The 72,089-nt window shown below is 45.0% G+C and overlaps 1 protein-coding gene, 1 long non-coding RNA gene and 1 pseudogene across 2 annotated transcripts; 1 reads left to right on the top strand and 2 right to left on the bottom strand.

Moving 5' to 3' along the window:
* Positions 1-27,021: 27,021 nt before the first annotated feature.
* MAB21L3 (mab-21 like 3) lies at positions 27,022-51,565 on the top strand. The gene is made up of 6 exons (XM_004616284.3): positions 27,022-27,106; positions 38,494-38,634; positions 41,124-41,415; positions 44,808-44,986; positions 45,277-45,471; positions 51,288-51,565. Exons 1-6 carry the CDS (start codon positions 27,059-27,061, stop codon positions 51,519-51,521), a joined length of 1,089 nt encoding a protein of 362 aa, XP_004616341.3. The 5' UTR covers positions 27,022-27,058; the 3' UTR covers positions 51,522-51,565.
* Positions 51,566-57,566: 6,001 nt separating this feature from the next.
* LOC129405475 (U2 spliceosomal RNA) lies at positions 57,567-57,675 on the bottom strand (annotated as a pseudogene).
* Positions 57,676-64,068: 6,393 nt separating this feature from the next.
* LOC129405084 (uncharacterized) lies at positions 64,069-69,398 on the bottom strand. Its single transcript, XR_008630304.1, has 3 exons — positions 69,261-69,398; positions 64,556-64,689; positions 64,069-64,455 (listed from the first exon to the last, which is right to left on the bottom strand). It is a non-coding gene; the product is annotated as an uncharacterized LOC129405084 (long non-coding RNA).
* Positions 69,399-72,089: the final 2,691 nt, after the last annotated feature.

Genomic DNA, 72,089 nt, shown 5'->3' with positions numbered 1-72,089 from the left:
CCAACCGCTGCCACACTCCAGGCTGCTTTCCACATGCTCGGGCCAAACTCCATGCATGAGTGAACATATTCCTGGACCAACATTCCCTATCCATTTTCCATAAAATCATAGAGGGAAAATATATATATACATATGTGTATATATGTATATGTATACATACATATACATATACATATATATATGTGCCTCTCAGAGAGCCCAGCAAGCTAAAATCATAGAGGGAAAATATATATATGTATATATGAATATATATACATATATATGTATATATATATGCATCCAGTTCAAGGACATTTTAACATTCATATATATATGAATATATATATGAATATATATACATATATATATATGCCTCTCGGAGAGCCCGGCAAACTACTGAGAGTATCCTGCCCACATGACAGAGCCTGGCAAGCTCCCTGTGGCATATTCAATATACCCCAAACAGTAACAATAACAGGTCTCATTCCCCTGACTCTGAAAGAGCCTTCAGTTGTTGGGAAAGATGAGTAAGGAGAGGCTGCTAAAATCTCAGGGCTGGGACAAATGGAGATGTTACTGGCGCCCGCTTGAGTAAATCAATGAACAACGGAATGACAGTAATACAGTGATACAGTGATATCTATACATTGAATTATTGCATTAATTTCATTTTAGAGTGTTCATCACTGGTTAATATTAGTCAAACTAAATATTTTTTCAAATAAAACTTGATCTACCCTTTGTTGAACTTGCTTATTGACTTCAGCAATTTTTTAATTGTTGTTGATGGTGGTGGTGGTGTGTGTGTGTGTGTGTTTGTGTGTGTGCTTGTGTTTTCATCATCATCATCATCCCGTTGATCATCGAATTTCTCGAGCGGTCTCAGTAACGTCTCCATTCTTCCTAGCCCTGAGATTTTAGAAGCCTCTCTCTACTCGTCCTTCCAACAATGCTGCATTGGAGGCTCTTTCAGGATCAGGGGAATGAGACCCAGCTTGTTACTGGTTTTTGCATATTAATACACCATGGGGACCTTGTGAGGCTCTCCCATGTGGTCAGGAAAGTCTCGGTAGTTTGCCAGGTTCTCCAAGAGAGAGAAATAGGCTATAAGATTGCTTTTAAGTCTCTGGATGCTGGCCGTTGACAGGATTACACCGTGCTGGTGGCAGTCTCTGGGAGTGACCACCTAGCTGCTGGGAAATGGGAAATCTGGGTGGAGGAGGCCCAGTCCCGATCCGAGCAGGCTTGGAGGTCTCAGCCCTAAGTCCCACACACCTGGGTTCCTCTGCTGGTACCTTCATGCGTGAGGCTCATTCGAACGTGTGGAAAGGAGCCTTAAGCATGGCTGTGGCTAGGCTCCAGAGGTCTTAGGCCACGGAGAGCTCTGCTCGGGGTGGGGAGGGAAACTGGAGCCCATCCCCTCTGAGAGGCCTGGGGAAGACAGCCAGGCGCATGGTCAGGAGACTCTCTGCATTGCTTTCTTCCAGGAACTTGTTTTTAAGTCAGAGAGTTTTCAACAGAAAACTCACTATTATCATTTGGAATTTTCTCCCAACAATCAGACCTGCCGATAAGGCATCACTTGATAATTTGTTTTCCACTGCTGAGAATAAAGAACATATGAGGTCATGCAGCCACAACAGCGGTTTTGGATTTCTGGTATTTTAGTAATTAAGTCCAGAGAAATTTCTGTCAGAAGTAGTGTCACTGCAATCTCTTGCCTCTGTTTTGTGGGCTCTAAAATATGGCGGTCGCCATGCTGCTGCCGCCATGAAAGAAAAGGCCAAGAGAGAAAAACCTTTCCCCTCCCAGGGCGGCATAGGGCTGTAGCTTAGTTCACAGTCTAGAGGCATTTCTGCAAGAAGCCTCTGGGTTCCAAAATTAGTTAGTGGGCCTCCGGGATCATGGTCATTCAGGAGCAGAGGAGCCATTTGTGTGAGGCTGCTCGGGGTCTCGTCTGGGCAGAAAGCCAAAACAGGCATTCATTCTTGTAATAAATGCCATTTAATCATGTTGTATGGTCCTTATTACATGTTGCTATAATAGGTTTTCTAGTACTTGGGGGATTTTAAAATCTATTTTCATAGAGGACATTGGTCTGTAGCTTCTTTTGCGTGTGATGTTTTTGTCTGACTTTGGTAAATCAGACTACAGGGGAATGTTTTCTTCTTTTCTGTTTTTAGAGGAAGTGTAGAGTTTACAAATTATTAGTCTTAAGTCTTCTTTAATTATTTAGTAAAATTTACCAATGAAACCATCCAGTCCCAAACTTTTCTTCTGGGAAAACTTTTGATTACTAACTCAATCTCATTAATTGTTATCAGTTTATTAAGATTTTCTACTCTTTATTATTTTTAGCAGTTTGTATTTTTTATAGAAATGAATTTATCCACTGTCTAATTTCTAAGCATCTAACTATTCATTGCACTTCTTACTATTGTTCCCTTTGTTCTGTCTTGGGATTGGGCCCACTCAGTGATAATGCTCAGCCAGGAACTCAGCCAGGAATAGAGACTCTGTGCTCTGTGCTCAAGAGTGACCCACCCGTGGCTGTGTTCGGGAGATGCTAGGAATCCCAGCCAAGGTTGAAGAGTTGCAAGGCAAGTGGTTTATCTCTCTGTACTATCTCTCTGGCCCTATTAATTCACTTTGTATTTCCTTCTTTCTTCCTTTCCTTCTTTCTTCCTTTCTTTCTTTCTTTCTTTCTTTCTTTCTTTCTTTCTTTCTTTCTTTCTTTCTTTCTTTCTTTCTTTCTCTCTCTCTCTCTCTTTCTTCCTTTCTTTTTTTGAGGCGTGGTGTCACACCCAGTGATGCTCAGAGGTTATTCTCCTCATCTTATTATTTGCTCTAGTTTTTCATTTCATATATTTTCTTTTTCACATTTATTCTTTATTTTTTCTCTGATTTTGTTTTGATCTTCATTTTCAGCTTCTTCTGGTGTGTTTTTTTTAATTTGAAATTTCTATTTGTAATATAGACATTAATGGATAATAAATTTCCCTCTAACCACTTTTTCTCCTCCCAGACTGTTGGCATGCTATAGTATCATTTTCATTCATTTCAAAGCATTTTCTGATTTCCCTTGTAATTCCATTGTGGACCCATCTCTTATTTAGAAGTGTCTATCTTATTTAAAATTATTTGTGATTTTCTTTATGTTTTACTGTTGTGGAATTCTAATCTCACTCAGTTGTGATTCGAGTACATACTTAGTATGACTTAGTGTTCCTTAAAATTATTGAAATTGTTTCACGGCCAAGCATATGACATTTTCTAGAGAATGTTCTCTCTATATTTGAGAAGAAAGCTTGTTATTCTATAGTTAAATGAGTGTTCTATAAATGTCAACAGGTCTAAAAGGATGCACAGTGTTGTTCATTTCCTCTGTTCTGTTGTTGATCTTCTAATTATTCTAACCATTTGATATCTGTTGAAATCATAGCTCTTAAAATATATTCTTCTGGAGACTTTTGGGTAATTATGAAGATGGGATTTGGAAGGATAAAAAATCTGTCACTTAATATTATATCTTTGGCAAAGGTTTATTTTATAGGTGGGGATCTGATGACTTGGGTGGAGGCTGCCTCCTATAAAAGATACACATGTTAAAGAAAAACTTTCTTTAAGGGGACACTGCCTCACTGTCTGGGAAAGCCTTTACTCCTTAGTTATTTTCTTATTTTCAGTAGAGAGAGAGAATATAAATCTGCTTTGAACAACCATATATTTGTTTATTGAACTTTGCCTAGTAACTTCCATAACCGACCTTGCTTTATCCCCCATTCCCCTGTCCTTTATTTTAATTGGGTTAAAGATGGTGCCTTATGAGAAGGACAGGGAAAGAAAGAAACTGAGAGAAATAAGAGATGGATGAGAAATAGCAGGGCCAGGGATTGGGAACCTTGGACACACTGGTGTTATGGAGATGGGGTATGTCTATATATCTAAATCACAGAAATACTGAAAACATGAGATCAGAACTACAACCAAACTCCAGAATGTGCCTGTCAGGGAGATAGGCTGAGGGGTGGACAAAAACCTGCAGATCCTGGTGATAGAATATGTGCACTGGTGAAGGGATGGATGTTCGAGTATTGTATAACTGAGACTTAAACCTGAAAGCTTTGTGACTTTCCACATGGTGATTCAATAAAAGAATAAATTATTTTTTAAAAAAAAAAGAAAGAAATGGTCCTGGTTGGTGGGATTGGTGCTGAAACAGTGTATGCCTGAAACTCAGTTATGAATAACTGTAAATCACAATGCCTTAATAAAAAATAACTTTTTTGAAAGGATGGTGCCTTATGGGTGGAATAGAGAAGGGATCACTAAGAAAATGATGTCTGGAAGAACCAGTTGGGATGGGAGAGGTGTGCCGAAAGTAGAAAATGGACCAAACATGATGACCACTCAGTGTCTGTGTTGCAAGCCATAATTCCCAAAAGGAGAGAGAGTATGGGGAATATTTTCTTCCATGGAGGCAGGGGGAGGGTGGGAGAGGGAGGTATACCCGGGATATCGGTGATGGGGAATGTGCACTGGCGGAGGGATGGGTGTTTGATCATTGTGAGATTGTAACCCAAACATGAAAGCTTGTAACTATCTCACGGTGATTCAATAAAATAAAAAAAAATTAAAAGAACAGAGCAGTCATGAGCTTGAATTGACAGTGCCAAGAGTGCCAAGACTGAAAGCTCCAAGATGACTACATTTGCTTTAAGAAGTTAACTCCATGACTTTGAGTAACCTGTGAAAATGAAATTATTTGGACACAGTTGAGGACTTCAGAATTGACAATATACCTGATAATAACTAAATGTTTCAAATTAGTTGACATGTGTTGCATCCATGGAAAGCACACACTACCTTGCTAAACAGGACAGCTGGTCTGAAGAGTCAAAACATCAAAATCTTGTTGTGAAAAAGGATTCTGGATGGGCTCCACAAATGGAGGTTATCTTTTTATGTTCCCCCTCTAGAACATGTCATTCTCAGATGTTCCTCTATTCTTTACGTGAGGCCTCAAGTGATGCTTTTGGAGAATGTGCTCTTTTATATTTGGCTTGTATAGCTGCTTATATTCATTGGTACTTAGGAGAAATTTGAATAGACTAGCAGACTATTGGCGAACTGCTTTGGGGATAGCTAGGGTGTTACTCAGGGACATAGATGATGAAGACTGAGATGTAAAAACAGATTGCTTGGTATGAGGAAATAACTGCAGCCCAGTAAGCAACCGCCAGCTCGAAAATAGGCCACACCCACTTCTGCTGAGGCTACGCCCACTACCGTGATGTGGGTGGAGTGCCTGGGGGGGAGGGGGAGGAGAAATGGTGGTCCGGGTCCAATTCACTGACCTGCCAGAGGGAGCAAACATCTGCACTTGTATGTTCATTTAGCCAAAGTCTGGAAAAAAGCAGAGTGCCCAAAAACAGATGAATGGTTAAAGAAACCTTGGTACATCTACACAATGGAATACTCAGCTGTTAGAAAAGATGAAGTCATGAAATTTGCATGTAAGTGGATCAACATGGAAAGTATCATGTTGAGTGAAATGAGTCAGAAAGAAAGAGACAGACATAGAAAGATCGCACTCATCTGTGGAATATAAAGTAGCAGAAGACTAACACCCAACAGTAGTAGAGATAAGAACCAGGAGGTCTGCCCTACAGCTTGGAAACTGGCCTCACATGCTGAGGGAAAAGGCAGCTGAGATAGAGAAGGGAACACCAAGTAGAGAATGTTGGGAGGACCCACTCGGGTTGAAAGCTGCGTGCCGAAAGTAGACTATAGACCGAACATGATGGCCATTCAATACCTCTATTGCAAACTACAACATCAACAGGAGAGAGAACCAAAGGAAATGCCCTGCTTCAGAGGCAGGGTGGGGTGGTGGGGTTGGGGTGGGGGTGATGGGAGGGATACTGGGAACACTGGTGGAGGAGAATGGGCACTGGTGGAGGGATGCAAACGAAATGTAAACATGAAAGTTCATAAGTTTGTAACTGTACCTCACAGTGATTCACTAATAAAAATTTAAAAAATAAAATAAAGAAATATATATATATAAGGATGGTGCCTTAAATCATGATTGAGTTATTGTGGTATACATGTTATACATGTTATGAATAGGTATTTTCTCTCATAAAAATGTTTCCGTCAATCTATCTTTTCATTGGTTTGTCTAACTTATTTATTTTTAATGAAATTGGAGGTGTTATAATTTGCACCATTACTTTGCTATTTGTTTTGTGAATTATTATATGCTCTTGTTCCAATTTCTCTATTATTGTAGCACTGTCATCCCGTTAATCATCGATTTACTTGAGTGGGCACCAGTAGTGTCTCCATTTGTCCAAACCCTGAGATTTTAGCATCATAAACTTTATGTCCTCTCTCTGTTTTTTTTTAAATTAGTGAATCACCGAGAGGAACTGATACATATTTACAAACTTTCATCTTTGTGTTTCAGTCATACAGTGATCGGTCACCCATCCCTCCACCAGTGCCCATTCTCCACCACCAATGATCTCAGTATCCCTCTCACCCCTCACCCCTCCCCACCCCACCTCTGTGGCAGGGCATTCCCCTTTGCTCTCTCTCTCCTTTTGGGTATTGTGGTTTGCAATAGAGGTATTGAGTGGCCATCATGTTTGGTCTATAGTCTATTTTTGGCAGCTCACAACCTGAACGGATCCTCCCAGCACCATTTACTTGATGTTTTCTTCTCTGTCTGAGCTGCTTTTTCCTCCAGCATGTGAGGCCGGCTTCCTAAGCCATAGGTCCTTATCTCTACTATTCTTGGGTGTTAGTCTCCCATTCTGTTACTTTATATTCCACAGATGAGTGCAATCTTTCTATGCCTGTCCCTTTCTTTCTGACTCATTTCACTTAACACAGTACTTTTTATGTTCATCCACTTATATGCAAATTTCATGACTTCATCTTTTCTAATAGCTACATAGTATCCCATTGTGTAGACATACCAAAGTTTCTTTAACCAGTCATCTGTTCTCAGGCATTTGGTTTATTTCCAGATTTTGGCTATTGTAAACAGTGCTGCAATGAACATACAAGTACAGATGTCATTTCTACTATACTTTTTTGCCTCTCCGGGATATATTCCCAGAAGTGGTTTGCTGGGTCAAATGGGAGTTCAATTTCTAATTTTTTGAGAAGTGTCCATACTGTTCCAAAACGACTGAACCAGTCAGCATTCCCACCAGCAGTGAAGGAGAGTCCCTTTCTCCCCACATCCACGCCAATACCAGTTGCTTTTGTTCTTTTGGAACAGCCACTGTGGTGTGAGATGATACCTCATTGCTGTTTTGATCTGTTTATGCCCTCTCTCTGTGGATGCGGCACTTCAGTTGGATGTCCTGGGGCATAATGGTGACATGCTTGGCATGGATGGTGCAAAAGTTGGTATTCTTCAAGGACCCCAGCAGGTAGGCCTCACACGCCATGATGGCTGAGCTCTGGGAGCTCAGGTCAGTCTTGAATTCCTGCGCGATCTCGCACACCAGCCTCTGGAAACCGTAGCTTTCGGACAAGCAGCTCGGTGGACTGGTAGCAGCCGATCTCGCACAGCGCCACGGTGCCGGGCTAGTAGCAGTGTGGCTTCTTCACACCGCCCATGGCTGGCACACTCTTGCGGGCTGCCTTGGTGGCCAGCTGCTTGGGGGTGCCTTCCCGCCTGTTGACTTGCACGCCATCTGCTTGGTAAGAGCCCTCTTTCTTCCCAACTCAGATGGAGACTCCTTCAGGGTTAGGGAAATGAGACCCATTTTTGCTACTGTTGTTGGCATATTTAGTACGTCATGGGTAGCTTGCCAGGCTCTGCCATGTGGGCGGGACACCCTCAGTAGCTTGCCGGGCTCTGGGGGTTGGGGGGATGGAGGCTTCTTTTGGGACAATCTCTAATGGTCCCTGCAGGTGTTCCCAGTCTACCAAATGTAAGCTTCTTGTGACGGTCCTGCTGTAACAATTTGCACACTGACAACATGCACCTACCTGCATCTTCGGGCAGTTCCTGGGGCATCTGTGGCCTCAGGTTGATCTCCTTGAGGTGGATGGAGTGTGCCCGGAGGTTGCTGAATAGCTGGCAGAGCAAGACCCCATCGCATAGGGTCTGTGCCAGGTCAAACACCTGTGCCGTGTCCCAAGTCACTTGGTGATTGGCAGACAGTGTCCTGCAGTGGATAAGCCATTGTGCGTGTGCTACTGCCACTTTTCCATGCTCGATGGTATTGTGACTAGGCCCAGCAGGGAGAGGCGGTGATACTGTGGCCACAGCTGTGGTTTTTCCACGCCCTATTATTTTTCTCTATTATTTTTTAAAATTTATTCTTTTATTGAATCACCATGTGGAAAGTTACAAAGCTTTCAAGTTTAAGTCTCGGTTATACAGTGCTCGAACACCCATCCCTTCAGCAGTGCACATATTCCACCACCAAGAATCACAGTATACCTCCCCCCACCCACTACCTCCCCAGCCCCCCACCCCGCCTGTGTAACTGATAAATTTCACTTTACTTTCACTTTACTTTGATTACATCCAATATTTCAACTTTCTCTATTATTATGTTAAATATTTCTAGTATATATCATTTTAATTTTCTTTGTTATATGTGTTTTGCTTGTTTTCTTAGCTGTTTTGAGTCTTATAATGAACAGTTTAACTTAGAGCAGTGTTTTTTCAGATTGATGTCCTTGTATCATTCTCTTCCTCATTACCCTTTTTCACACTCAATATGCCTGTATAGTTATTAGGCCCCATTAACATATTTATAATTGTCTGCAAAGGTCTTTAGATTTTAAAAAATTTGAACACAGAAGTTTACAGTTATGCTTTATTTTATAGTTAAATATTGCTATTACTACCCTTACTATTCCATATTTCTAACATGAAATCAAGTTATTATCTGGTATCCTTTAATTTTAGCTTACAGGACATCTTTCTAGCATTTCATGTAGGGTCAGTTTGCTAGTGATAGATTTTCTTAGTTTTTTTTTTTAATTATTAGTAACACTCTTGATTTCTTTATTTTTAAAAGATAACATTGCTTGATGTAGAATGCTTAGTTGACTTTTTTTCTTTTAACAAGTTATATATGTTATCCCACTTTTCCCTGACTTCCATGACTTCTGATTAAAAATTGGCTATTAATCTTACCAAGAATCCATTGCACATTATACATTCCCTCTCTTGAGGCTTTTAAGACTTTTTTTTTTTTTTTGCTTTTTGGGTCACACCCGGCAATGCACAGGGGTCACTCCTGGCTCATGCACTCAGGAATCACTTCTGGCGGTACTCGGGGGACCATATGGGATGCTGGGAATCAAACCCTGGTTGGCCGCATGCAAGGCAAACACCCTACCCACTGTGCTATCACTCCAGTCCTTAAGACTGTCTTTTGACAGTACAATCATGATGTGTTTAGGCAGGGGGCTTTATGACTGTTCTCTATTTGGAATCTATTTGGCTTTGTAAGTATGTATACAGATAATTTCTATAAAATTTTAAAAAATTAAAATATTCCTCTGCCCTCATTTCACTTCCTATTTCTGGGGTTCCTAGAGTGCATTTGCTGGCATACCTGACTGCATCCCACAGGTCTTTGTAGTCCCATTAATCTTAAAAGTTCTCTTATTCTTCCACTCATTGTACTGAATTTGTTCTCTCTTCAGGTTGCTGTTCTTCCCTTTCCTGTGCAGCTCTTATACTGGCTGACCTCCTCAGTGAACTTTTCATTTTAGCAAATATCATTTCAACTCTAGAATTTGTACTTGATCCTTTCTTTTAAAAAAAACACACCTATCTTTATGGATGTTCTATATTGAGTGGGACATGGTGTTTTTTAGTTTTTCAAACATATCTGATATCAATTATGATCTTTGTGTAATAAGACTATCCCTTAAGGACAATTTATGTTGATTATTATCGTCTGTTTTGATTTTGGGGTCACATGCAATGGTGCTCAGGAATTAATCCTGGATCTACACTCAAGAATTACTCTGGGGACCACATATGATGCCAGGGATTGAACCTGAGTCAGCATGTACAAGACAAGCTGTACTATGGCTCCAGCTCCTCTGTTTATTATTATTGTGTTTGTACTATCATTTATTGTTTATATACAAGTATAATTTGTTGTTGTTAAAAACTAGACATATTTCAACAAATGCAGAAATGAGAATTCTCTTCTCTCCAGGGCTTAATGTTGTTTTAATTTTTTTATAATTATTATTGCTTATTTCGTGACTTTTCTGAATTAATCTTTTCAAATTTTTTTTTTAAATTTTGTATTGAATCACCATGAGAGCAGTTACAAAGCTTTCCAGTCTAAGTCTCAGTCATACAATGGTCAAATACCCATCCCCTCACCAGTACACACCCTCCACCACCAAGAACCCCAATATATCCCCCATCCCACCCCTCTCCCCACCTATGTGGCAGATGATTTCCACCTTACTTTCTCCACTTTGATCACATTCAGTATTTTGACAAAAGACTCACCGTTATTATTTGGAATTTTCCCCAACATCCACACCTGCTAAAAAGGCATCATTAGATAATTTGTTTTCTATTGCAGATATGAAGAGCATTTTGGATTTCTGATAATTTAGTAATAAGTCTGGAGGGATTTCTGCCAAAAGCCGCTGGGTTCTGAGATTGTTTGTGTGCCTCTGGGATAATGGCCATTCAGGAGCCAGGAGCCATTTGTGGGCGGCAAATCGGAGCCTTGTCAGGGCGGGGAGAGGTCTGAATTAATCTTTAGCTTGTGTTTTTTGTTGTAGGTGTCCAGTGAAGTTTAGTGGTCAGCTAATACTTGGACAGAGATTTTATTAACTATAAAGAGAAACTTTTATAATCCCAACTTTTGCCAAGAGACTCTATTGTGTATTGGCCATGACGTGAATAAACATCTAGTTCACAACTCTCCCTAAGCATCCAATTTCAGCTGCACAGAATTCGAATACATCCAGAAGTGAGAGGTGAAGTACTTCTCAAGTCTTTCTTCAGAGAGTTCCCTGTCATGGCATGTGTCAAACCTACTGACATATTTTTTTTCATCTTTTATTTTTATTTTTTTAATTTAAATTTATTTATTTTTTATTAGGGAGTCACAGTGAGGGTACAGTTACAGATTCACACATTTTTGTGCTTGTTTTTCCCTCATTCAATGTTTGCGAGCCCATCCCTCCACCAGTGTCCATTCTCCACCACTAATGAACCCAGTATTCTTCCCAACCCCCCCAATCCCATCCCCCCCAGCCCACACTGCCTCTGTGGCGGGGCATTCCAATTTGATATCTCTCTTTCCTTTTGGGTGTTGTGGTTTGCAATAGGGGTATTAAGTGGTCATCCTGTTCAGTCTCTAGTCTACTTTCAGCCCGCATCTCCCTTCCTGCGTGGGATCTCCAATCACATATTACTTGGTGTTCCCTTCTCTGTCTGGGATGACTTCCCCTCAGCGTGTGGGGCCAGCTTCCAAGCTATGGAACCAACCTCCTGGCATTATATACTACTATTCTTGGGTATTAGTCTCCTATTTTGTTATTTTATAGGAGTGCAATCTTTCTATGTCTGTCCCTCTCTTTCTGGCTCATTTCACTTAGCATGATACTTTCCATGTTGATCCACTTATATGCAAAGTTCATGACTTCATCCTTTCTAACAGCTGCATAGTATTCCACTATATAGATGTACCAGAGTTTCTTTAACCAGTCATCTGTTCTTGGGCACTCGGGTTTTTTCCAGATTCTGGCTATTGTAAACAGTGCTGCAATGAACATATAAGTGCAGATGTCATTTCAACTATACTTTTTTGTTTCTCCAGGATATATTCCCAGAAGTGGTATTGCTGGATCAAATGGAAGTTCAATTTCTAATTTTTTGAGAATCGTCCATATTGTTTTCCAAAGGGGCTGGACCAGTCGGCATTCCCACCAGCAGTGTAGAAGGGTCCCTTTCTCCCCACATCCTCTCCAACAGCGGTTGCTTTTGTTCTTTTGGATGTGTGCCATTCTCTGTGGTGTGAGGTGGTATCTCATGGTTGTTTTGATCTGCATCTCCCTGATGATTAGTGATGCAGAGCACTTTTCATGTGCCTTTTGGCCATTCGTATCTCTTCCTTGGGAAAGTTTCTGTTCATTTCTTCGGCCCATTTTCTGATGGGGTTGGATGTTTACTTCTAGTAGAGTTCAACCAGCACTTTATATACCCTTGATATCAACCCTTTATTGTATGGGTATTGTGTGCATATCCTTTCCCATTCTGTAGATTGCCTTTGTATTCTGGTCACTGTGTCTTTTGCGGTGCAGAAGCTTTTTAGTTTAATATAATCCCATTTGTTTATCTCTGTTTCTACTTGATTGCTTAGTTCCGTATCATCTTTGAAGATACCTTTAGCTTCAATATCGTGAAGGGTTTTGCCGACCTTATCTTTGATGTACCTTATGGATTGTGGTCTGATATTGAGGTCTTTAATCCATTTTGACTTGATTTTTGTGCATGGTGTCAAGTCAAGGTCTTAGCCCATTCTTTTGCATGTGGTTGTCCAGTTATGCCAGCACCACTTGTTGAAGAGGCTTTCCTTGCTCCACTTTACATTTCTTGCCCCCTTATCAAAGATTAGATTATCATACATTTGGGGTTGTGTGTAGGGATATTCCGCTCTGTTCCATTGGCCTGAGGCTCTGCCTTTGTTCCAGTACCATGCTGTTTTAATTGTTATCGATTTGTAGTAAAGTTTAAGGTTGGGGAGGGTGATGCCTCCCATCATCTTTTTCCCAAGAATTGTTTTAGCTATCCAAACCTACTGACATATTGATGTGAACTATATTGATGTGAACTAGAGTCTCAGGAACATGTTAGAGTTCTCCAAAGTCCCAGTTTTTTTGTAATCTGTGATTAGGCTATTGATTGCTCCAAATATTAATTTTTTATGCTGTATAGGAGTTAACCACTTGACTATAATTGTTTTGACAACGACATTTCAGGAAAAGTTTGTTGATAGACCAGAAAGCTCTGAATCAGGTCAAATATAGACAGCAAGTGAGACTTTCTAAAGAACCATTAACACAACCAATTATGTTAGTTTTCTAGTAATGTGGATGGATAAACTCCAATCCTTTTCTACTAGGCTATTCATTTACCAGTGACTCTGGGTTGCTCATTTTCAAGCCTACTATGGTGCTAGAGAGTGAAATATAGGAAAAGTTAAAAACTACAAATCTCATTCTTTTCTTCTTATTCTCATTTTCATTTTGTCTCCTCCTTTTGTTATGAAGTTATAGCTTCCTTATCCGAAGATTTAAGTAGTTAGTTTTGGACCCTCAAGACTTATTCTTAAGTTCTTTGTCAATAGTGTTTTGGTTGTTTGTGACTGGTGGAAGTTGTCATGATGATGGAGAGAATGAATTAGGAGGTGGCTGTAATAGGCATTGCAATGTGAAGAAGTGCACTTGGTCTACATATCCTTTGTTAATAGGGCGCTTTATAGCCTTCCCCCGAATAGAGTTTGAAATATCATATCGTCTCTCTTGGTGTTTGAGTGTAAATGAAGGTAGTAAATGTATCATATAATTCTCCAAATCAGACTTGTCTGATTATCTCAGGATCCTAAGAAGACTTAAATACAGGGTCAGAGGCTTGGAAAATCTTAGTGTTTGCCAAATAATTATTTTTGTTTTGTATAGATAGGTTGACATTGATCACCTTATTATTACTATTATTTAGTTTGGATGCCACACTCCCAGTGGTGTTGAGGGACTGTTCCCAGCATGGAGTTTGGGGGCTGCTCCCTCTGGTGCTGGAGGAACCATGTGCTACCATCAGTGGACTCTGGGCATCGCATCAAATTATCTCCCTGACCTAACCTTGATCACTTTTGTTGAAGGATCATGTGCAAAGAGGCAAAGTTTTATTTTCTGAGCATTAATTATAGATGACTTACTGCCCCAAACCCATGATAAAAAGCTACATTTTGCTATAATTTTAGTTTCCTTAATTATGCTTCCAGAACCAGACTGTTCTAAGCAGAGCCACTGAAGAACGGGGTCTAGGCATTCCTTTGAGGATGGGGCCTCCAGAATGCACTCTAAGAGTTTTTACTTGTTTTCAGAGAAAGGGCAGAGAACTCTCCCCAGCATCACCTTTATGGACTCTCTCAGTTTGCTAAAGTTATGATGGAAAATAAGGAAAAGCACTTTTAATGTTGTGAGTGTGCTAGCAAGTGTGATCAGCAGGCAGGAAGAATGCCTGGTAGGCTCCTTTGTTTTGGTTTTGGGGACTCACCTGGTGATGCTTGTGGATTACTCCTGGCTTGGTTCTGCACACAGGAATTACTGCTGGTGGGCTCAGAGGACCATATGAGGTGCCTTGGATCGAACCCGGTTGACCATGTACAAGACAAGAGTCCTATATCCACTGTACTATCTCCCCAGACCCTACTTCTTGAAACAAACAAAAAACACAATCAAGGGGCCTGGGAGTTATGATGGGGTGGCAAAGGGAAGCTTCCTAGGATCATAGGATGAAATCTGAGTAAAGGACAGGGAGAGACAGTGCATATGGTGCTTGTCTCGCACTTGGCTGATCCCAGCTCTTTGTCCAGCACTGCGTAGGGTCCCCAAGCACCACTACTCTGAGCACCCAGACCTAGAGGTTATCTGTGCACCCTCCAGAAAAAAAGAAAGTCTACTTTAAGAGGAAAGATAGAATTGTCCCCAACTTCTGGTGGAGACAAGACAAACAGAATATGTTCCACAAAAGCAAGAAACTCCCTCTTTAGGAATCAACATTCTGGGACAATGGACAAATGATGTCACCAGCAAAGGGAGGTGACATGAGATTCCTCTATTTCCAGCTCCAGAGACCCTGATGAGTTCCTCAACAGAACTTGAGCAGACCACAGCTTGCTCTAACAAGTCTGCAACAGAGTGGGCATCCTCACAGTGGGAGGGTAGAAGTCCAAGACCAGTGTTGGCTTTGGCTTTCTTGAAGCCTCTCCTTGGCTTAAAGGTTGCTTACACCTTGTTACTCAATTCTCAGGTGGCCTTGCCCTATGTGCTTGCATTCTTAGTCTCTCCTTCTTAAAATGATGATGATCACATGAGATGAAGTTCCTATTTAAATAACCTCTGTGAATATTTTATATGCTTTCAAAAATAAATACATGCTAATATCATAAAATGATATAAATAAAATAAATGCTATTTAAAAATAAAATAAACTTATTTTTTATTATATTTTCTATGTGGCTTTGTGAACATTATTCTGCATAATTAAAAATCAGGCCCAATCTTACAAATGTTCAAAATCAGAAAAATATTAGTATGATTGTAAATTATATCTTTCTGTGTTGGTTTTTGTTATTAAGAATATCATGCTGAGGCAGGAAAGATACCAACAACAAAAAAGGAAACAAAAAATGTAGGTCAGAGGCAGTAACATTCATAAATCATTTTGAAGTGCATGTGTATTCTTTCAAGGTAGATACACAATTTCAAGGGCAAACATCAAGCAAAACTATTTGAAAGGGCATTGGGAAATTTTAGAAGACTCTTAAACGATACAATTAAATTCACTGCTCTCCTACTTGGTACAAGTCTTGTACTGGGTGCTTTTCATGCAAAGGTCTTATTGATTCCAAAGGTATCTTTCATAATGTAGGGAGTCAAGGGCAAGATTAGAAGAGTGGAATCTTCAGCTTGTGCTAATTGGTCAATACTGCATCAAGGCCTTGTCGTTGGCAATCAAGGGTGGAAGGCTGAGTGCATAGTGGGGGTGAGTAAGCAATCAGAGGTTGTGGGAGAGGCTGACCTTCCCAGGATAGGCTCAAGGCACACAGGGACTGTGGTTAGTGCAGTCCATTGATGGGTGCCTGATTAGTATGGAGAGATTATACAACATCTTAAAGTCAAGCAAAGATTTTAATTTTTGCTTGAGAAGAGCCTTTGCAAGATTTTGAGCAATAGAGTGAGATGAGAGAACTTGTTATTTTAAGTGATTTACTTTGTGGCTAGTTGTCTATGGAGTTATTCATTTCCACTAGCCTGTCAGTCTTGTGAATCTGTGTCTGATTCACTAATGACAAGAGATGTGAGGCTGATACCTCCACCAATAACAACTTAACCTTTGTTGTATTTTTTTCTTCTCTTCCCTACTTTCTCCTACATACTTTTAAATATTTCTAAAATACTTGTTTATGAAAACAAATTATTCTGAGCTAGAAAGACAGTTTTAGGGGTAAGGTGCTTGACTTGCCTGCAGTCAACCTCTGGTTTGATCCTCAGCACCCCACAAGTTTCCCTGAGCACCATTATGAATTATCCCTGAAGCACAGAGCCAGAATAAAGCCATGAGCACAGTCAGGTGACCTAAAACAAAGATAAAACATATTTCCCTTATACTTATTTATTAAAATATGTCATTCTGCACTAAAGAGATCATACAGAGGACAAGACACCTGTGTTTGCAAGTTGCTGACCGAATTCTGTCCCTGCCACCTCATGTTGCCTCCCTGAGCACCACTAAGTGGCTCCCTAAAATAAAAATAAAATAATCATTCAGAAAGGCCATTCAAGCCCACAACCAAATATTTATATATTCAAAATGTTTCTCCAATCCTTCACTTATAATAAATTGAATTATATAAATCTAACTTATTAGTTGAGTTTTAAAACCTAAAATAATTAGCACTTAATAATTAGCAGAATCTGAGCCTTAATATTGACTCTTTAAAACAGTCACTGAGTAAGGGGTCTAGAAGGTGCCACTGTGTCCTGTAACAAGTAAAAAGCTAAACAGGCCGAAACATCAACCCTTCTTAGATTTGTAAGACAGGAAGTCCTGTGAATGGAAGAGACAGGTGGATACAGGAAAGGGAACCCCAAGCTCCATGAGTGCAGAGGGCAGAATGCCTGAGTGGTCAGTGCCGAGTGCTGGAGGCTCTGTGGTGGACAGGGCAGCACAAGAGGGCATGCGCTGTCTCACAATGTTGTGCATTGCTGCCTGTTTCTGCTAGATCTTCTCTGCTAATGATGAGGAAAACAGACTGACACCAGAGGGAAAGGAGCTGTCAGGGGAAGCTGAGTCTGGGCGACAGGCTCTTGTGCTGAACGCATTTGGGATCACGACTTGACGTGGTCGTGATCTCACTTTGTAACTGTGTGTGTTATCACAATGTGTGCATGGTCTTGAGATGATTTTTAGATTTTTAGATGTTTTGGTTTTGCTGCCACACCTGGAAGTGCTCAGGGCTTACTCCTAGCTCTGCACTCAGGAATCACTACTGGTGCCTTGGGTGCTGTAGATCAAACCCACGTCAGTCACACACAAGGCAAGTGCCCTACAGGTTTACGATTAGCAGAGGGGTTGTAGAGATTCTACAACTCCTATTTACTTTTATTGATTGAAGTACTGTGATTTACAATACTGTGGGTGGTGCTTGCCCATGCATATAATTTCAATACCCACCTCCCTCCCCCAAGAACTCCAATATCCCTCCCTTTCAACACCCTGCTCCTCCAACCAACTTAGTTGTGTGGATCAGTTTTCCCACTGTGTTGTCCTTGGCCCTTTGTTACTGCCTTGCTATGTATCTCTAATCCCACAAATAAGAGAGATCATTCTGTATCTGTTCCTTTCCTTCTGACTGATTTCATTCAGCACAATATCCTCAGTTTCATCCATGTTGCTGCAAATTGCATTGTTTTGTTGTTTCTTAGAGCTGCGTGGTATTCTGTGGTGTATATAGAACTTCTTTTGATCCATTTATCTGTAGTTGAGAAATGCCTGATTAACAAGGGAGGTGACAGACATATACAGTAGAAACTACAAATCACTACCCTCAGCAGTGATAGAGGACACCAAGAAATGGAAAGACATTCCTTGTTCATGGATTGTAAAAATGATCACCTGAGTCAACGTGCTATACAGATTTAGTGCTATACTTACTAAAATTTCAAAGAAAATTTTTGAGGACATGGATCAAAGTACTAAAATTTGTATGGAACCATAAAATTTCCCAAATAGTCAAAGCAATTGTAAGGGAAGAAAAAAGAAGATGAGAGGCATTGCATTTCCCAAGTTTGAACTATACTACAAAGATATAATAATTAAAAATACATGGTATTGGACTAAAGATAGGACTGCAAACAAGTGGATATAATTGAGAGTCTTGAGTTAAACCTCCAAATTTATGGACAGATATTCTGTGACAGAGGAAGTATATGAAGTAGAGCAAAGAAAGTCTATTCAACAGATGGTACTGGGAAAATAGCCACTGGTTTTTAAAAAAAATTTTTAATTTAATTTTTATAAGTTATTCACAATAATTTATCATATTTAATATTCAAAACCAATCTCACCACTACTGCACCTTCCCACCACCATACTTTGAATGTTTCCACCCCAAATCCCAAACCGTGTCCCCCAGAGCAGAACTGAAACAATTAATTTGGCGGGGGGGATATTTTATTTATTTATTTATTTATTTATTTATTTATTTATTTATTTATTTTTATTGAATCACTGTGAGAACAGTTACAAAGCTTTCAGGTTTAAGTCTCAGTTATACAGTGATCAAACACCCATCCCCTCATCAGTGCACGTGTTCCACCACCAAGAATTCCAGTATACTCCCCATCCCATCCCCCACCCTGTCAGTGTAGCAGATGATTTTCACTTTACTCTCTTTACTTTGATTACATTCAATTTTGACAGAAAACCCACTATTATTATTTGGAATTTTCCCCAAACAATCAGATCTGCCGAAAAGCTATCATTAGGTCATTTATTTTCTATTGCTGATAATGAAGAGCATATGACATTGCATGGCTGCGACAGCGGCTGCACAGTTTTGGAATTCTGGTATTTTAGTAATTAAGTCTAGAGGTATTTATGCCAGCAGTCACTGCATTCCAAGATTGGTTTGTGTGCCTCTGGGATCATGGCCATTCAGGAGCAGAGGAGCTGTTCATGGGTGGCCACTAGGGATCTCGTCTGGGTGGGGAGCAGGGACGGTTCCCCCTTCCCCGTCTAGAGATTTCCTGCACTCCCCATCACTGAAAGCTCCTACCTCTCTGTCCAATTGGCTTTGAAAGGTAGTGGTCGCCATGCTGCTAAAAGGGGAAAGACTGAGGGACAAAAACCCATCCCCTCCTGGGGCAGCACAGGGCCGTAGCTTAGTTTACAGTCCAGGAGCAATTCTGCCAGCAGCCGCTGTGTTCCGAGATTGGTTTCTGTGCCTCTGGGATCATGGCCATTCGGGGGCGAAGGAGCCATCCCTGAGTGTCTTTTTTTTTTTTGTATATAAGGACTATTTGAAGAAATAGTCCTGGTCCCCACATACCAGAGCCATGTTAGTAGAAGCTCAGTGTCACCAGGATTCCATCTGGAGAAGGTGGGGAGACTGCACCTGCTCCATCTGGGGCACCCCAGTTTTATCGGCTCAGTTTGGGATCTGGAGCATTCTCTGGTGTGTGGTGCTGGATGGTTAGGATTCTTCACTGCTGAGTGGGGCAAGATGGCACTGAGGCGGGTTGAGGGCGTGACTTTCAGGGTCAGGGGCAGGCTGGAAGCTGGGATGGAACTGCCCAGTTCCAGTGCCCCCATGGAGTTTGGAGAAATAGTCCTGGTCCCCACATACCAGAGACATGTTAGTAGAAGCTCAGTGCCACCGGGAGAAGGCAGGGAAACTGTACCTGCTCCATCTGGGGCACCCCAGTTTTATTGGCTCCGTGAAACAATTAATTTTGTATTGTTTGTTATGAATAATCTGCTAAAAATGGTCCAATAAAGTTTCCTTAGAGGAAAGTGTGTGAAGATTATTGTTTTTCATCCAGGAGCCATTAAGCCCTTATATAAGAGATTACTAACATGTTTGTTAAAGGTTGAGCCTTGTGTGCTTACATATATAGGTATAGATATAGATATAGATATTCCCCATGAGATTGGTTGCATTCTGCTTTAAATATTGTGTTCTACTGTTGATACATCAGTGCTGTAGAGTATGAGGTCACATGGCCACAAATGTGGCTGCGTGCTCCAGGAATTCTAAAATTTAGAATACAATTCTACAGCAGATTCACTCATGGCTAAGGATCATTGACCCTGTAGAGAGTAGCCATGAGCATGGTGGCGATTGAGTTCTGGAGGTTTCCAGCTGCTGGGGCTCTGTTGAGGCAGGGAGGGAAACTCACTTGCCCCCCTCTGAGTTCCCCCATTGAAGACAGCCTGATGTGGGGTCTGAGGGCATCTCTGCAGCGTGTCGAACTATGTTGCTCTCTACCAGGAGCTTTATTAGCCCCAGGTTTTAAAAATTAAATTAGAATCATGTCTCACACTAGTCACAAAAGTAAACTAAGAGTAGATCAAAGATCTTGAGATTAGACCAGAATCTGTAAAATTATATTGAAAAAACATCAGCAGAACTCTCCAGGAATTTGGCCTTACTTTGCAGATGATATACTTGAGAATTTTAGTTTCTATATCCTCCCACCAGCTGCCCTAAATCCACCACCCACTATCAGGAATTCTATAAAACTGAACTCTTGCTGTTCAGGGCCCAGTCTTTCAATCACGAGCTCTGCTGGATCCACCAGTATAATAAACCTGAGTTCACTAACTCTCAAAGCATGCTGCTTGTTTTTTTTTTTTTTTTTTGCCAATTTTCACAAGACTAAAACCAACTCTAACCTTCTGGGGTCTCTGTGGACCCAAAAAACTTTGTAAAAGGGAAACCCTCAGCTCCACAAAGCTCTGGTTTTTCCTGTGGGAGAAAGGAAATAACTAACTCTAACCCACACTAGCCCTGCTGTCTCCTTGTATGAGCAAGGAAACAAAAACACAGCTGCAGGGAAACAACACAGAAAAACAAGGAACGAAGTTCATAATCCAGAAGCAAGAGAGCGCTTAGCCATAGGCTTGTGTCTCCTCTCATTCCACATCTTACCTCCACATCACTGAGGCCTACTCACAGCATTGTGTCTGGCTACCAAAAAATTACAAGGCACAGGGAAATACAAAGTCAAAAACAAACCAACAAAAAAGCCCCACAAGTCTGAGTCACACCCACCCATCGTGGTGTTAGACATATCAGACTGAGAATTTAAAGCAACTGTGATTAATCTGCTAAGTGTGCTAGAGGGCAAAGCAGGCCACATGCAAGAACAGACAGGTCATGTAAGCAGAGTCAAAAGAAAAGCCACTGAACTGAAGAACAATTTTGATGGACTCATTATTAGGGTAGACCTGATTGAGGATGCAATCTTTGAGCTAGAAATGCTCTATCACTCCCTACCCCTCACTCCTGTTCTCCGCCCCTCCCCCCAAAAAAAAACCCCAAAGAGAATAGTTTAAAAGAAAATTTATGGGGCTGGAGAGAGGGTAGAGTGAGGTATGACACCTGCCTTGCACATCGTCAACTTGGGTCTGATACCAAGTACTCCATATGTCCCCCAAGCACTGCCAGGAGCAGTCCCTGAGGACAAAGCCAGGAATGGCTGAATATAACCAGGCATGATCCAAACAAAACAAAGCATTATTTCCTAAGGACTTTGGGACAATCTCAAAAAATAGAGCATACGAGTCATGAGAATGCTGGAAGGAGAAGAAATAAAAAAAAAAATCTGAACAAACAATGGCTAAGAATCTCCTGAAACAAGTGACAAATATAGAAAGCATTTAGAAGACCAAATACGTTAAATGCCAAAAACAAAAACATAAAGAAAACAAGTAAAAGCCCTCATCAAGTTAAAACCTAGCCAGATCATATTCTCTTTGATTCAGAAAGTCAAAGATAATAAATTCTGACAGAAGGAACATGACACCTGCTTAGAGAAAACAAAGATAAGAATTTTATGTGGCATATGAAAATTCAAGCAAGAGAGGAAAAATAAAACATTTAAGTAATTGATAGGAAACCCTGCTAATATAGTTTTCTGTGAACTTTGAAATAAACTTTGAAATATGAAAGAAAAGAAAAAACCTCTCAAATCAAATACATATTCATAATAAACAGGTGGAATTTAAGATTTAAAATATGATCATTTATGTTATCATCCCCTAAAAGTAATACAAGATCTATATAAGAAAAACTCAGGTATGAGCTCTTCATGAGGAAAATAATAAGGTTTTCATGAATAAGCCCACAAATTCTTGTTTTGGCTTAGTAGTTACTTTTAACTGAGACTCTCATTCTATATTTTGATTTTTTTAATTTTTTAATTGACATTCTGTGGGGGCTGGAGTGATAGCACAGTGGTAGGGCATTTGCCTTACATACAGCTGACCCGGGTCCGATTCCTCCGTCTCTCTCAGAGAGCGTGGCAAGCTACTGAGAGTATCTCACCCGCACAGCAGAGCCTGGCAAGCTACCCATGATGTATTCAATATGACAAAAACAGTAACAAGTCTCAAAATGGGAGGTAAGAAGGCAGATGGAATAGAGAAGGGATCACTAAGAAAATGATGGCTGGAGGAACCAGTTGGGATGGGAGATGCATGACGAAAGTAGACAATGGACCAAACATGATGACCTCTCAGTGTCTGTGTTGCAAGCTGTAATGCCCAAAAGTAGAGAGAGAGTATGGGAAATATTGTCTGCCATAGAGGCAGGGGGAGGGTGGAAAAGGGGGGTATACCCAGGATATTGGTGGTGGAGAATGTGCACTGGTGGAGGGATGGGTGTTTGATCATTGTGAGATTGTAACCCAAACATGAGAGCTTGTAACTATCTCACGGTAATTCAATAAAATAAAAAAAAAAATTTAAGTCTCAAATGAAGATGTTACTGGTGCCCACTGGAGCAAATTGATGAGCAACAGGATGACAGTGGCAGTGACGTTCTGTGGTTTATAATACTGTTAGTAATGATTTCTTATGAACATAATTCCAACACCACACCCATCATCAATGTACCCATATCCCTCCCCCAAAACACTAATGTCCCTCTCTTTCAATAAACAAAGAATTTTTTAAAGACAGAAAAGTAATTTATGTCATAGATAGGAAGACTGAACATTGTTAGATGCCAGTTATCCTCAATTGCATTAATCTATAGATTTCATGCAAACCAATCAAAATCCCTGCAATTATTTTGTGAATATTGAGAACTCCATTCCAGAGTTTATATGTAGAAGCAAAAGACCCAAGATAGCTAACAAGTTTTGAAAAAGAACAAAGTTGAATAGCTGACATTCCCTTGACTATAAGATTTTCTATAATGCTATATTAATCAAGAGATTGTGATAGTAGCAAATGTATACATAAATAAATCAGTAGAATAAGAGAGTTTGGAAATGGGCCCCCATAAATAGTTTATCTTTGTTCATTGAGCAAAAATTACAATTAAGATAGTCTTTAAACAAATGGTGCTGGAACAGCTGAACATTCACATGCAAGAAAATGAATATAGACATAGAAAATTAACTCACAGACCTAAATGTGAAAGCATAAAACTCCCAGAAGGCAATAGTGAGAAAACTTAGGTGACCTTGATATGGTGATGCCTCTTAGATAGAGTATCACAGTATCTATGAAAGAGCTCATAGATCTTTCTACAAAGGACCTCTGTTCCTCAAAGGACATGTCAAGAGAATGAGAAGAGTGGCTGGAGAGAGAGTACAGTGGTCTGGGCACAGGGGTTATGTGTTAGGTACAGATTACACTGAAAGTACAGAATAAACAGGGCCTCAGCTAAGGTTTTTTTTTTTTTTTTTGCTCTGGTCTTCTAAGCTGTTAGACTCGAGTCACCCAAGAATTGAAGGAAACCTCTGAAAGAATAAGTCAGATTTTCACCCAAGAACAGTAGACACAAGGGCCAGGAATATTGCCCCATAGTTGGAAACCTGTTTCATGAGCTGGGAGAGAAGGCAGCTGGAATAGAGAATGGAATAGAGAATCACTAAGACAATGATGGTTGGAGGAATTGTTTGGGATGGGAGACGTGTGCTGAAAGTAGATAAAGGACCAAATATGATAACCTCTCAGTATCTGTATTGCAAACCATAATGCCCAAAAGTAGAGAGGAAGTATGGGGAAAGTGTCTGCTATAGAAGCAGGGGGAGGGTTGGAAACCGGTGGGTGGGGGCATACTGGGGACATTGGTGGTGGAGAATGTGCCCTGGTGGAGGGATGGGTGTTTGATCATTGTATGACTGAAACTCAAACATGAAAGCTTTGTAACTGTTGTAACTATCTCATGGTGATTCAATTAAAAATTAAATAATTGGGGCTGGAGTGATAGCACAGCGGGTAGGGCGTTTGCCTTGCACGCGGCTGAACCAGGTTCAAATCCCAGCATCCCATATGGTCCCCTGAGCACCGCCAGGAGTGATTCCTGAGGGCAGATCCAGGAGTAACCCCTGTGCATCGCCGGGTGTGACCCAAAAAGCAAAAAATAAATAAATAAATAAATAAATAAATGATTAAAAAAATAAGTCAGATTTTGTATCCATGGTAAACTTGAACACTGTGTATATTTAAAACTGATCTGGATGGGGTTGGAGAGATAGTATAGGGATTAAGGCACTTGCTTTACATATGGCTGATTCCGGTTTGACCCCTAGCACCACATATGGTCGGTCTTTCAAGCACTTCCAGGAGTGACCCCTGAGCATAGGTCCAAGAGCCAGCACTGAGCTAATCTGGGTTATCCCAAGTCTCCCAACTGTGCTCCCTCCCCCACCCCCAACCAAAAAAAAAATATTGCCCTGTATCAATCACCCCTTTTCCACCTTGGTGTAAAATCTCAGTCTCTAGGGAAATCAGTGCAAATACCTTAGCTGGTAACCCCAGTCACATGATCTCCCCAGGACTTCTCAGACCTAGGATTTAGGAGTTTGAGTACCTTACTAAGCTTCTTTTAAAAACAATGCCTCAAGATCCTTAAAGCAGAAACTGAGCCAAAGCTGGTGTGCTTGTTCATGCTTGAATTTGGCATGAGTCAACAAGAAAGGGAACTAAATATGAATTTGTTTCCTGAGGAAGGAGGAGCATCTGGGGAGACCATGAATCCCCCTCAGTGGCTTAACTAGCACCTCAGGCAGACTGTTGCTCAAGAGTCTTTGCTGATCCAATATGCAATTAACCAGAGATCTCTATCTGCAAAGAAAGTTCGATGTTGCCAACCTGTCAGCAAGTCTGTATGTGTAAGCCTGCCCTGTATGTAGGAGCCTTTGCTGATCAGGAACTATATCATGGAGTGAGGAATGGGTTGTGGGTACCCAGCACCCCTGCTTCCTGTTATGCTATCCAGACCAAATTGACTAGAAGCCACCAGCTTCTTCCTCCTGGTTCACCCAGACTCCTAGTTGGCTCTAGCCCTTGTCTTCTCCGTACACATCTGCCAGTGTCTGGCCCTCACGTGAGAGAGGAGCTCAGTGAGCACAGCCCTTGCTGGATGCCATGCACTGGTGCTGAGGTAGGACAGTCAGGGTTGAGGGGGGATGGAAGTTGTGCTTCCCATGACGGGTGTTTGGGCGACTATGGCCCAGTCAACCCCCACCCCTACCCCCAACAAAAGAAAAGAAACTCCTGAGTTAATGAATAATAAAAACACAGGAGTCAGGACAAAATCAAGAGCCCACAGGAGATGTGGAGGATGAAGGCAACACTGAAAATGAGGTGGAGAAAGAAAACTCTGAGCCTCAAGAAGCTCAGAGAGACTTTTCTTTCATCCGAAAGACCAAGGGAAGAAGATGAACTCTGAGCTTCAGTGAGCAGTGACAGCCCAAAAGGCAGATTCAGAATCACCCACAGACCCGAAGCAAGAGAGAGGAGAAGCAACACTGTCGCTGGGAGCAGGGGGTGGAGTCAGGCTCTGGCCAGCGCAGAAAGCATCTGGGAAGCTGTGGGCAAGGTAGGTGGAGCCCAGCAGCACTGGGAACTCTGCTGAGGCTCCTGAAGTGACAGAGAACAGCAAGGTGATAGGCGCGGGGCAGGGGTGGGGTGGCCCTGAAGAGGCCTGGCCCGGGGCCCAGGCCCAGTTGTTGAACACTCAAGGTGGGTTTACAAAGATTCTCCCCTCTGGAGCACAGCTTCGAAGTAAGTCAGCTCCCAGAAGGGCCAGGATTTCTTTGGATCATCTGATAGCTGACTGTAATGTTTACCAGACCATTGTGATTTTTTTTCTCTTATAAAACTAGCCCCAACCAGCCAGCCTGGGAATTTCCTGCCTGAGTTGTTTTCCAGCATGGCTTTGCTGGCAAAACCCAACGTGAGTGTTTTCCTGACTCTCCCCTGTTTACACTGATTTTATTTTTACTGCCAGCTTTCAAGTAGGAAGAGAGAGATTATGTTTAAAGGTCAACAGGTGAGCAGAAGGATCCCCATCATACCTGTTGTTCCTGGGTGTGCCTGTGTGTGTCCATGTGTGTCCGTGTGTGTATGTGTGTGTGTCCATCTGTGTATGCGCATGTCTGTGTTTGTGTGCACCTCTGTGTGTGAGACCGTGTCCATGTGTGTTTTTCCACATACAAACTGGGCACTGATCTGGTGAGACCTGATCTCAGGTATAATGATGGTGCCTTTCTGACAGTGTGTTTATTGAAGAGAAAGGAAATTAATCAGTGGGATTTTCTGGATTAGAGGTCAAAGGACTGTGCTGTCAACAAGGTAAGAACAAAGAGCTTAAAATACTAAGCTCAAAGTTAATGGAGGGTCAGACAAAAACAAAAAACGCAGAAAAAGTCACTATAGGATGTTTGTATTAAATGGAAGTTTGAAGGGAATAGAGCTGAAAGAGTAGTTTGCTAGAACTAAAGGGACTAAAGTAGTCAAATTAGGTCAGACTGCACTTAAATGTCATCAACTCTCCTTGAAAAAAATATTTTTTAAATTCCTCAGAAGATCACAAATGAAAGCTCAGAATTTGAAATGAGAACTTAAGTTTGAAGAACTAAGAAGGCAAGTCTGAAGAACTAAGAAGGCATGTCTCGGGACCACAAACATATTCCCAGAGAAATGCAGCTTCCAGAGTTGGGCTTCACTGGAAAGAAGCTCTGTTCTCCGGGGAGAAACAAATTGAGAAACTCAGGGTTGCTCAAACTCAAGGTTGAGCAAGAAGCCATGAAATCCCTGACTGCTGAAAACTTAGAAGAGTGCCTGATGAGCAAGGTAAGACAGATGCTGGTGCTCCCCCTACACCTCTGCTTGCCTCACCCCTACTCACCCTTCCATTCCTCACCCTTCACCACTCCTCACCCTCCATGCCACCCCCCCTCACCTCCCTCTGCCCTTCCCCTTCACACCCCTTCCCATTCCTCCTCACCCTCCACTACTCACCTCTGCTCACCTCTTCTCACCCCTCTACTTTTCAGCCCTCTTCTCATGCCATCCCTCTCACTGCCACCCTTCCTCAGCCCTCCTCAGCCCTCCTCAGTCCTCCTTACTCTCTAGCCCCCTCTTTATCCCTCCTCACCTCTCTTTGCTGCTCCTCTTCCCTTTACTCCTTTCACCCCACCAACTGTGAGTCAGGAACAGTTTACATATATGTAACTGGATCATCGGGATCCTCAGGAGCCCGAGATGATCAGCCCTACAAGGGTTTAGGGACTATATGACTCTCGTTGAGGTAGCTGGGGGTTGTGTGTAGAAAGAAGTCGGGATGGGAGTTGGTAGTGATCCCTGAGCACAGAACTAGAAGTAAGACCTGAGCACTGCTGGATGTGTCCCCCCAAGTCAAAGCCCACATCAAACCAAACCCAAAAAGAGTGTGTGAAATTTAAAGCAAAGATATTTGGAAACTAGAATAGAAGAAATAGTTCAATGGGCTGAGTGGATGCTTTGCATGCAGGAAGCCTGGATTCTGTCCCTAGCTCTACATGGTCACCCAAACATGGCTAGGATGACCCCAAGACCTGAGCCAGGAGTGACCCTTGAGCCCCAAGTTAGAAGTAACCCCTGAGTCGTATGTGACCCCCAAAAACAGAAAAGAAAAAAATGAAAATTATAAAGTCTCTATTAAAATATATACAGGGGCTGGAGTGATAGTGCAGCGGACCTTGCTCACAGCCAACCTGGGTTTGATTCCCATCATCCTATATGGTCCCCTGAGCACTGCCATGAGTAATTCCTGAGTGTAGAGCCAGGAGTAACCCCTGTGCATTGCCAGGTGTGACCACAAAAGAAAAAAATATATCCTTATATTTTATTTTACATTTAATGTAAATTAATTTCTTATCTATAAAGTCACAAGTTCTTTATCCATTAGAACTTAAAAAATCTTACATATAACCTTTGTTCTGTCTAGTCTAGGGCTTCTGTGCCTTTGCAGGTAAACATAAAAGTCATTATCACAGCACTCAGTGAAGCTGATTCTTTAAGCAAAAGCATTCAGAGAGTAGGGCCAAGGAGGTTAAGACATATTGCTTGCATGGGGCTGATCTGGCACCGTGTAGCCCCCAGAGCACTGCTGCATTCTGGTTCCCAGAAGGAGCCTGAACCTGCTGAGCACCGCCTGGGACCACCCCCAGATCAGGAGAGAAAACTTCAGATGATAGAAATGATCCAACAGTGACTTTCCATTGTTTTCCTTTCCAGTGCTCTAAATGGAAAGAGTGTTGACTGACACTTCCCCATAGTCCTGTGCTTTCTGAGAAGAAAAGGACAAACCTAGCCAGGCATCCACAGGTGCAGGGACACAGTGCTGCTCTCAGGGCCCCTGCATCCAGCAGCAGGACTTCTAAACAGTGTCACAGCAGTAGTCTCCTGCCTATGTCCAGATTTTCTTTGGTCTGAAGAGCATTTAAATTCTTCCAATTTGTAGGAAACATTTCAAAATAGTGAGATTTTTGCAATGACATCAGATTTTCCATCTTTGGGGGCTGGGGGGAAGGTGGGAAATCAGCATTCAGGGCCTCCCCCCGGGCTGGATCTGAGTGCCCTATGCTCAAGTTCAGGACCAGCAGGGGGAGTACACACCATCTCTTTGGTTATCTCACCCCCTTGCACCATGGGTGGGCAAGCTCACAACTGCTGTACCATGAGAACACACTCAGACAAGATCACAGACCTGAGCCTCGTGTCCTGCCCAGGGGAACTAGCTTATGCTTTGCAGTAGTCTGGCTCCAGCTCATCCCTCAAACTCAGATTAGCACCAGCTTTCTCGAGTGTGATTTCCCAGACACCCCAGCATCAAATGGATTTCCTCTTCTGAACTCTCATTCTAATGATTCTAAATATTTTTTTGACAATTAATTGTACATTGACTTCTCTTTTTTTTCCCCCATTTTCTTTTGTTAAGATTTTGGGCCACACCTGGAGATGCTCAGGGATTATTCCAGGCTCTGCACTCAGGAATCATTCCTGGAAGTGCTTGGGGGACCATAGGGGATGCTGAGATCGAACCTGGGTTGGCTGCATGCAAGGCAAGTGCCTTATCTGCTAAACTCTCTTTCCAGCCCCATTTGTACATGGACTACTGACACTTCTCCAACTATTGCTTTGAATGGCAGTTTAAATATCAGATTGTTTTGTTCTTTTTATAAATTTCAGGAGGTCCTTGGTGCTCTTTATTCCCTCGACATTCAACACAATATCTTTGCATCTAGGTGGTCAGATACCTTTAGGGTTTGTTGGAGATTATGCAAGAGTCCTATGAAGGAACTGGCAGGTAAAGAACCCAGACAGGATCCTGTTCATATCTAATCAGCAATCATGTGACACATGTAGCTGACCTTATTTGTAGAGAGGAGCAAACAGTTCCCCTCAGAGGAAATAGTTTGCCCAGAGTTTCAGCTTCAGAGTGAAGGTGAGGAGGCCTCACCCTTGTCTCTGCTGCTGTAAAGTTGTGTTTCCTCTGCACCCCCTGCCCCATACAATAGCCTGTCATCACTCACTGAACACATGCCTAGTGCAAAACACTGCACCCAAATCCCAGGTCTGGGATGTGGTCTGCTGAATGAGACTGAAACTAGGTAGCTGTGGGGACTTTAAGTGCAGCCCCATCCTCACCTGCAGCGCCCTGCAACATTCCAAAGATAAAAAGAGGCTCCACTCAAGAACAGAGGCATCAAGCAATGCAAGTCTGATCACAAGGCTACTGTGGGGGTGGACAGAGCTAGAGGGGATCAGAGACCACACATTTCACTGTAAGAGGAGTGGAGTTGGGCTGCTAGCATCAGAGTTTTTAATAAATGGAGAAGTACAGCAGAGACTGCAGGCTAAGGCAACACTGTGCAGGCAGCTGGGTGGGTTTGGAGACCACTCATAATTCCCATGGGCAGTTATGTGCATGAACTTGAGAATTATCTGCCTGGGTGTGATGTCCAGATCTGGTCTATTCATCTGCTTGCAAAAAATGAGAAGCTGTGTAATTTGCCTACATTGTCTGAGCTTCGCTTTTTACCTATGCTGTCTTGCCTACACTTTTCTCATCTGTAAAATAGGGAGAGTCAGAGTGTCTTTAAGGGATTATCAGGAGGCTGAAAGAAAATAACCCTTGTAAAGTATCCTATGTAGAACTAGTGCGCACAGACTTAGCTCCATAGTGCTGTGACTCTTGGCACTTGAGATTTGCAAATTTCCTAACATTTAGCTCATGGAAGGATTAAGATGGGGAGATGATGCTTGAAAGGCTACAGTCTTCCATGTATCACTGAATAAAAGCACATCCCTTTAAATTATTGTCCTCTCAATGCACTGGAGCACATGCTTTGCGCAGGGAGGCCTAGGTTCCATCCCTGCTGCCACAGAGTACCCTGAGCACCTACAGGATCAATCTGCTCGCCAGGCCAGTGTAGTCCAGGAACAAAAATGTGTTCTCTTGTAAAGACCAAAATGGGGTCTATCCTTAAAAACCAGAACAAAACAAACAAAAAAACTGGGCCTGGGAGCTAGCTCAAGTGATAGAGCATCTGGGTGGCCTGTGGCTTGACCCCAGCCCCTGCAGCACCACAGGCATGAGCCCCGTGACCCAGAAGCGTTCCTACCATTGGCGTAAAGACAGTCCCCAGAACCAAAAGTTGGACTTTCTGTTGTTTGAAAGAAGTTGTTCGACCTTCTCTCCTTGGTGACTCTCATCATGGGCACATGCTCAGGGTCCTGGCCTGCAATTCCATACCGCCCTTCCCTCCCTGTCTCAGGAAAGCGTGTTGGAATGCCAGAGAGTCAAAACAGTGTCATTGCTAAGAATAACCTTGAATCCGTCACAATTTGTATTTGAAACAGCAATTTTTCCATAAACCCAAGCTATTAATAGTATCAAGGGACATGGGGAACAACAAAGGGTCTGGTACTGGAGTTGGAGAGGAGAGAGGGGAGGGGCCCCAACGTGGAGAAGGCACATGTGTACCCAACAGATAGGGAGGATCCCCTGAAAAACTGGTTTGGTTCTCTCTCTCCCTCTGTCTATCTCTCCCTCCCTCCTATTCTCGCTCCCTCTCTCTCCCTCCCTCTATACCTCCTTCCTTCTCTCTCCCTCCCTCCCTCTCTCTCTTTCCCTCCTTTTCTCTCTCTCCCTCACTCTCTCCCTCTCTCTCTTCCTCCCTCTCTCTCTCTCTGTCTCTCCTCTCTTATTCATGATTATTGTGGTTTGGGGGCTACACCTGGTAATGCTCAGGAAGTGTTCAGGGCACCATGTGGTGCCAGGGATTGAACCCAGAAAGAGAGGGACAGACATAGAAGGACTGCAGTGGGGGTGGACAGAGGAAGGCTACTGTGGGGGTGGACAGAGCTAGAGGGGAACCTGTGTAAAAAAATCCCTACTCTCGGGCTGTGAAAGCTCCTTATGTGTGTGGGGTTTACATGTAAAAGGATGTTCATGAGCTCTCCAGGCAGCTCGCTCTCGCCTCCCACATTCAGTGCTCTAAGGCCGCTTCTCCACCCAAGAGGATTGTTGCCTTGGACGGACGAAGAAAGAACGAGGGCCAAGCTGGTTGCCAATTACTTACCGTTTATCCAATCTCTCGTCTCTCCCAGTTCTTTCCAGCCCTCTGTCTCTCTCTGTGTCTATCTCTCTCAAACTGCACAATTCTTTCTTCCTGTTGTATCCGTCTCCTCTGTCTCTCTGCTGTCTCTCCCTCTCTTCTTTCCTTCAATCCCCCCGCAGCAACCTTCAATCAATCCATCCATCCCTTTCTCCCCGCAGTCGCTCTCTTTTATCATCTCAGCACACCTCCCCAACCACACCTCCTCACAGGAAGCATGATCAAAAATGTTTTTCCAGACTTCCCAACCACCTGCAGCCCACAAGGGCAAAACAGTGCTTAAGGTGTGTTTCTCCTCTTCCTAGACCTGCAACTTAATTAGCATCTTTAATTCTACTTCCTAATATTTACCATTTAGTATGGACACTGTAATAGACACTTTTAGGATTGTAGAATGACTCTCCTGGGAACATCTCACCACAGACTCAGACTACAGTGCTCAGGCTGGATCAATCATTCCTAACCTCAGCAGGGTCCAAATCTAGTTAGTACTTTTGGATCATGACAGAATTTGTCCCTGACCAAGCTCTTAACTTATAGTTAAGCATTAGGGCACTTTGGCCAGGCCCATTTCTTTTTTTTTTTAATTTTTAAAATTTTATTGAATCACAGTGAGATAGTTACAAGCTTTCATGTTTGGGTTACAATCTCACAATGATCAAACACCCATCCCTCCACCAGTGCACATTCCCCACCACCAATATCCTGGGTATACCTGCCCCCTTTCCCACCCTCCCCCTGCCTCTATGGCAAACAATATTCCCCATACTCTCTCTCTACTTTTGAACATTATAGCTTGCAACACAGACACTGAGAGCTCATCATGTTTGGTCCATTATCTACTTTCAGCATGCATCTCCCATCCCGACTGATTCCTCCAGCCATCATTTTCTTAGTGATCCCTTCTCTATTCCATCTGCCTTCTCCCCTCCACTCATGAAGCAGTCATCCAGCTATGGGGCAATCCCCCTGATCCTTGTATCTACTGTCCTTGGGTGTCAGCTTCCTGTGATGTTATTTTGTACTCTGCAAATGACTGCAGTCCCTCTATGTCTGTCCCTCTCTTTCTGACTCATTTCACTTAGCATGATACTCTCCATGTCTATCCACGTATAAGCAAATTTCATGACTTCATCTCTCCTAACAGCTGCATTGTATTCCATTGTGTAGATGTACCAAAGTTTCTTTAACCAGTTGTCTGTTTTAGGGCACTCAGGTTGTTTCCATATTTTGGCTATTGTGAACAGTGCTGCAATGAATATATAGGTACAGATGTCGTTTCTACTGTGCTCTTTTGCATCCTCGGTATATATTCCCAGAAGTGGTATTGCAGGGTCATATGGAAGCTCAATTTCTAGTTTTTGAAGGAATGCCCATATTTTTTTCCAGAAAGGCTGGACCAGTTGGCATTCCCACCAACAGTGAAGGAGCATCCCTTTTTCCCCACATTCACTCCAGCACTGGTTGCTTTTGTTCTTTTGAATGTGTGCCAGTCTCTGTGGTGTGAGATGATATCTTATTGTTGTTTTGATTTGCATCTCCCTGATGACTAGGGATGTAGAGCATTTTTTCATGTGTCTTTTGGCCACTTGTATTTCTTTTTTTGGGGGGGGGTCACACCCAGCAATGCACAGGGGTCTCTCCTGGCTCATGCACTCAGGAATCACCCCTGGCGGTGCTCAGGGGATCATATGGGATGCTGGGATTTGAACCCGGGTACAAGGCAAACGCCCTACCTGCTGTGCTATCGCTCCAGCCCCTGTATTTCTTTTTTGAGGAAACTTCTGTTCATTTCTTCTCCCCATTTTTTGATGGGGTTGGAGGTTTTTTCTTATACAATTCTACAAGTATCTTGTATATCCTGGATATTAATCCCTTATCAGATGGGTATTGGGTAAATATTCTTTCCCATTCTGTGGGCTCTTTCTGTATTTTGGTCACTGTTTCTTTTGAAGTGCAGAAGCTTCTTAGTTTGATGTAATCCCATTTGTTTATGTTTGCTTCAACTTGCATGATCAGTGCTGTTTCATCCTTAAAGATGCTTTTAGCTTCAATGTCATGGAAACTTCTGCCTACATTTTCTTCTATGAACTTTATAGATTCATGTCTGATATTGAAGTTTTTAATCCACTTTGATCTGACTTTTGTGCCTGGCATTAGACAGAGGTCAGAGTTCATTATTTTATGCTCTGGTTTCTCTTCAGATTGTATAAATCTTTGGCCAGGCCCATTTCTATGCCAGGGTAGTTCATAGCTCATTCCTTGCCCTGGGTTCATCCAGTCCCTCATCGGATCTAGAGTAAGGGCAACTGAGGCTTAACTCGAGAGAGCAGATGTCCAGGGGGTATATTATCTGGAGTCAATCAACTTCCAAGCCACAGGCTTGTCTTTTTAACTGTCTTCTTGTATCCATACAAGAAGCAATTGCTCTGAAATAGCTAACCATGCAAAGAACATTTAGGAGAAGAGAAAGACAATATTTACAAGTCAGAGTCTGATCTGGAGACAAAGGTAATGACAAGTTGGGGGGCAATCAACAAACACAAGCTCCCAGTGGCCAGGGAGGAAGGGCAAACCAGCATTATCCCACACAGGAGCCATTGAAGGCTTCAGCCTGTGAGCTCTCTCCCCACTAGGGATGGTTCTTTGCATAAACTCACTTAAGTGGGTAAAGTTTTATTGCTAGTAAAGGGACATAACTTTTTCTGGGGTCAGTGCAGTAGGAGGATCTGACCTCATCTGGGCTCTGTCCCTTGCTCATTAAATAGTTTACTCTACCTTTATTCTGCTAATATCTGAAAAGATAGACATGGGTTTTAAACAAAAACTCTGTCTTTGTTCACTGACAATCAAGTGATTGGGGTGAGGGGTAAAACTGGGTCACCTGAGGTCAGGTTTGTGGGCTTTTAGTTCCAGGTTTCTTAAATGATCATAGACTCCTTGAACTGTACCCCCTGACTTTGCCATGAAATGAATCTCGTTACAAGGCAGTGCGTTGTGACACACTGGGGTTGGCTCTCTGCTATGCTCAACTCCCATTTTCCACCACAGTCACTCACTGTTAAGCTGCCTCTGTCCCCACCCCTGCTTGCCCACACCTTGAAGTCGCCTGGACTTACTCTGTCTCATCAGGCTGTGGTCAGGATAAGTGAAGGGGGATCAGTCTGTGGATCCTGGGCTATGTTTAATCATGGGAGTGACAAGAAGTACTGGAACTGAGCTGAGAAATCCCTAGCAAAACACTGGTTACATCCCTAAGGACCTGCTACAGGACTACAGTGATAATACAGTTCTTGCGCACGGTCAACCTTGGTTCAATCCGTGGCACCACAGATGTTCCTCCAAACTCTGCCAGAAGTGATCCCTGAGTACAGCTATGTGCGCCCCCTCTCCTCCCTGCAAAAATAAAAGAAACTTCTTCCAAAAGTGGGGAAGGTTTTGGGGCTGGAGTGATAGCACAGCGGGTAGGGCGTTTGCCTTGCACTCGGCCGACCTGGGTTCGATTCCCAGCATCCCATATGGTCCCCTGAGCACCGCCAGGAATGATTCCTGAGTGCAGAGCCAGGAGTATGCATCGTTGGGTGTGACCCAAAAAAGCGAAAAAAAAAGTGGGGAAGTTTTGAGGAGAAGGGGTTGCCCATCACCTGATGAGAACGAGATTCTGCTTCGTCCCTAATAGCCTGGTACTATGAGATGGGCTTACCCAAGACAGAACCCTGCCAGCCACATCAAGTTCAGTATTCCTGGTCTCTGACATGGGATGCCAGGATTAATGTGTAAATAATTGAGATTTTGAACTTGATATTTAATAATTTTTCCTGAAGTTCGGGGTGAGGATATAGAGTAGGTGCTACTACTGGAGTTTCTACTTGAGAGAGGGGTAAAATGTGACAGGAAGAAGAGGTGTACTTGATCTGACTTTGCTCCCAGTGACCAGTGTGACATAAGCAGAGCCACTTTGGCACTCTGGTTTTCTTTTTATTATTATTATTATTATTATATTTTTAAATTTTATTGAATCACTGAGTTAGTTACAAGCTTTCATGTTTGGGTTACAATCTCACAATGATCAAACACCCATCCCTCCACCAGTGCACATTCTCCACCACTGATATCCCGGGTAAAACCCCCTTTCCCACCCTCCCCCTGCCTCTATGGCAGACAATATTCCCCATACTCTCTCTCTCTACTTTTGGGCATTATGGCTTGCAACACAGACTCTGAGAGGTCATCATATTTGTTCCATTATCCACTTTTTGCATGCATCTCCCATCCCAACTGGTTCCTCCAGCCATCATTTTCTTAGTGACCCCTTTTCTATTCCATCTGCCTTCTCCCCTCCACTCATGAAGCAGTCTTCCAGCTATGGGGCAATCCCCCTGGCCCTTGTATCTACTGTCCTTGGGTGTCAGCCTCATGTGATGTTATTCTATACTCCACAAATGGGCACTCTGGTTTTCTACAGTATCTTCTCAGGATATTGTAATTGAGATCTCTTCCAATTATAAGATCTTGAGCAGAAATGATGGGTGAAGAGAACTGAAACTAAAATATGGGGTTCTAGGTTCCAGAAAAGTATTTCTTTTTTTCTGACTTTGACCTTCAGAAATCAAAGCAGGTCCTGAAGAGTAGCTACTAGCCATCTATAATGAATGTTTTCCAAAGCATGTATGGCATCCTGATCCTTAAGAAAATTCTACCATCAAGTGAAGCACAATTTGTAGAAGAGATTCACAATAGAGAATGTTTTTCTGATAGACAGAACATTGTGTGAGTCTGTTATCTCTTTCTGATACTTTGATAAGTTAAAATGATTTTATAATGTCAAGGAAAAGTTCAGTGGTAGAGCAAATGTCTTGCATATGTGAGAGCCTGGTTTTATCCCCAGCACTTCAAACACACACATACAAACACACAAACACACACACATTCATGCACACATTGATGATTTTATGAATATCATTGATATTAATATCAGTAGTGATAAATATTTTGTTAGTTTCTTAATTTGGAAAACAAAATACATTATTTATATATATGTATGTATGTATATATGCATAGATACATATAGATAAAACCATATATATAAACCATATATACATATATATATATATATATAAAACCACCATTATGTTCTATGGACTCACCAATGGAATTAAAAGATTTGGGAAGTTAGCCTAGTTCTCATCATCTTCTGAAAATTTGACTCTTCCTTCCTTCCTTCCTTCCTTCCTTCCTTCCTTCCTTCCTTCCTTCCTTCCTTCCTTCCTTCCTTCCTTCCTTCCTTCCTTCCTTCCTTCTCTTTCTTTCTTTCTTTCTTTCTTTCTTTCTTTCTTTCTTTCTTTCTTTCTTTCTTTCTTTCTTTCTTTCTTTCTTTCTTTCTTTCTTTTTCTCTCTCTCTTTCTTTCTTTCTTTCTTTCTTTCTTTATTTCTTTCTTTCTTTCTTTCTTTCTTTCTTTCTTTCTTTCTTTCCTTCTTTCTTTCTTGGCTTATTTCTGACTCCATGTTCAGGGATCACTAATGGAAGACTCTGGCGGACCATATATAATCTATCTGATCATATATGGTGTCAGGAATTGAAACTGCATTGGCCAGACATGTAGAAGACAAACACCTTCTCTACTATACTCTCTCTCTCTCTGTGTCTCTCTCTCTGACCCCAGACATAGCTATTTCATAATATTTCTTCATACCCACTAGATTGACTGCTATCTAGTAACCCTTTATATTATTTTTATTTTTTAACCTCTGTATATGATCGAATTTCTGACGCCTGAGCAGGTCTAATGTCCTCCAGTCTTCCAGAGTGGCTTCTTCTATTCTCTGCCAAGACTGAAAAACATGATTTCTGCTATTTCTTTCATTTTTCTACAGACCTTGTCCAGAATCTTGCTTTTGCAAGATGCGGCAAGGCACCACTCAAATGTCACCTCTCTAGAGAAAACTTCCCTACCACCCAGTCTAAACTAGCAGCCCTTAAGACTGGAGACATGGCCAAGTGACAAGGCCCTGGGCTTTGATCTCAGCTCCATGTGGACCCCCAGGCAACACAAAATCTGAGCACCACCAGGAGTGGCCCCAGTTCCCTGAGCACTGCTGAGTTCCCCAAATAAGAAAACAGCAGGTCCTTTCTGCTCTAGTCCTGTACCTGTGTTATATTTCTCTTTTGATTTATCACACATTATATACACAAGTGTGTACTCATACATGTCTATATACACATGCATGTACAATATAACAGGCATTCACAGAGACACAGACATATATCTCACCTGTTGAGCCAGAGGGTATGCATCTCTGTCTTGTGCTGCCTTCTTGCTTGCCACCATGCTCTGACTGAGACAGGCAGTGAGCCTGGAGGGAGTGCCTTATCAACATTGGTGCTGCTGCTGAGAGAATGTTGAGATGCTAGGGAATGTCATGAGACTGAAGTTCATCTTCCCCAAGTCCGTGGGAGGGCAGGATTGTCCTGAGCTAGCTCTTTAGGTCACACACCACTGGTTGTCTTGAAGTTTCCTTTGTCTGTGTCATGGGGGCTCCCACAGAACTAACCGCTTTTGCCTTTCCCTCTCTCAGGTAGAGCAGAGGTGCCAGTGGCTTTCCCAGATGGTGGAAGAGGTGCAAAAAGTCATCAACCGTCTGACCACAGAAATAAGCCTCCAGGATATTAGATTTCAAGCCATCCCTTATTCCGACACATGTAATGGAAACATTAAAGTAAGTTAGTTCTCTGTTACCAAGTCCCCAAGCCTGAAGCCAAGAAGTGGGGGTGGGGTGGGTCTCAGGATGTGGCAGGCACTCACACCACTGAGTCCACCAGAACAAGCACACTTTATAGGTGTTCTCTCATCTGAGCCTCCATATGCTGGCTTTGCAGATGGAAAAACTAAGGTTTAAAAGAAGCCAAATGAGATGCCAGAGAGATAGTACCAGCTTTGTGTATCACTAACCCCATGGACCACAGATAAGCCTCTGAGCACTGCTTGATGCGATCCACAAACCCAAAATAAATAGTTTTTTTTTTAAAGTCAAGGACCAAAGAGATAGTACAGTGTGTAGATGCCTGACTTGTACACTACTAATGTAGGTTCGAGCCTACATGTGTTTCCCTGGGCACCATCAGAGGTGCTCTCCAAGTACAGAGCCAGGAGTAAGTCCTGAGCACTGTAGGTATGGCCCAAAACAAAAATAAAATTAAAAAAGCAAAACCAAAAGTCACATGACTCAATCAAGTTATGCTGGCCTAAAAGCCAGAACTCAGACCAGGAGAATTGCCAAGCCCACTCTCTGATTAGATTCAGGTAAACACCCATCTGTTTATTAAGTCCCTGCTGAATAAACTGGGGATGAGTGAAAAAAACTCAGATAAGTGTTGATGAGAAAAACTGTACAAAGTGATAGTCTATGGATTGCAGGTGGAAGGCGGAAGAAAATAAAAGAGGTGCCATTCGGACGTGCAGACCAGCCTTGCGGCCTGGATGCAGCTGAGGGATCACACAGGGCTGTCGGCAGGGGTTATGGTACAGCATGTCTGCACTGGAGTAGGGGCCTGTTCTCCCGGGAGTGAGTTCCTCCAAACCTGATGACAACTTTGTGGAACGATATCACAGTTAGAGCAGTGAAGTTCTGCATTCTGCACCTCCATGCTTCTTTATCTCATTTCAATGGGCTCAGAACAATTCCTCTCATCTATAGCAAACATAAACGTGTCCATGCCCTATTTCTCACACCAGACTTTTCCTAACTTTTTAACTTTTTCTAAAACTATCCAAGAAACCGTTCTACTATAGCCTCAGTAAAAATTTATAACAAGATATATTTTCTACTTATGCATCATGTCCTCATATTAAGTTTTGAAAATAGCTTCACTGGAGCATATGAAAATAGCTTTTTATGTTGTTATTGGACAAATTCAACAATATGCATGTATTTTAAATTCCTCTTTTCAGCAAGTATTTATTAAACCCTATTTACAAGACCTGCATCATGATAGTTGCACTCTTTGTGCGCATCAGATTCAAACAAAGGGTAGATTTTAAATGCTGTGTTTTAGATCCTCTGCCCCCATTTTTTTCATTCCCAGACCCTTTTGGTTCTTTGAGAGTGAGGCCCTATCAGTCGCTGCAGACGTCTCTATTCATCCCTGGGTTGGCAATGACTGAGCACTGGGCAAAGATTAACCAAGTTTCACTGTCATAATTTCCAAGAAGAGGAGGTAACACCCCGCTCAGCAGCTGACTGGCAGGAAAGGTTCAAGGTGTTGTAGCTGCCAGGTGATGTGGTCAAAGAGCAAATTCCCATGGGGGAGATGGGACTTTGACCATTGTGTGTAGCTCATGGATTACTGGCCAGACTGTTTTCTGACTTAACTGGTTCCTACAATGAAGGACCCTGTAGGTTTGATTGCTTCCTTTCCCCAACTAAACTTAGAATCATCTGTATAGTCACTTTGTCTGAATCAACAGGCTTTGGGTGAAGGATACAGCTCCACTCGATATGCTTGATTCCCTGGCACTGAAATAAGAAAACAAACAGGCTTTTATTTCATCTTTCATTTGAAGGTTTAGTTATTAATCCTGGCTGTGTATCTTCAGCACAGACAGAAAGAAAGAAGAGTATTTTGTGTCATTCTTTCACTTCCTCTCCCATTCTTTTCCCCGTTTTGATATATCAGATCTCTCTCCCGTTTCAGGTCATTCATGCTTCACTGAGAGAAAGCAAGGATAAAAAAACAACCTTCAAGCTCACCCTCAGTAGCTCTGAGCGCAAATCCTAGCTCTACCACTCCTCAGTCCCTGGGGAGACTTGTAGCCCCTCCTCTTGGGGATGTTCATCGAGTCCATCTCATGAAGATCAAAGGAGCCAATGCATAGGAAACACTCCACTTAGTCCCTCATTGCATAGATGCTGGTTCCTTCCTCTGCTCAGCCTAAACTTTAGGTGCCCTCTGGGGTTCTAGGTCAAGTTCACTCTTTTGGCTCACTGATTCATGAAGCCAAGTACTCAGTGAGTTAATGCATGTGCCTGATGCATTGCAGCGAGCCAGTGACAGGCCAGGGATGGGCTCCTCGAGCCACAGGCTCTGGGTGGAGCATCTGTCCATCTCATTACACCCGAGGTCTGAGCCTTCAGCCAGGCTGCCTGGCCGCACAGGTCTAGGCTGTGAGGGTTTCTCATCCTCATTCTCTCTCCTTCCCCCACCCCAGGTTTTAGCACCCACTCAGTTCCTTGTCACGGTCCCAGTGAAAGGTCTAGCTGGTTACCGGGAAGCTCGTGAGAGGCGCTGGCGATACTACACCTTACAGGGCACCAGACTGCCCTGCCCGCTGAGGGAGCCTGAAGGCCTACACCAGTGGCTGGAGGTGGAGCAGTTTGTGAAGAGCCTCTGGCAGTGGCACAAGGCAGATGTGAACATTGAGGGGGACATTGTGCCTGCCAAGGTCCTCCAGGTGTTCCGGAAGTTGGTGGAAAATGCAATTGGAGCCTGTCACCTCTCAGGTGAGCTAAATAGAAGAGACACTTCTGGCAGTTACCATTTGTTCCTAAACAGCCTGCGACCTGGATGCTCCCTAGAGCACATGTTCCTGTGTGGAGGTGACATTTCTGCGTCATCTCATGTGTCCAAGACCTTAATATGAATGATGAATTCTTCTCTTCTCCTATCACCAACCCAGGGGGGTTAAACAGATTGCTTTCTTGTGTAGGTGGATGAGCTTCAGACTCTGTACTCTTTCCTTGATAGTCACTGAAACAGTTAGTGACTTTTTTATTTGATGGACTTGGAAACTACATCCCACAGTGTTTTCAGGGGCTACTCAGACTCTGTGCCCAGGGATCACTCCTGGCAATCATTTGGGGATCACATGTGATGCAGGGGCTGACCACATGCAAGTCAAATGCCTTCCCCCCTGTCCTAGCTCTCTGGACCTTAGTCACCTAACAAGCGTTATACCTTTTAGCACATTTCCTACTATAATATCATCCAGCCATCTGTACAGCCCCAGGTGTTGAGAGTCCTCATCTGGAAACTACTAACTTATACTGAAACACAAAATCCAGAGCCCTTAATGAACTAGCAAGGTTTGATAGTCCCAAACTTAGAATACAAGATAGTGGAATAATACATGTGCATACATGTGCACACACACTCAGAGTTTAGTTTCTTCCTTTCTTTGGTTTTTGGCCACAATCAGAAATGCTCAGGGCTTACTTCCAGCTGTGCCCAGAGGACCATATTAGATGCCAGGATTAAACCCCTGTCCTTCGATGCCAAGGCAAATGCCCTACCCACTATACTATCGCTTGAACTCCTCATAGTTTGGTTTCTCCAGTGTGTTTCACAAGACCCAGTCCTTTCTCATTTACAATTTCAAACTGGGAAAAAAGTTCATTTTCTTCATTGTGAAGAGTGTTTATAAACCAGTTCAGAAAGAGTATGAGAAGGACCACTAGAAAAAAATGACAAAATATGTATCACAGAAAAAGAATGTAAATGGCTAATAGGGAAAAAAAGTCTTCATTCAACAAATATTCTAAGAAAGGTCCATTAAGCTACCTAAAATGTTGACAGGAGAGAGTACGTGTGATAGTGGTTGGGGGAGGGGTGGATCCTGGAGACTGGCTTCTGGTACACTGTTCTTGAAAGTGTAAATTGGTACCTTCTTTAGAAGGGGCAATTTGTTCATTTTTAGTTTTATAATGTGTCTTATCCTTGACAGTTAAGCAATTCTACTTCTAGAAATATATTCCTATATATACACAAAAAATATGCTAAGACTATCCATGACCAAAGGGTTTATAAGAATAAATAAATGGAATTATCAAATAGCTAACAAAGAAAAGTTGACCAAATTAGACTACCTCTGTGCAGTGTCCAGAGATACAGTCTTTGTTTGTTTGGTTGGTTGGTTTTGGGGCTACACCCAGTGGAGGTCAGGGTTTACTCCTGGTTCTGCCTTTGTACTCAGGGATCACTCCTGGCAGGGCTTGGAATGAAACCAAAGTCTGTTGTCTTACCCAAAGTTTTATCTCTCTAGCACCAAAGACACAGCTTTTAAAAGGAATGAGGATTAGCAGATAATATAGAAATTAGAGTCCATGCACCTGGCATGTGCCTGACCCAAGTTTGATCCCTGGTACCAACTGGTTCCCAAACATTTCTAGGTGCAACCCTGGAGACCCCCAATTACATGTCTCAGGAAACTCTTGAACTGACCCTCCAGTCCAGTTGGCCAAGAATTGCCCGTGTGACTCTCCTGGACTCCTAAACACCACTTGGGAGGTGCCCCCACATAAAATGAGAAAAAAAATGAAAAAAGAATGAGGTATGTGTGTATATACATACACAGTTATAAAAAATGCCTGTGCTAAATAATTAAAGGAAAACGGCAAAATGCTGAACCTTGTAGTTCATTTGTAGAGAAAGAAAAGGGTTTGTGTGTACCTTTGCTTGTCTAGACAGAACAGTTTTGAGAGGTCTATTATAAAAATAGCTCATGTTGAATACATTTGTTCTCTATGTAAGATGTATCTGTGGGTGACTAGATTCAGTTTTTGCAGCAACCGATAGGGTAAGAACTCTTTTTCTATCTTTTTTGCACATGAAAACCTAAAATGTTGAGGCATTAGGCATACAATTAGAGGTATTGTATAGACAGTACAATAGGTGAAGTGTTTACCTTGCTTGCTACTAACCCCAGTTTGATCCCCAGCACCACACATGGTCTACTGAGCACAGAGTCAGGAGTAGCCCCTGAGCCCCTACACTGCTTTTAATGAACCCCTCCCCAAAGATCAGATATCCGGTAAGAGAACAGCAGGATGAGGGAAAGGCAGGCTAGTTCCTGAATTTACTCACCTCTTCACTTTGCAACACAATTAATAGTGAGAGTGAAAGTAAGAGATTCACACATGGCTGACACGAGAAGGTGCTTTCAGTACATCATACTGATGCGCCAGACAACGTCATATTCCTGCCAGCACAGCTCTGATGAGAGGCAGACAGTAAGTTCTTCACCACCCATCCCAGCCAAGGAGAGGAATCTTTTTCTTTTGAGAAGCCTGATACAATGAATGGATGAATTTCCATTTTCTTCTCTTAGCAAGGAAAAGGGAAAACAAATCAATCCCAATTCCAGATCATTCATCCTGGTCTACAATGGAAGCACATAAGTAAAAATTACTGTAATCTTTGGCAGAAGGAAGACCAGATCAGAAATGAATTCTATTCTACAAGCTGGAAAGCTCTACCCAATGTAGAGCTCTTTGGTTGTAACAAGGCAGGGGGGCTCCTTTGTGCTCATGGGGCCCCAGAAGCCAATGGCTCTGACATCCTCAGAGTTGGTAAGATAGACTTATGATAAATATATTTGTGGCTGGGTAGATGCAATGGCTAGTGGGAGTGATGGCCCCAAGAGGGTGTGGCTTAGATGAGAAATAACTTAGCCCAGCTCCACCAAGGGCAGAGGGTAAGAAGGGGGACAGCCTGTTCATGGGCCGCAATGAAACATCCAGGTGACTGGGCAGGGAAATGGGAGCATGGCTGCATCCGTCTCACAGCAGCAAACACTGACCCCTGTCGTTGGACTTACAGCTGTTTCTTTCCTTGAGGCTTGTGAGAAGAATCTGTTCATTTAAAAGAAAACACCATAAAAACCTTGTTGGGGGGTTGGAGAGATGGGAGAAATGTAGGGCACACAGCCAATCCAGGCTCAATCCCCAGAGCCACCTATGGTCCCGAACCCCACCAGGAGTGATCTCTGAGCACCGAGCTAGGAGCAAGCCTGGGCATGCACCACTTCCTCCAGGAAACGTCTTGGCTGGTCTTTCTCTAAACCCTATGCCCTTTACGTGTGCTTGTTGAGCTAAACTTTCTCCTGTCTCCCTACCAGGGAAGGTCTGCATGCTCCCCAACAGCAGTGCTGTGTGGCTCGAGCTGGAAACCACGGGAGGCCCCGTGGAGCTGCAGCTGGCCCCAGCCATCGACATTCCCAGTGTCTGGTCCGAGAAAGCCCGCTGGCCAAGATGTCTGCAGCGCTGGCCTACCCTGGAGAGAGTGAAGTGCATCAAGGTACGGCAGGAGGGAGGCAGGGAGAGGGCACGCAGGGCCTTGGCCAGCCAGAGCCGAGTTCTACCAGCCTGTGGGCCACACACTGACCCCCCGCCTCAGGAGGAACACCGCTCCCCCCGCTGGGGTGGTCTCCCTCCAACCACCCGAGACCCTGTTGGATGTGCAGACCCCGCAGGCTGAGCTGGAAGAGCAGGACCTGGAGCCTGAGCCTTAGAGGGCTGGTGCCCTGCTCTGGGGTGCTTTCAGCCCACAGTAGCTTTCCTCTGACACGCCCTGTTTGTCTCTGCCAGTCACTCGGCTTTACCTTGCTGGCCTGTTCCAGTTACCATTGGCAGCTGAGCTTCCTGCGGGCAGAGCACGAGCTGCTGGCACAGCTGGATGAGGATGGCGGATGCCGCCGGCGGTGCCTCCGGGCACTGAGACAGATGGTGGAGGAGAGCTGGTGCCCGGGGCGGAGGCCAGTCCTCACAGCCCACCACCTGCAGGTGAGCGGGGGCCCGTGCAGCGGGCGAGGGGTCTGCCCGCAGACTCCTGGGAGCGTAGGGAGGTTACAAGACTGAGACAGGGCACCAGCGTGGTGCCTACCACCCTATAAGCAATGAGGATTCAATGCCCTCAGCTTGTCCACACCTGCCCCATAGGACCACGCTGTCTGCGCCCCCATCCTCCTCCTCCTCTCCCTCTGCAGTTCCCTCTGAGCTGTCCTGTCTCGGTACATTGTTTGACTCAACCACCGCACACGGGTGCCCGCTCCGGGTCAGAGATAGGTTTCAGTGTTGGGCATCGCCCCAAGGAAGCTCCACTCCCAGTACCTGGCTCTTCTCGGACTCCTGGCTCTGTGCTCAGGGATCACAGGCAGAGCTCGGGGCATCATATGGGGTCAGCCACATGCAAGGCACGTTCTCCTGTGCTATCTCTCCACACTCCATTTTCAACACGTGGGGCGGGGGTCGGGTCACACCTGGCTGGGCCCAGGGGCTCTGTGGGGTGCCACTGGCCCATCCACGGACAGCCGCACATAAGGCAAGGCCTTAGCGTGGCCTCGTCCCCACACCATTTCTCTGGCCCTTGGGTGGCATCTCGCCAGCAGCTCAAGCCTCAGCCAATATAAACTTTTCCGAGTGTTAGGACTCAGCCCACAGAGGGTCCCCAGGCCCCGCGCAGCCACCACCCACTAGGTGAGCTTCGGGGCCTCAGACCACCGGGCAGGCTCATCCCTCACGCGGTGGCTTCCGCCTGCTTGGGTCTGCACATGCTCTGCCTCAGACTAGGGCTTCTCCACACCAGCCCCGCCCCAGCACCTAGAACCTTGTTCTTCCCCAAGGCAGAGGCGAGGGCAGGCCATCACGCACCTGCTCTGGGGCCACTTCACAGCAAGCGGTCAGAGCACACAGGTGCTGCTGGGGGCCCTCAGGAGGGGCTGTGCAGTGGACACGGGCCTGGCTGGGCCTGGGCGGGGCTCTTTCAATTCAACCACACCCTCCACCTCTCTAGCTATGAAAGATGAGTGAGGACCCCTGAATTGGGAGGTGCTAGCTCTCCACAGCATGCACAGCCCCAGCTCATGGGAGCCCCAGCCCCCTCTGACCTGAGTGTGGTGAGCACCGGGTCCAGGCCGGCCCAAGTGTGTCCCTCCTGAGGCATGGGAGTCCCATCCAGTTCTGCATTTCCTCTCGGGGGCTTCGGGAAGATACCCAGGCAGAGCTGAGAGGAACAGGACCCATGCCAGGTAATGCTGGATCACCGACTGGACAGGTCAGTACTCTGGCCAGTGTTTAGGAACCAACAGGATCGATAGCAGCAGTGCTCAGCAGGACCATGTGGTACAGGGGGTCTAACTCGGGGCATTGTGCAAGCAGGGCCTGTGCTCAGCTCTTTGATCTCTCTTCCTGGCTTGTGTTTCTCCTTCAGCCCCAGCATAGGCTACTTAGACAAATGCTCTATTAGTCATGTTCACTACTGCACCTCAGTAGTTCTCCCCAGACTTTGTACAAAGTAGTTGCTCAGTAAACATTCGTTGATTGAATGACTTCACATCTTATTCACTTTATTTTTCCTTCATAAAACTGGTTAGGTTTTCTTTCCCTCTTTTTTTCTCCCCCATAACCTGTCCTTCCTGACCTGCCCCCGGATCTGTTGACATCTTATTTCTACACCTTAGGGACTTTCTTTGGAGTTTCAACATCTGTGACCCATCCCCAGGCACATTTCCTCATCATGCAGCTCTCCTTCTTGACCCACGAGTGCTATTTCTGAAGACACTCTTTTTTTTGTTGTTGTTTGCTTTTTGGGTCACACCCAGTGACACACAGAGGTTACTCCTGGCTCATGCACTCAGGAATTACTCCTGGTGGTGCTCACTTCGGGGGACCATATGGGATGCCGGGAATTGAACCCAGGTCAGCCACATGCAAGGTAAACGCCCTACCTGCTGTACTGTATTGCTCCAGCCCCCTGAAGACACTCTAATTTGTTTTGTGGATTGAGCTGCATTCTTGTTTGCCTTTCCAAAGGCACTAGGAAGGGCCAAAGTTGAGAGCAATCTCAAAATCCTCCCCAACAGCTAAGGTGCTTCCTTGGTGAGGCTGACCCAGGCTCGACCCAGGCTCTGCTCATGGTCCCCTGAGCTCTGTACTCAGGAGTGTCCTGAGCACTGTCAGTCAGGTGTGGCCTTAAAACAGAACAAAACCAAAACAAAATGAAGACAATAAAGATGTTGAAAAGTGGCTTGAATATTTTAGGCAAGACTGAACAGGACTGTCAAGGATCTCTCAGATCATTAATTGCTCTCAAAACAGCATTTTACCCAAGGATTTTTTTTCTTTCAGTAGCCTAAAATCATTGAGAGCTGGGACTGGAAAGATAATTCAGAGGGGAGGATCTTGCACATTAGACCAGGTTTGATCCCTGGCACTCCACATGGTCCCCCTGCCAGGGAGACACACTGAGCAGTGCCCCCAAACTAAACAAACAGAAATAACTGAGAGCAGCATTTCTCAACTAGGGGCCACACAACTTCTGCCTCCCATGGGTCCAGGATATTTTAGAGAGGTTACAGGTGAAAATAATGTAAATGGGGCAGGGGTCAAAGCATTAAAACTATGACAGCAGGTGCAGGAAGGAAGCAGGCCAGGAAGGAGCCCAGTCAGGGAATGGCTTAAAAGCACCTTTCCAAACCTTAATTGTTCTCTGTTTGGTTCTTCCCAAACCATCTTTATGGTACAATAGAATTGTGCATTTCCAAGAAAAGCATTTTAAAAAAAAACAACCCTACATTTCCCTCTCCTTCCCTGTTGCCCGCGCCCCTGGGATCACATATACATAGCTGAACCTGAGGCCTGAGGTCTTGTCTTGTGGGTGGTGCCAGGATCCAGTGGGCAGCTCCTGGGTCTCCCAAACAGCATTGGAATGGCACCAGATCAAACCTGAGCTCACAGCCTCACGCCTGCATGGTGACAGGCACAGTCCCATGTAATATTATTGTTATAAACATAATATTAATCATTTCACTTAGAAAATATTGATTATATCCCATAGTCCAGTCTTTTTGCTGATGCTAGTCCCTGGGCCTGAAGAAGATTTGTTCTAAGGGGTCCTTTGGGAAGACCAGGGCCAGCAGGAGAGCTTCCAGGTCACTTCTCCTCATCTAACCTCAGTGCCATGGTTGAACTCACACCATCAGTGCTCTCTCCCTCCAGAGGGGACAACATATGAGCACGCCAGAATCTAGAGGATGGTTGGGGGCGCGGCCCGCTTGCCAGGGGAAAGAGGAAGAGAACCAGCACCAGGACAGATGTGCCCAAAATGGTCCCCTGAAGTTGAGTCTGACCTGTCACTGGTCACCCAGCAAGTGTCATACTGTCCTCCCTGAAAAATCCAAAGGGAAAAAAGCTTCCCTCTTCCCTCAAATCGTTCCAAGGCACACAGGCTTCATTCTTTCAGGCTCTGTGCATCCGGGGACTAGGGGAGATGAAGGCTTAACTGCAAGAGAAATTAAAATGAGTTTTTGGTATCTAGATTATTTTGACTAGCATGAAATTATCTCCAATTCATTTACTCCAAACAATTTAATGTTCATTAAACCATGTTTGAGATCTGGCTATGAACCTCAAACTACTCTTCACTGTTTTGTGAAGACTCTATTTTAGGTCTGAGAGTGGTTCAGTGGTAGAATGCCTGCTTTGCATGAGCGAGATCCTGGTTCTGATCCTCAGTCCCCCAACTGCCCCCCCACCCACACACAGACTATATCTTAGGCAAACTAATATATGTTTTGAGAACCAGGGGTTCCCAAAACTTATTTGGTCTACTGACCCCATTTTTGGGGAAAAAATAACTTAGAACATCCCTGGAAATCTGCCTTTTTAAAGTAAACAAATAGTAAGTACCCCAGTTGCAGCTGAATTTGTTTGCTACCACTCCCCTCTCCCCAGATTATTCGAGCACCCCTTTTGGAAACACTGGTCTAAACCATAATATTAATCATTTCACTTAGAAAATATTGATTATATCCCATGGTCCAGTCTTTTTGCTGATGCTAGTGGCTAATGATGATTAAACTTGGTCTAGGGGCCAGAGACATAGTACAGGAGTTGAGGCGCAGGCCTTGCATACATCTGCATTGGCCATGATCCTGGTACTACATCGGGCCCACTGAGCACCACTAGGGCTCACTCCTGCACACAGAGCCAGGGAGAGTCCCTGGTATGGCCCAATCCCCCCATCCCACCCTGCTCCCCAGCCCAAAATAAACACAACAGGGCAAGAAGTCTCCTACTCTAACAGAGTTCCCAATCTAGTTGAAGGTCTCCTGCAGAAATGATGAAACCGCTATTGTGATTATTATGGTTACTGTGAGAAGGAGATAGTCCAGAGCGGAAGTGGCACCGTGGAGATGTGGGCTAGGCGGCTGTGTGTTCTGGATTAAAGCGTGCTCCTGCAGGGTCTGTAGGACGTGAGGTGCGGCTTGGGTAGATGGGAGCGAGAGTTGCTGGAAGACTGGGGGCAAGACTAGGCTGGAGGGGAGAACAGGAAACAAGCTGTGTGAACCAAACCATGGCATGGGCCGTGATTAACAGAAGCTGGGGAGGCTTTGAAGTTTCAGGGCCAAAAAGAGACACAGATTCATATTTCAGACAGATGGAGTTGGCTGTAGTGTGGATGATGACAGTTGATTGAATGGTAACAAGAACCGAGAGAGAGATTAAGGATTTGGCATTTGCTTGGGGCCAAACTGCACAGATAATCAGTACCACAACTAGGAGTTAGTCCTGAGCACAAAACCAGGAATAAGCCCTCAGTACACCAGGTATGTTCTCAAACCTGTGTCCCTGGCGGGGTGTGAGGGGGGGCAGGGAGTAGGTGCAGACTGGTTAGGCAGCTGTTGCAGATTCTGGGTGAGACGGGGTGGAAGAGGCTGGTGATCCTGCAGGCAGGGAGTTAGGTTTGAGAGATGCTTAGGAGAAATGGCAGGGCTGGGTTGGAGTGTGAGGGAGAGAACATGTCTTGCCTAATGGGCTGGAGAAGCCAACCTGCTGACAGAGCAGGTGTGCAGGGAAGGCTGTGAGCTCAGCCTGGACGAGTTGGCTGAGGTGACATTTAGATTTCTAAGAGACGTGGGGAAGAAGGTCGGAGTAGAGGTGTAGGCTGTAGGGTTAAGGAGGGAAACGTTGCAGTCCCTCCTTCCCCTGCATGGCACAGGAATGAAAACTGCCCTTGCAGAAGAAAGTGAACAGGAGGAGAGGGTGTGGGACTGAGGCCCCAGAAAGGCCCACAGCTAGAGGCGGGTAACGAGGAGATGAATGTGAGGTGCACTGCAGCGCTGAGAGCATGCCGGAGATGCAGGTGGCTGGGAGCCAGGGCTAGCGCAGCTCCAGAGGGAGAACAAGGCTCTGATGGCACGTCAGGAAGGGCCAGAGGGGGAAGGGGCTGGACACAGCAGCCAGGAGGATGGTGGCCGGGGGAGAGTGGCCAGGCCTCTGAGAGCTGCCTGGAGGACGGTGGCTGGGGGAAACATACTGGAGCAGGGTGGCCCAGGGCCCCTGAGAAGAAGCCCCCCTGACCTCCAGTGAGATGGTCCTCAGAGGAGTCAGCTGAGCAGAGCGGCATGCCAGAGCAGGGCAGATATGGGAGCAGGTTTCCAAGCGGGCATGGAAGCGGGCATCAGGCACACCTGGTCCCTAGCTGGGAACCCATGGGGGGCTTTGCCACAGCTGGGAGGATCCCCGGGGCCTGGAGTGTGGTGGGCGGGCTGCCGTTGTCCCTGAGGACAGAGGGTGTCCTGAGCACCTCCCCCCCGCAGACCGTGCTCTTCTGGACCTGTGAGAAGTACCCGCACGGGAAGGACTGGCGGGCCTTCGGCAAGGCCTTCCTGCGGCTGGCGCGCAGGCTCCACAGGTGCGTGAGGCAGCGCTTCCTGAGGCATTACTTCGTGAGAAAGAGCAACCTGCTGCACCAGGCCTGCCCCCGCGAGCTGGACGCCGTGGCCCAGAAGCTGGCCTGTTTCCTGAAGAACCCACAGCCCAGCCCCCCCTGAGGCTGCACTCCTCCCTCGGGAGGCCCGACACAGCTGGGCCGGGCCTGTCCTCACTCCCTGCAAGTGGGGCCACAGGCTGGGTGGCCGGGTGCTAGACCCACGTAGATGTGACCCTTGGAGATGACACTGACCGGGGTCCCTTCAGTGGGAGCCCCTGGCCCCCTGGAGGTCTGACCCAAACCCTTTGTTCTCTCCACCACCACTCTGGAGAATGGCTCTCAGCCGGCCGCCCCGCCACAGGTCTGCACTGATGACGGTTCTGGGTTCTTTCCCCGTGCCCAGGCCCTGCTGGTCTGTGGGAGGACAAGAGAAGCCTGGAAGGCTGGGCACGGGCCTGCGGCCCACCAGCCGAGAGCTCTTCCTCTCTCACGTGTCAACACTGTTAATACACTCCCCTGAGGTGGGGCGGTGGGCCCGGGACCTAGCTGGAGCACTTCCAAGGGGAAAGCCTTGAGGACACACCAAGAGCCCCTCATTGCTGCTCTGCCTCCCTGGTTAAACGGTTCTTCCTGAAGGCCTGGGTGCCTCTGCAGCAGCGATCTCTGATCTCTGGCCTAGGTTCTGCCCCGGCATTCTCTGAATAGGGAGAGTAGTTTGAAGAGTAGGGAAGGTCAGAGATCAACATGCTGCCATGTCCAGCTCAGCACATTCCCTCCCCTGGTTCCCTTTCGGTGGGTGGGGCGGGACTTCCTCACACATAGGGGATGAAGCTGTTCTGTGGTCTGCGAGAACGACTGTTGGCACTGACCGTCAGCACCTTTCTTTACTCATGTCCTTCAATGATTCATGGATAAGCACTAAATAAGCTTAGGGGGGGCAGCAAGCAAGCAAGGACACGGACCCACCTGATGTACAGAGCCTGGTGGCGGAGACCGGAAGAGAATAACGGATGAATAAACCCAATGGCTACAGTTTGTAGCCAATGCCCTGAAGACAATACACAGAACATTGAATGAGAATTGGGAAGAGATTCTTGTAGGATTGAAATGCCAAGGGCTGAAGGGGAAGGCAGGGAGGCCTCGGGTGGACATGGATCCCAGGGCCTGCTTTAACTTGAAAAGCAAAGAAGGAATCTATATTTCACTCTACAAAGAAGAGTCAATGGGTCTCTCCCAAACAAGAGTATCATAATCTGATTTTCACTTGGGGGATGGGGTGAAGGAGGTGGATAAGCCCCACCCTGGCAGTGCTCAAGGATTACTCCTGGTTCTCTGTTCAGGAATCACTCCTGGCTATGCTGGAGATCATACCCAGGTCAGCAGTGTGCAGGGCAAGCACCTAACCACTGAACTACCTCCAGGCCCTGATTTGCATCCACTCTAACAACTGCACAAGGATCAGAGTATCTACAGGCCCTGGGTCCCAGCATTTTGAATTATACTGGGGTCCCCAAGATCTCCCATCTTGTGTGAACATTAACCCAGAATTCCAGCCATTCTTGGTGAAATCAGTGGTTCCTTCCAGCATTTATTTAATGGTTCTACACTCAAGAAAAATTTTAAAAACATTTTTAATTGATTGAGATTCTGTGATATACGATACAGTTTTAATGTTTCCCCATGCCTATAATTCCAACACCACACCCATCACCAACAGGGGCATTCTTTATTACTTAAAACATTTCCACCAAATTTGTAACAGTGAAACGTCTCAAAGTATGTGCTCCTGATCTTTCTCTTAAATAAAAGCCATATTTGAATATGCAAACAATGATTGTTACAGTACTATCTTAAATTTGGGATCCCTGTTGCATATGTTATCAGGCTTTACATTTTAAAAATATATTTTCTAACCAATAAGTTTATGATTTTTGAAATCACAAAATAATAATATGCCAGTAATTTGGTCCGTCATCAAAACTTGCATGTATAAAGAAATTCTGGTATATTTACACAATGGAATACTACGTAGCTGTCAGAAAACATGAAGTCATGAAATTTGCATATAAGTGGATCAACATGGAAAGTATCATGCTGAGTGAAATGAGTCAGAAAGAAAGAGACAGACATAGAAAGATCGCACTCATATGTGGAATATAAAGTAGCTGAGAGGTACAAGCTTACAATGTTGCGATTCCTGGCAGACATTTCTCTGGAATTAGTTACTAAAATACTAAAATACAGAAATCCAAAACTATGCTGCTGCTAGTGCGGCCTCCTGACCTCATATCTCTTCATTCTCAGCAACAGAAAACAAATTACCAAATGCTTTCTTTTCAGCAGATCGACTTTAGGGAGGAGAAACTCCAAATCAATAATAGTGAATTTTTTTTGTTTAAATATTGAATGTAATCAAAGTAAAGTGAAAGTAAAGTGAAATTTACCAGTTACACATGCGGGGTGGGCGGCTGGGAGGTCGGGGGAAGGGGGGAGGTATATCGTGATTCTTGGTGGTGGAATATGTGCACTGGTGAAGGGATGGGTGTTTGAGCATTGTATAACTGAGACTTTAACCTGAACGCTTTGTAACTTTCCACATGGTGAATTAATAAAAGAATTAAAAAAAAACTTGCATGTAAATTTTTGTACTGCATCTTGGGAAACATTTTGGGGGTTGGAGGGCAAACCTGATGGTACATGGGGAGTCACACTGGTGGTACTGGGACTTCTGCATGTAAAGCATTTGATTTGGGCTATCAAATTGGGCCATCACCCCAGCCCCAGGAAACATTATTTTAGAGAGGGTTGCAGCTAGAGAAAGTTTGTATTTTTAACGACAAAAACAGTTGAACCGAGTTTTTCAATGGTGTGCAGTCACGGAATGCCAAAAAGTGTACATTGGCTGTACCAGGGATTCCGGGTGTGTGTATATGTATGAAGAGGGGTGGAATTGGAGTAGCCCCCACTTGGCTTCCTGGGCACAATCCTCCCACCCTTCTCGCAGACCCCCGCTCGCAGGAAGCTGGCCCTGCCATGTGCTGCCGAGTGTTCCGTGGTTGGCCAGCAGAGGGCAGCAGGGAGCCACGCAACCGGTTTCCAACCGGTTTCCAACGCAGGCCCAGCAGAACCCAGCAAGGGGCGCCTTCTTGGCCGGACTCTCCACCTGGTCTGTGGGCAGCGCGGGGGGGGGGGCAGGGAGGGGTTCCGCACAGGGCTGCGGGGACGCCCTGCCCGCACCTGGGCTGAAAAACCTCCCAACCTCAACTCATGCTTTTAAAGGGAGGCTCTGGGTCCAGCCTGGACACCTAACTCTTCAGACTTTATGGATCTCTGTTTCCACGTGGGCGTCGTTCGGGGCAGACCTATTGAGGCCCCCCACCCCACCCCTCACACACGCACCTGCTGAGACCCCACCCAGCGCCTAGAAGTGGGCTGCAGGCATGGGAGGCCTTCTGGGGGGGCACAGTCACAGGGGACCGCGACCCCGGTCAGCCTGGGGAGCGTGGAGACACACGCACGTGCTGAGACCCCACCCCAGCAGCTAGAAGGGGGCTGCAGGCAGGGGGAGGCCCTCTAGGGGTGGGCAAAGTCACGAGGACCCGGACCCCGGTCAGCCTGGGGAGCCCGGGGAGGGTTCAGGAGAGGCCAGCACTGAGGGCACCTTGGCCTTGGCTTCCAGGCCCAGAGCAGGGAGGAAGCTGCTGTGGTGCAAGCCAGGCGACCCGTAGAATTTTATGACAAGCCCAGGGCAATGAATGCAGACATCATGAGAAAGTACAACCTCCTGGCTTGGATAAGGCGAACACACGGGGTAATGGAGGCTCAAAATTCTTATTCAGTGCACGGCACGTTTCACGGGTTTCCTTTGCTGTTCTCACGTATTCCGGCACCATTAGTTATGTGAATGGTTTTTTTTTTTCCCTGAACATTCCACAGACCAAAACTATAACCTGGACCCAGCAGTACGCGTCTGAGCAGCACCAGGTCGCTAGGCCTAGACTTGGAGCTGTCTGGTCTGGTTGGCCCAGTCCGTCCAGGAATGCTTCGTGCTTGGGAACTTTCAGTCCCAAGAGTAACCTACAGATCCTACCAAACAGGAACATTCCACTCTGGAGAGCAGAACAAAGCTATGAATATTCAGCATTTCAGAAATCTTTCACTCCTGGTCATTCAGCTTCATCAGTCACTGCTGATAATTGCCCCCACCCCACAGATGAATTCTTCATTAAGAAACAGAAAAATGTGCATAAAATCCCACCAAAAATGCTGTAAGCCGTAGTTGCTGGGTTCCTCTCACTCAAACAGAGCAAGCAGCTTTCCTGGCTCCCCTCAAGTGATGCACGAATGCACGGTGCATCTTCCCGTTCACTGCAATCTGCTCTTCCCCCACCACTGCCTGCCCCTCTCCCTAAGACCAGCCTCGCGTGTTAAGCATACAAGTCCCTGCTTCCTTATCTCCTCACACTCTCTTTGTGAAGACCAATAAAAAAAAAGAAGTCATATAAGTGAGAGTCAAAACTGCCTACAGACTGACAATAAAACACCAATGGACAAACACTCTATGTCGTTCCAGGAGCCCCTTCTCCCCCAGCCTCTCTGATAGGTCATCATGATCTGAGTTTTCTGAGTTACTTTTCTGCTTTACTTCATAGTTTACTACCTACCCAGCACTGAGACCTCAGCAGTTGCAAGAGATATTTACTTCTTGTCAAAGGAAGAGAACTGCTAAACATAATTGCGATATCCAGCAGTTTATAAGATGTGTCCCAACTTTAGGGAGACTAAATGTGGAGTATTGTGTTACAATCAACAAAATGTAACCCAGTGGCTTTTATCACTTCATTTTGAGTTTTATGTAAATAGAATCATACATTATCAAGTTTCCTATAATTTGCTTCTTATATCCACATGCATCCTATGTAGATGCTTATGACTGTGGCAGGCTCACTGTCACTGTCACCCCGTTCATCGATTTACTCGAGTAATGTCTCTATTACACTCAGCCCTGAGATTTTTAGCAGCCTCTCCTTACTCGTCTTTCCCAACGATTGGAGGCTCTTTCCAGGGTCAAGGGAATGAGACCTATCGTCACTGTTTTTGGCATATCAAATACGCCATGGGTAGCTTGCCAGGCTCTGCCATTCGGGCGGGATACTCTCGGTAGCTTGCCGGGCTCTCCTTTTACTGTATTTGGGATATGAATATGCCATGGGGAGCTTGCAAGGCTCTCCCGTGTGGGCAGTAGACTCTTGGTAGCTTGTCAGGTTCTCCAAGAGGGAGAACAAGGCTATTAGATGTTGCACGGCCGTTTCTGGGAGCTTGGTCTTATAGTCTCTGGATGTTGGCAGTTGATGGAATTACACGGCGCCGGGGGCAGTTTGTGAGTGTGGCTGCCAAGCTACTGGAATATGGGGGTTCTGGATGGAGAAGGCTCAGTCCCAATTCAAGCAGGCTTGGAGATCTCAGCCTCGGGTCCCGCACACCTGGGTTCCTCTGCTGGTCTTTTCATGTGTGAGGCTCGTCTGAACATGTGGAGAGTGGCCTTGAGCATGGCTGTGGGGCTGTGCACATAGCGGGCACATTTTAATATGGATTGTGGTGCTCTCTACCTCCACTTACACTATTGTATAATATTTTGCTATAGGATTAGGTCACTTTGCATATGAGTGTGTATATGTACAGATTATGCACACATGTATATATAACATGCATATGTTATTGTACATACTATACATGTGTGTGGTATTGAGAATTCTTACTGTTTTTAATTTTCAGTTCCTTGAACTCTTGGAGTGGAGAATGGGACTTTGGGGCACTCCCAGTGGTCAAGTAGCTGTTCCTGGCAGAACTCTGGAACCTGGAGCACCATGGATCACAAACCATGCAACTATCTTTCCACGCCTTAACTGTTCTTTTTTTGTTTTTTTTTTATTTTATTGAATCACCAAGTGGAAAGTTACAAACTTCTCAGGCTTATATCTCAGTTACACAATGCTCAAACACCCATCCCTTAACCAGTGCCCATATTCCACCACCAATATAAACAAAAACGAAAGCAAAAACAAAACAGAAAAAACAAACAAAAGAAAAAACAGTATACAGACCACCCCTCACCCCCCAACCCACCCCATAGGTGAGTGATAATTTCACTTCCTTTTCTCTTTACCTTGATTACATTCCAGAAATATATTGTCCTCGGATAGAGGACGTATCAGATATTAAACTGATAAGAACAGATACTACACATGATCTTAGCCAAAAGGCCGAGAAGCGATGCGCCTTAACTGTTTTTAATACACACTCTTCAACATATTTTCTGAAACATGCAACTTTTAACAATATATTCATGAGTGAGATTTTAGGTTAACACAATATATATATATGCTAAGTTATCAAGTAATATCAGTATATTGTTTAGATGAAATCCACCTAAATTTGCTGTTTTAATGTAGGTGAATTTTCAGTGGCTTTATCTATTAAATGAAACACAAACACATTTGGTGTCTTGTTTAAGAAATCTTTCCCATTTTTAATGTCATGGGGATTTTCTGCTATATTCCCTAAACTTTTCTAGTTGTTCAGATGTGTCCCCTAAAATTTCCATTCTGTTGTAATCAGAGTTGAATAATCTCTCTGCTTTAACAGTTAGGGAAAACTCATCTAAAAATCAAATTGGACCTTGTTTTTTCTTTGTCAGAATATTTTGAATTATGCATTCATTTTCTTTGCTGGATATGCAGGGTTCTTATTTCTACCTGAGCAGGTGCCATTAATTTGTCTTTTACTAGGAATTCATCTTTTTCATCTGCATTTTCAAATTTCCTGTCATAAACTGTTTTCTGTGTTTAAATTCATTTAAATTCTGCTGCCTCTGCACTCATCTTTATTGAAAGATCTAGTAGCGACTTGGTAAAGAACCATTGTTCATTTTCTTGACCTACTCTTGGATGCTTGTTTTCCACTTCATGAATTTCTACTGGCAACTTTGTTTCTCTCCATTTCTTTAGGTTTAGTATGATGTTCTTTTCTAGAACTTTTATAATTAGGCTCTTTGCATCCTTAGCCTTCCTTCTTTCCTACATAAACAAACATCCTGTCAATATGTTTCTCTTTATTTTTACACTCTGTGTTTAGTGATTTAACATTGACTGGTGATGCTGTAGGCTCTCAGGATCAGTATCATGACAGTACCAGGTAGTGGAACTCCATGTTTGGGCACATTATTTTCTTCTCTTCTTTCTGCTCTTTTTATTTTTTACTTTCTACCATAATTTTCCCTCTGCTGAGTGCTTTGAAGTTTCTTAAAAGTATAACAAGGGAATGTGCCTTGACAGTAGAGCAATTGGCTTGCATGTGTGGGATACTAGATTTCAACCCCTATAACACACACACACACACACACACACACACACACACACGCACTATCTCCAGACACATTGGATCTCCTATACTGTTGGTGTTTAAACAAACTGCATTATAGCCAAAGAAAATGCTGTAGGAAAAACTCAGTTCTTCCATATTCAATGAAAACAACTTTGGAACCTGGTGTGTCTTTATTGCCCTAAGAAGGCAAATTTAGATGTGATGACCAAGAAATATCCATTTGCCCTAAATATGGCTCTGTGGAAGAGCCTTGCATATGTGAAGCTGTTGGTTCAACCTCAGGTACTACTTTACATAGCCAGAACAGTAGGAAAAAAGGGGCAGGTGGGGAATGTCCTTTCAATGAGGCCATGCTCACGTTTTCTATATATTGAATTCTGTGTATATATACTGATTTTCTGAGGACTTGGTTCAAAATCTCCCACTAGGATCGTGCATTTTCAGCTTTTTCATGATTCTGTCAGACTTTTATCTAATAAATGTTGAGTCTCTATTTTTAGAGGATACAGGTTGAGTGTGTTGTATGACCCCAGTGAATGGAAGGTTTTTAAATCATTATTTTAAGATAACCTTTGGAATTAGTGTAAACACCACTCTATGTAGGTTACTAGTTTGCCACAACTAGATGTTTTTCTACCCGTTATGGGCTGGAGTGATATAGCACAGTGGGTAGGGCATTTGCCTTACACACTGGCCAACCTGGGTTTGATTCCTCTGCCCCTCTCGAAGAGCCCCACAAGCTACCGAGAGTATCCCAGCCACACAGCAGAGCCTGGCAAGCTACTCGTGGTGCATTCGATATGCCAAAAACAGTAACAAGTCTCACAAGGGAGACATTACTTGTGCCCGCTCGAGCAAATCGATGAGCAACGGGATGACAGTGTTTATCAGTGACAGTGAATTTTCAGTCTCTCCATAGCTTTACGTGGTGAGAAAGGTTAATGATCAAGTTTCTTATTTTTAATTCCATTTGACAGTTGGAGTCTTTTGATTCTAATGTTTCATGTCATGAATCTATTTTGATTCCCTGATCTCCTCAACCCCACCTTCCCTTTGTTGTGGTTACTGACATGTGGCTGTATTGCATGTGGCCCACAGCAGGACAATCTGAAGATCAAACTCAGGGCATTGGAGTTACCAGGAATTCATTCTATCCCTGAGCTATACTGAGCCCTTGCATCTATTTTGATTAATTCTGAGTCTATTGAATTTAATGCTGCTCTCTTATTATTTACTTTCTATTTGACCCATTTGATAAGTCTTTCTCTCCCCCCCCTCCATATTTTTGACTTTTTAGAAACTGAAGCTTGGGTTGGAGAGACAGCTCAGTGGGCTGGGTCAAGTTTTGCATACAGAAAAGTTTTAAGGACCAGAGGGATGACTAAGAGCAAGCACAGAGCTAGAAGTAGCTCCTAAACACCACCAGGTGTGGTGTCCCTCAAAAGAAACAAACTTTCAGGAATTTTAATTTTTTCCTTCTTTACATTTCTTCTTCCTCTTACTCATGTGAAAGGTATATATGTTATCTCCATCCTTGGAATGGTTACCTAACTATCTGAGCCTACAGACTGATTCCAGAGATAAAAGTGAAAGATTAAGCAAGACTGAGAATTTTTTTCCTGTTTGACACTTGTTCACTCCCACCAAAGCAAATATTGTAAAAATGGATTTTTAAAAAAAAAATCAGCATCACTTTATGAAAGTGTTATTTTCTTAGTTTGCTCATGTTTTTGCCGCTATATTTTTAAGACACTTTTGCAGGATCTTAAAAGGTTCTCTCAGGAAAAAGTATCACTTTCCTTCCTCTTAGCATTCCCAACAGTGAGCAAAAATTATTTGGGTTGTTATTTGTCTGAAATTGTCTTTATTCACCTTCATTGCTTAGACAAGTATTTAGTTTCAGATTCACATAATTTTTCCCAGCTCACTGAAGATATTTTTTTTCACTGTCTTTGTCTCTCTATTGTTGTTTTCAGGTTTGTTTTTTTTTTCCCCGTTTTTTGCTCTGGCTGATTTTAATGGCCTTTATTCCTGTCCTGTCTCTTCTCACTCACTTTCCTTCTTTCCCTATCTCCTTTTGTCCTTGGATTTGTATAGTTGTCTAAGTCTGAGAAACTATCTCCAGGCATTCTGGAAACTTATCAATCCTAAACACTGAATGCTGCCTCTTCACCACTTTTTCTCTCTCATTCTAGAAGGAATCCAATCTAGGTATTCAGTGAATCTTTGCTTCACTGCAGAGGTTGGGAGGAGTTGGGAAGAGGTTTAAGGCCACACCAGCAGTGCTCAGGACTTACTAATGGCTCTGTGCTCAGGGGTCATTCCTGGAATCATATGAGGTGGTGACTATCCAACCAGGGTCAACCACATTCAAGACAAACCTCAATCTCTGTACCATCTTTCTGGCCCCCTCCTCTCCATTTTTTGAAAGATTCTTAGAACCTTTGATTCATTGATTTTTTTTTTTTTTTTTGCTTTATGGGTCACACCCAGTGGTACTCAGAGCTTATTCTTGTCTCTGTGCCCAGGGAATCACTCCTGATGGGACTCAGAAACAGATTTTTTAGTGAAATAAAATTGAGTAACATTTCATTTGCTATCAGCTGAGACTTGTTTTTCTTGTCAACATTATAACAGAAGAACAGAGTTCAAGGACTTGCTATGTAAGTCCTTGAATTTATAGTCTGTCCTTTTAGCTTCTCTTTTATAAGTTTCATCTTTTCATCTCTAAAAATGATGAAAGCGTTCATCCTTGGTTGACTAATTCTCTCTTTAACTGCAAGAAATCCACTAGATGTCACATTTCCAGCATATAATTTTTACTTTTAGGGACTTTATTTCTCAAGCTTTCAGTTCATTAATTTGGGGGTGGGGTGGAGGAGAGAGTTGGGCCACCGCTTTAGTTCTCAGGCTTTGTGCTCAGATATCACTCCTGGTGGCACACAAAGGGCATATATTGTTCTAGGGGTTCGACTGAGTTTGACTGCATACCAAGCAAGTACAATACCGCTGTACTGTCTCTCTGGCCCATTTAATTCATAAAAGTCTTTTATTTTATTTTTTTAACAATTTATTTATATTTTAATTAGTGAGTCACAGTAAGGCTACAGTTACAGATTCACACATTTTTGTGCTTGTTTTTCCCTCATGCAATGTTCGAGAGCCCATCCCTCCACCAGTGTCCATTCTCCACCACTTATGAACCCAGTATCTCTCCCACCCCTCTATCCCATCCCCCCACCCCACTCTGCCTCTGTGGCAGAGCATTCCAATTTGTTCTCTCTCCTTTTGGATGTTGTGGTTTGCAATAGGGGTATTGAGTGGCCATCATGTACAGTCTCTAGTCTACTTTCAGCGTGCTTCTCCCTCCCCGCTCGGGATTTCCAATCACATTTTACTTGGTGTTCCCTTCTCTATCTGGGATGACTTTCTCCCAGCGTGTGAGGCTAGCTTCCAAGCCATGGAGCCAACCTCCTGGTATTATATACTACTATTCTTGGGTATTAGTTTCCTACTCTGCCATTTTATATTCCACAGATGAGTGCAATCTTTCTATGTCTGTCCCTCTCTTTCTGGCTCGTTTCACTTAGCATGATACTTTCCATGTTGATCCACTTATATGCAAAGTTCATGACTTCATCCTTTCTAACTGCTGCATAGTATTCCATTGTATAGATGTACTAAGGTTTCTTTAACCAGTCATCTGTTCTCGGGCACTTGGGTTTTTTCCAGATTCTGGCTATTGTAAACAGTGCCGCGATGAACATATAAGTGCAGATGTCATTTCGACTGTACTCATAAAAGTCTTTTATTCTCAGACCAGAGATCTAGTACAGCAGGAAGGTGCTTACTTGTCACCAACCAACCTGGGTTCAATCCCCAGCATTGTAAATGGTTGCCCAAGCATAGCCAGGAATGTCCCCTGAGCACAGAACCAAGAGTAAGCCCTGAGCATAGTTGAGTATGGCCCAACTTCCTTCCCATCTCCCAATAAAAGTCTTTTACTCTTGCTCATATTTCCAAGCTTCTTGTTTTGTTTTGTTTTGTTTCTGAACCACACCTGAAAGTGTTCAGGAATTACTCCTGGCACAGTGCTCAGGGAACATAGGAGCAGGGGATTGAACCTGGCCTCACACATGCAAGGAATATGCTCCAGTCCTTTGAGCGATCTCCAAGGCCCCACACCTTCATATTTATTTATTTTGGGGTTTGGGGTCATATCCTATGGGCTCTGTGCTGAGGGGTCACTTTTGGTGGTGTCATGCAGTGCCAGGGGTCAGCTGCAGAAAAGACAAGTGCTTTACCTGCTGTACTGTCTCTCTACATGTTTACTTTGATTTGGTGACCACCCCCCCATTCTTATCCCTATGTCACCTCTCATCTGCTTCTCCCTCCTTCCCCCACTTCTTAAAGGTGTGGGCCTTTGGGCCACACCCAGTGGTCCTCAGGATTTACTCCTGGCCCTCTGGGCTCCAACTGTATTTGGGAGAATGTGGCTGGAGCTACAATAGCATAGCTGGTAGGGCGTTCGCCTTGGATGCAGGTGTTCGATTCCTCCGCCCCTCTCGGAGAGCCCGGCAAGCTACTGAGAGTATCTCGCCCGCATGGCAGAGCCTGGCAAGCTACCCGTGGCGTATTCGATATGCCAAAAACAGTAACAAGTCTCACAATAGAGACGTTACTGGTGCCCGCTCGAGCAAATTGATGAGCAACCAGATGACAGTGATGATGACAGTGACCAGAGCCGCAGGGAACCTCCCGGCAGCTAGGGGTCAGCAAATGCCACCTTGAAGGGAGTTCTGCTTTCACTCAGGGCCCAACAAAGTTACAGGTTTCTGGTTTAGGGAAACTAGATTACTTCTATGCTATTTCAGAGAGGCATTTTAAAAGCTTTTTTATTGATTGAAATGTGGTGGTTTATATTATTCATGATGGTCCCCCCATGTACATAATTCCAACACCACTGCACCCACTTCCCCACCTTTCCTCCAAACCCCCATCACAGAGACCTTTTTTTTAATTTTTATTTTTTTATTGAATCACCATGTGAAAAATTACAATGCTTTCAGGCTTAAGTCTCAGTTATAGAATGCTGAAACAACCATCCCTTCACCAGTGCCCATATCCCACCACCGAAAAAAAAAAACACAGTACACCTCCCATTCCGCCCCCTCCCACACCCCCCCCCACTTTGTAACTGATAAATTTCACTTTACTTTCTATTTACTTTGGTTACATTCAATATTTCAACACAAACCTCACTATTATTGTCAGGAGTACCCCACTAGAGTCAGACGTGTTGTGAAGAGATATGAGGTCACGAGGTTTTGGATTTCTGTACTTTAGCAACTAAGTCCAGGGAGATTTCTTCCAGATATTGGATCATTGCAAGCTTGTAAACCCCATCTGTGGTTGTCATAATATGGCGGTCACCATGCCCTTCACCCCCGGCAAGGAAGAGGCGAGAGAGAGAGAAATACCTTTCCCCTCCTGGGCGGGCATGGGGCCACAGCTTAGTTCTCAGTCTAGAGACATTCTGTGAGGAGCTGCCCATGCCGAAAAATTTAGCTGGCATCTGGAGTCACGCTCATCTGGAGTCATGCTCATGCAGCTTCGGAGAGGCCACACACACGTGCGGCCCCCAGGATCACATCTTGGCGGCCCATGGAGACCTTTTTAAAGATTTGTTTGTTTAGTTGTTGGGTTGGTTTTCCTTGGGGGGAAGGGGCAAGGGGGGTTGGGCAGGAAGTCGGGAAGGGGGTTTGGCCATACCTGGAGATGCTCAGGGGTTACTTCTAGCTCTGTACTCAGGAATCACTCCTGGTGAAGGTCAGGGGACCACACAATGCTGGAGATCAAATCCCGGGTCGGCCACGTGCTAGCTTCTCTATGATCTCTCTGGCCCCCTTTAAAATATTTGTAAATGCATAATCGATGCAGAATTCTAGTTCTTTCCATTGGAAGGGCTATCCAGTATGCTTTATTTTAGATACTCCTGTGTACAGGAAATTTTATCCAATGTCACTCCAATGAGGCTTATGCTCTCCCACCTCCCGCCAACACACACCCAGGAGCATCACACTGGCCTGCTCTCTTCGCCCACCTTTTTTTTTTTTTTGCTTTTTGGGTCACACCTGGCGATGCACAGGGGTTACTCCTAGCTCTGCACTCAGGAATTAACTCCTGGCGGTGCTCAGGGGACTATATGGGATGCTGGGAATCAAACCTAAGTCGGCTGTGTGCCAGGCAAATACCCTACCTGCTGTGCTATCGCTCCAGCCCCTCGCCCACCCTCTTGACCTGCACCACCCTCCTGCTTCCCCTCTGCTCCTTCCAGGTCTCCTTTCTCAACTTGCTCTGATCCACACCATACAAAGGGGGGGAAATTCAACCCCCATGTTGAGTCAAAATGAAGAATGTGCCTCCGGTCTTTGCAAAGCTGGCTGCATAAGTGGGCTTCTCCCAAGCTGCTTGTGCCAAAGGAAAAAGCATTGGGCTCTGAGGGACTTTTCCATGTTCTCATCACCATCTCAGATTCTCCTGTAGCTTTTTCTTCTCGGTGTCTACATCTCAAAGGGATGTCGCCTTGCTTTGGCTACTGGGACTGAATACAAGACAGTTTCCCCAAAATTTCATCTCCTACCATCTGCCACAACACAAGATATTCATTCTCTCTCTGCATCTCTGTCTGCATTTTCAGGGGGGTTATTTTTATAACCCCTTGGCACATACTCAGAACTCAATAATGTGTTGAGTGGAAATTTTAGCGAAACATCCTTCAAAAAATATCCAGTCAGGTCCCATTGGTATTAGACATTTGTGTGTGTGTGTGTGTGTGTGTGTGTGTGTGTGTGTGCTGTTGTCTTTCCGTGAAGTAATAGAATCACAGAACTTTCTAGCTTGAAAAAACAGGAGAGGCCTTTACTCATTTTCGGTGGAAGAACCCGGTTGAATGGCCATCTAGGCTCTCCACCAATTTTGAGATCACTTTTAATTGAAAGTCTGGTTTGTTTTAGGGCCACCCACCCAGCAATGCTCCGGGGTTACTCCTGGCTCTGGAGGTTCCCTGAGTGCAAAGCAAGAAGCCTTCCCCCATGCTGTGGCTCCAGCCCCTTTAACTGACACTCTGAAAAGCAGTTTTTTTCAGAAGCCCTTGAAACTTCTCAAACGCAAACCCAAGAAATGCAGATCAAAGAAGCCATGGGCAGGCCTGGATTTGGGTAGACTCTTGTTCCTCTGCGCCCTTGGCTCTGACTATCTCCAGCCCCTCACCCAGCTTCTTCTTTCCCAGGTTCACTCACCCTTCCGGGCAGCACCCCCTCTTATTTGCTGTCTTCCCTCTCCCTCCCCCCACCTTGCCCCACAAAAAAAGAGAGAACCAGAAGAGTTGCTTGTTGCTGAATTCAGAATATGCTGGTGCGTTTTAAAGGACTTGGGAACATGGAAGAATTCAGGGTGAGGGGGAAATGAATTAATGAGTCCTGAGATGGGTCGGTTTGTCAGACTGTTCGGTGCACGTCAGAAAGCAGAGGCCAAAGAGAGAAGGGAAAAGGACTTGGTGGAAGAGATTAAGTCCCAAGTGAAATTCTTGATCTCCTCTCTCAAACCAGTCCCTCAGGGCCAGAAACAGAGCTGCACTCAGCTGGCATCAGTCAGAAGCCCAAGTATAGTCTTGGAACCCCCTTTTCCCACCGCACATACCCTATAACCCACCAGCAAGTTATGTGAGTTCAACTTTCTAAATAGACCACCCACGTAGGACTCCGCTCACACTCCAGGTGTCCAGTCCCAGGAGGTCCTGCTCCTCAACCTCCAAAAGCAAATAGCAAAGCACTTCCAGGGGCCTCCTTGCACCCGCCCTTGTCACCTGCCACTCCCAGCCACATTGTCACATCCAGGAGCCTTCATGGGCCCACCAACCCAACATCAAGGCACCCTTTCCCCTGCTCTGACGTGCCCCATTGGCTTCATTAGAACCATCAGAACTATCCATTCATCCTCTACCCTGCCCCATCTCCCGCTTCCACCTCAGGCTCCCCTCCACCCTCTTCCCTGCCCCATCTCCCCCTTCCACCTCAGGCTCCCCTCCATCCTCTTCCCTGCCCCATCTCCCCCTTCCACGACAGGCTCCTGCCTTATGCCAGCACAGCCCAGTGGTCCCTGCCAGGGTCCCTGCTCCCAGAGGTCCCACATGTTATTTGTAGGCATTCCTGGCTTGCACCTGGCTAGTCGAGCAGGGGCACCCTGTCACCCATTCCCTTGCCCCAGCATGGGCTGCCAGACAAAGGAATGATGTGAGATATAGGAATGGCTGGAGGAGAAGTTCTGTTCTGCAACATGTATCTGCTGCATGAAGGCAGAGTCAGACTCGGTGGGGCTCAGGCCCTGCCTGCTCTTCCTGCAGGTGGGAGGGGAGAGAGCTAGGGCTGACTGCCCTGCTAAAGAGACACCTCTCACTCACACACTGCAGCCTGCACACTCACCCACACCCACCCCACACACTCACCCCACAGTGACAAGTCACACCAGAGCCACCCACACACACCACAGTGACAATACTCACACCACAGTCACCTCACACACTCACACCATAGTCACCCCACACACAACATATTCACCCCACACACTCACATTAAAGTCACAACAGTCAACAGACACACCACAGCCATACCACAACCTCACAACACATTCACAACAGCCACACCACACCCTCACAACAGTCACAACAGTCTCACCACAACCATACCACACACACACCAGTCACAACACAGCCACCCCACCCACTCACACCACAGTCACACCAGTCACCACACAGCCACACCACACTCATACCACATGCAACACAGCCATAACAGTCTCACCACAACCATACTATACACTCACCACACACTCACAACACACACCACACTCACATCGCACATTCATAACACAATACACACACCACACATTCATACCACATACCACACACTAAACAATCATAACACACACATCACATATGCACACGCCAGTCACGCCACAGGGTCACACTACATACTCATGCTACAACTAACACCACAACACTACACACTCACACCACAGTCACACACAGACCACACAGTTATACTACACGCACCATCTAGTCTCAGCGCACACACCACACACACTCTACACTCACACCACATGGTTGTCCCACACATTACAAAGGGACCCACTGCCCCAGCCTCAGGCCCAGCAGTTGCTAATGGTTTGCTACCACTGAGAGGCCCAGGGGCCACACTGTCCGCCTACCTCCTGTTTTTCAGGAAAATGTCAGTCAGTGCGCCCTTGGAAACTCTGACTTCGTTAGCAAACAGACAGGAAGCCAGCCCAGCTGCAGTCAGGGCTCACACCGTGCACCACACATCACTCAGCAGCACTGCACCCCACTCCGGAGGTGAGATGGCGGGACCCAAAGTGTGCACTTGGGGATGCTGGCGCGCGCGCGCACACACACACACACACACACACACACACACACACACACACACACACACTCTGCATTTACACAGAGCAGGTCAGAGATTGTCCGGGCCTGCCGCTTCCTGCCCAGCGTGGGTTCCAGCAGCAGCCGCGGGCACGGCTCTCCAGCCCGTTCTCTTTGCTTCGGGTCCTCACCATTCGCTTTCCCGCACTGAACCAGCTTCATTCTCGGCGCCGGGACTTGCTTTTGTGCATTTCTATCTTTGGCGCGCTACGTTTTCGGCGCTGCAGCCCTGCCTCTACTCGCTGGCCCTGACCTGCGGGTGCCCGAGCGCAGAGGCCCAGGTGGGAGCTGGGCACCCCCAGGTCTCCCTCGCGGGAGTTCGGGCCTGGGCTGCTCCGTCCGCCCCCCGCTCCCGGCCTCCGCGTCCCCCCAGCCCACCCCGCCGCCTCGCCGGGCTGCCGTGGTGCCTGGCGCCCTCGGTGCCCGGACGCGGTGCCCGCAGCGGGGAAGCGGTGTCCCGGGCGCCCGGGAGGCTGCGGCGCGACACGCGGTCGGCAGGGGGAGCCCGCGCCGCGCCCGAGCGGGTCTGACCTGCGGCCCCCGCGCCCCACGCCCCGCGCTCCCCGCCCGGCCCCAGTCCGCGCCCCCGCCCCGCCCCGCCCCTGCAGCCCCCGCGCCCCGCTCCCCCGCCCCGCCTCAGTCCGCGCCTCGGGCCCCGCCCCTGCGGCCCCCCGCGCCCCCGGCCCGCCCCGGCCCGCCCCGGCCCAGCCCGCGCCCCGCGCCTGCCTAGTCCGCGCCCCGCTTCCCGCGCCCCCCGCCCGCCCCCCCGCCCGCGTCTCCGCAAGGGCTCGGCCGCCCCGCAGACTCGGGTCCAGCCCGGGAACAGGAGCGGCCGACGCGGCCTCGGAAGCCGGGAGTGCGGGAAGCGCGTGCCGGCGGGGAGGGGACAGCGGTCACCCGAAGAGGCCAGGGCCCACGCCCGCTGCCCTTGTTCGTCTCTCCTCACAGGCACAAGGGTCAAGGTCCTGAGCTGACCTGCTGGATGACGGAGCAGAGTTTTCCTCGGACTCACGCGACTTGCACCTTTGAACGCTGTGAAAAAAAAAAAAATCCTGAAATCTCACTTTCACTGGAGTCAATCATTCACTGTCTCTGCAGCCAGCGACCTTTGCCAGGTGTGGGGGCGTGTCGGCGTTTATTCAAAGCCTCAGACTTTGTCATTGAACCAGTGTTCTTTAGGTGAGAAAGATGGGTTGGGGGTTATGGATACCAGTGGGTGTGTTCCAGGGGGGTCCTCTTTATAGTCTACTGGTCACACACTTTTTTTGTGATCAGATACCACCTCACCGAGCCTTAAGGGAGAATCTGAGTCTTCCTGATCTTCATGACTCCCTGATGCTGACTGACCATCATCCATCTGAAGTTGGCCCCATGTGTGTAAGGGGAAGGAAGAAAGGAGGAAAGGGGCAAGATAAGAATTTGCAAACCATTTAACAAACAGAGCTGGCCAGTAGTGGACCCGCTTTGAATCTTTACTTGTTAAACTTGGGATAGAAACAGGTCATCTAGCATCCGACCTGTCTGGCCACCCTCAGAGAGAAGGCTTTGGGGCGAGAGAATCCCTGCAGACAGTGTAGGCATCACAGGGCAGGGAAAGGCTGGGCTGAGGCCGAGAGCTGAGGTCCGGTTCTACCACATCATTGTTGAGAGTTTTTGAGCAAGTTCCTTTCTCTCAGGCTGGAGAGAACGGGGTAAGGAATTTTCCCTTAAACTCAGCCCATCCAGGTTTGATCCCCAGCACTGCATATGGTCCCCACCACTGTTAGTGACCCCTGGGCATTTCCAGATATGTCCCTCCATAACAAACAGAAAAAAACCTAGTTCTTTATACTCTCTGAACTTTCATTTTCTCATCTGAAAATGGGAGTCATAAAGCTGCCTCACAAAATTTGAAAACCAAATGAGATTGCATGTAAGAAATCACTTTTTAAAACAAAAATAATACACCTTGTGGTTGTGAAGTGGATGTAGGATTTTCCTCAGTTTTTGTAGGGCTTTGTCTGGGGAACACTAAAGGCAGATGCTCTGTCCACAAAACAAATCGCATTTTGGATAATGTTTGTTGGGTTTTTTGGTAGTGTTATTTCTAAAGCTATGGTTGGGAATTTTTCTCCTCCTCCTTCTCCTCCTCCTCCTCCTCCTTTTTTTCATTGTTACTGCCAGAAATTGCATCTACTAAGTGCTCTGAGCTTGAAGCCAGGGTCTCACACATGCAAAGCATGTGCTTTATTGATGAGTCATATTTCAGATACCATCCAAATTTTATTTTTATTTCTGGCTTTTGGGCCATATCCAACTGCCCTCCAAGTTCTGAGCTCAGTGATCACTCCTAGAGGGAGTTAGGGGACCATATGGAGTTCCAGAGATCATACCTGGGTCGGCTGCATATAAGGCAAGTGCCCTACACACTGTATTATCTTTGCAATATCACCCCAATTCAAAATTATCAAGGAAGAAGGAATCATGGGCTCCCAGGATAACCTTAGGCTGCCGAGAATCATCCAGACTCTTCCTATTCTTTCCTGAAGTATATCTGCATAAGATTGCACCTCTTTCTTTCAACCTTTGAGTATAATTGGTTTAGGTGCTGGAACCAGACAATTGCTTACAACATGCCCCATCCTTCCTGCTTCCAGAAAAATATAATTATCTCTCTCTTCGGCTATGATTTGCTAGTGCTGTGCCTGAAAAGTGGCTAATCCATACTCTGCTCATAGAGATCTGGAGCTTTTCTATCCTAGCTCACTGCTCCCTTCCACCATAGTGTTTAGAAGACTTGATGCCTTCTGAAATTCACTCACTCCCACAGCCTACATGCCAGCCTTACTCCTCTGAGCTTGGGATCGTAGAGGATCATTTGGCCTAGGGATGTCTCGGCCAGAGCCCCTCCTCTTGAAGTTCATCACCCCAATAAGGTAGTTTGATTAGAGGAGTCAGAGTGATGGTACAGCAGGTAGGGAGTTTGCCTTGCACATGGTTGACTGGGTTCAGCATCCAATGTGGTCCCTTGAGCCTGCCAGGACTAATTCCTGAGTGTCAGGAGTAACCCCTAAGCATTATAAAGTATGCCTCCAAAACAAAAAAACAAACCAAAGAAAAACTAAAAAACCACCCTCCCCCCCACCCCCGCCACCACCTCAACCACCACCACCAACAACAAAAACACATGGTTTGATTCCTGTGAGGATGACGCTGGTGGCCACTGGGAAAGAAAGTTGCCCTGGCTCCACTGTTTTCTGATGATCTCTAGATGGCAAAATTCCAGCTGCATCTTGAGCCATTATTCCATTTTACAAATTAAGTCCCCTAAAAACAGTGATTGGCCATTAAGGTCTACTTTACCATTGTGAAATGGATATAAGCCAGTGCTTGGCATGTGGCCCTCTGGATATTGAATACATTTAATTGAGTTGGATAAAAGGGAGAGATACAAATATGCAACCATCTTTCAGTAGCCCGAATCTCATTTGTGTGTTTCTGTGCCACACCCACTGCTTCTCACCCCAAATTTAGTCTGATCTCCTGTAATAATCCTTCCTTAGATTCTGCTCTCCCACCCTAAATGAACAAGTGAAGGGCACAGACAGAGGGAAGAGTCTCTTAGATAAATGCTTTCAAGATGCAAGAAAACGGTGAGAAGACCATTTTCTAGCAATCCACAGACGTATTCCTCATCCCACCACTCTCCCTGCTTACTTGGAACATAGGAGCAGAGCTTCCTACCCTTCATGGGAAATTTCCCTTTGCTAGTGCTGAAAACCTTCTCACAGATGTTGGATTATAAGAATTTAAAAAGTAATATTG

This window comes from Sorex araneus, chromosome 5 (genome assembly GCF_027595985.1).
Source record: "Sorex araneus isolate mSorAra2 chromosome 5, mSorAra2.pri, whole genome shotgun sequence".
NCBI lineage: Eukaryota > Metazoa > Chordata > Mammalia > Eulipotyphla > Soricidae > Sorex > Sorex araneus.
This window is presented reverse-complemented; position numbering and strand designations above follow the sequence as displayed.

Coding starts and splice junctions, on each gene's coding strand:
- MAB21L3 (XM_004616284.3), top strand. CDS start 27,059: ATGAAATCCCTGACTGCTGAAAACTTAGAAGAGTGCCTGATGAGCAAG. Junction 27,107..38,493: donor AAGAGTGCCTGATGAGCAAG/GTAAGACAGATG, acceptor TCCCTCTCTCAG/GTAGAGCAGAGGTGCCAGTG. Junction 38,635..41,123: donor CATGTAATGGAAACATTAAA/GTAAGTTAGTTC, acceptor CCCCCACCCCAG/GTTTTAGCACCCACTCAGTT.